Genomic DNA, 72089 nt, shown 5'->3' on the forward strand with positions numbered 1-72089 from the left:
ACTCTATGCCAAACTTTCTAAATGTGAATTCCATCAAGACAAAATCGACTATCTTGGATATCGTATATCGCATGAGGGAATAGAGATGGACCCGGAAAAGGTCCGGGCAGTAATGGAATGGGCCCCACCACGCACCCGTAAACAGTTACAGAGTTTCTTAGGGTTTGCTAATTTTTATAGACAATTTATCCCCTCTTTCGCAAAAATCGCACTGCCAATTACAAACTTGCTCAAAACCAAAGGGGAAGTAAAACCCAAACCCTCGAAACCACTAGAATGGACTATGGACTGTCAGGCCGCTTTCAAAAAACTGAAACGGTTGTTTGCAGCTGAACCTGTGCTCAAACACCCCGACATAGAACAACCTTTTGTAGTACAAGCTGATGCTAGCGACGTTGCCGTAGGAGCAATACTCTTGCAAAAGAATGAGAATGGAATATTACAACCCTGTGCTTACACATCCCGTAAGCTATCTGAGACAGAAAGGAGATGGGCCATATGGGAGAAGGAAGCGTTTGCAGTTAGATGGGCGCTGTTAACATGGAGACAATTTTTAGAAGGGGCGAAACACCCTTTCGAGGTGTGGACTGACCATAAGAATCTAGAAGCATTAAAAACACCATGCAAATTGTCACCCAAACAGGCACGCTGGGCCCAACATTTCAAGCGTTTCAATTTCACTTTACGTTACCTTCCTGGGGGAAAAAATTTCATGGCGGACGCACTTTCCAGATTACCACAGTACAACAGCATAAAGAAGGAAGTGGTTCAACCAAAGATCCCCTTAACGCAATTGGCAACACCTGTCACTACCAGAGCGCAGAGTAAAACCGATCCAGAACTCTCGGGGGATTTACTCGAAAAGTTACGAGAAGCGCTAAAAGCTGACGAGTGGTTTAAAATCCACTCGAATGAATGCACACTTCGCGACGGACTAGCTTGGGTTGGATCAAAATTGTATGTTCCGACCACATTAAGACCAACCGTATTGAAATATGCGCATGATGCCAAAGCCGCAGAACACTTTGCGTTTGTCAAAACTTTACATCTTGTTAAGAGACAGTTTTGGTGGCCTGCACTAAAAAAGGACATACAGGCATATGTGGCTAGCTGTCCAGTATGTGCCTCGGCTAAAAGACCTCCAGGAAAATCCCCTGGATTACTGCAAAGTGTGGCTAGACCGAACGCCCCATGGAAGGAAATATCTATGGATTTTATTGTGGACTTACCAGACAGTGAGGGCTGCACTGTCATTTGGGTAGTAACTGATTTGTTTTCCAAACAAGTACATTTCATACCTTGCTCAAAGATCCCTTCAGCAAAAACCCTCGCAAAATTATTTATTCGGCAGATTTACCGACTACATGGATCTCCAAAAAGAATAATTTCTGACAGGGGTGTGCAATTTACTTCCAGTTTCTGGAGAGAATTTTTAAGATTGATAGGCTCCGCGCAGGGGTTGAGTTCCAGTCACCACCCTCAGACAAATGGCGCTTGTGAAAGAACCAATGGGGTGCTCGAACAATACCTTAGGTGTTACGTGAATTACCAACAGGACAATTGGGTAGACTTGTTGCCATTTGCAGAAGTGGCGTATAACAATTCTGTACACAGTAGCACCGGATTCACCCCTTTTAAGGTTGCATCGGGCCAGGATTTTGTACCCATTCCCGAGTTACCTCAAGATGATCCCCAAAATCCCTCCTTGATAGATTGGATGGAACAACTAAGGAGCACCTGGACAGTGACTCGGAAGGCATTAGATGAGGCACACCGAGCTCATAAGACACAAGCCGATAAGAAAAGGTCCCCAGCTCACATTTATAAAGTGGGGGATAAAGTCTATTTGTCTACCAAATACTTACAAACCACCCAGAGATCTAAAAAGCTGGGGCCTAAGTATGTAGGACCATTCCGTGTGATTAGACTGATAAATCCAGTGACAGTTGAATTGGAATTGCCAAAAACCTTGAGACGGATACATCCTGTATTTCATGTTAGTTTATTGAAACCTGAACATTCATCTCCCCTAAGGGTTGATCATAGCAACCCTCCAATTCCCATCCTCATAGAAGGGGAGCAACATTTTGAGGTTAAGGAAATCTTGGACTCTAGAAAACACCATGGTAAAGTTCAATATCTGATTGCCTGGAAACATTTTCCACTATCTCAGGCTGAATGGGTAAATAAACGGGATGTCCGAGCTCCCAAGAAAGTACAACAGTTCTATGCCAAATACCCTGATAAACCCTAATCATTGTATGTATTCTGTTTCTCTTTCTCTTCTTTCCTTTTATTTAGGACTAACGTCTCTTCTGCAAGAGGGGCCGAATGTCAGCCTCAGCTATTCTGCTTTAGCTGCCATAAGAAACGGGGAGGGATTAGGTATGGAGCAAAGGGGGGGAAGAGAGCAGGAGGGGGTTTGTCTTTGTAGGAGGGGACTTCGTGGGAATCGAAACTGGATTTCAGAAGGGGACGGCTGACCAACTGTCTCAACATTCCTGATGGATGACGCTGCCAGACGTGTTGCCACCTGACCTTTGGAAGACCTTTAGATTGGCTGAGAAAATATAAACACGAGGGGGGGGAAGAAGCTTAGTAGATGCATTTCGCGCGTTTTGCTCACTTCCAGCTTTTCCTGGGTTGTTAATCTTTTCATATTCAGTAAAAGTACCAAATTCTTCAAAATGCTTGAGTTTGGGGTTTTCTTTCCTGGATACTGAAGGAAGCATACCTGACAAGATGTCTTTTCACTGAAAACCTTAGCTAGTACTCTCTATTCTTGTGGTAAATCCCCATCTGGTGTTCCCCAACCGGAATCACTGTTTCGCAGTCAGGCCCTTCCTTCTGGTCTCCCTTTTTGTCGTCAGTGAAAGTTACCTGCAACTGAAATCTGATTGACCCTTGCTTCCAGTTAATTTTTTATATTGTTTTATTTAGTCTCCTAGTATGATATTGATTGCTTATTTAGTCTCCTATGATTATCACTAAGTGTTGTATCTTATGCTTCATGATGTAATTATATTTATCTTATTTATGATGACTATGATCATGATTTATCACTTATATTTTTTATATACACTGAGAGCTTATGCACCGAACACAAATTTCATGTGTGTCCAATCACACTTGGCCAATAAAGAATTCTATCATCTGTCTGTCTGTCTGTCTGTCTGTCTCTCTCTCTCTCTCTCTCTCTCTCTCTCTCTCTTTATCTATCTATCTATCTATCTATCTATCTATCTATCTATCTATCTATCATCTATGATTTAAATAATATTAAGAGATCTGGTGGCACATTAGTTAAACTGCAGTATTGCAAGCTAACACTGCCCACAGCCTGGAATTTGATCCTGATGGTAGTCAAGGTTGATTCAGCCTTCCATCCTTTCGAAGTCAGTAAAAAGAGGACCCAGATTGTTGGGGGAAATATGCAATTAATGCTAACATTGTAAACTACCTAGAGATGCATTTAAGCATACCTGCTATTGCTGTTGTTATTAGCTCAATATAGACAGCAGTTCTGATAAGAATATTTTCCTGTTCTTGTCAAATTTGCAGGTGCTTAAAGCTGAGTTTGGATTCCTGCTGAATCTGAGAATACTAAGAAGAGCCTGAAAAATCCTGATCCAATTCAGGTCTCTGCCTGGCATGTCCTTTCCTGCTTGCTTATTATTTGGAGACTCTTCAGTGAGTTGGTTGCACAGCAAGAACAATCAACCAGTGGAATGGCTTGCCTTCAGAAGCTCTGGGTGGTCCATATCTGGAGGTTCTCAAGAAGAAATTAGACAGTCATTTGTCCTGAATGGTACAGGGTCTCCTGTATGGACAAGGGGTTGGACTAGAAAACCTCCAAGGTCCCTTCCAAGTCTGTTATTGTGTTATTCCTTAGTTGGAGCTTAAGAGAAGACACCCCAAAGCTTTCTCAGTCCATGTGGCTCTCATTCACTTTTTAGAGAGAAATCTTATTCTAGGCTGTAGAGGAATTCCACATTTAAGGCCCAGTGACCAGAGTTATGGGGGCTTACTCCCTTAGGGTTTGGCAGACAAAGTAGAGGAAAACCAAGGAACCAATCAGTTAAACAGTGTTTAGCCTTCCATGCTTTGTGCAGTGGATCTCTACAGGTTCTGACATATTGGCAGATAAACTACGGAATAGCCCCACTGCTGCCTCTCTTCTTCCCAATCAGTGATTTTCCTTGGAGACAGAATGCCCCTGTTTATACCACCTCCTTAGCAAGACCTACAAAAACCTAAAAGCTGCATTCATATTACATGCTAAGCTTGGTTGATTTGATTTTTGTGACTTGGTGTGCAAAACCAACCCAGCTCGCTCAGTTAATTTATGGTTCATTGTATTCTATGAACTACAAATGGATTAACTCAGTAACAGGTTAACTTAGTCCCAGACCCCCACTCCTGCTCCTCCTCCTCTTTTCAGGATCCAATCAATGCACGCTAATTCAGCAGAATGACAATATAAATGACATATTGAAGCAACACAGCCGTGGCATTGCAGAACCGGAAATGGTTCCCAACTGCTGAAAGATGAGAATTGACTTGATGTTCAATCAGAAAGCAAAAGTTGCATCTTGTTAGCCTGGTAATTTTGCATGCAATGTTTATTTAACAATCAAAAGTTTTATCATCACATTTTGAAAAACACATCATTAACTCCCTTATTTGAGCCATTACTACTACAACCCCTCACGCACCCGAAGCAGCTCAAATCAGCCCAGCCCCAGCCCCAACTGGTTTTCCCGAAGATACGTTTCTCAGCCCTGATTATAAACCAGAGCTGGCAAAACAGAGTGATTTAATGAAGTTTTGATACAGCTCATCAAATACTGAAATGAGAAGTTGCAATATTAATTTAGAAACTCATTATCATTTCAATTCTACTCATTCAAAACTGCATTAATAATGGGGCAGTTCATGGCATTTCTGAAGGATGATGTATCATTCAAAGGGCAAAAATATATTTCAAAATTACATTTCATTTGACATCCAAACATCAAGCATATTTTCCGTATAACCATGTAATCAATTCCTTTCTCTGTGTGTCTCTTTCCATCTTGAGGTTGAGGGAGAGACTGGGGGGCGAGGGGAGGCAAAAGTGCCCCTCCCAGATGGAAGCACAGAATCTGGTCCGGGAACCCAAGCCTTCTTTTTTTCAGCCCTGCTCCCTGCCTCCAACTAGGCCCCATTGTCAGAAAGAGAGACCCCTCAACTGCAGACAATGCCTTAGTGAAGATGAGAGCTTTGTGCTAGATTGAATTGTTTGGAAGAGCAGCTAAGTGCCCCAAAACATGATCAGCAGCCTATGGAGAGATGCATGGAAGGAACTATTCAGATAAGCCATAGTGGTAAAAGGTAGCTGGAACAAGTCCTCCTGATGTGATTTGACACCACAATGCCAAAGCCACACCTCTGCCACTTGTGTTCTATTGGATGCTATTTCCAACTCCAGTAGTCTCACTTTATCACATTTTATTTTCATTTCCAACTCCAGTTATAGAATATAACTAAGTCACACATCAGGATTGATACAAGAAGGGGTTGGTTTGGGGAGGCGGTTTAAACTCTATTGCTCTCTCCTCTCTGTCTTCAAGGTGGAGCCCTTTGTGCCTCCTCCGCTGGCTCCCTTCTCCTCCCAGCTGGAGACAATGGTTTTGCCAGCCATTTGCCTGGGTGTCTTTGGAAGGGGAACCCCCAAGCTTTGCCAGAGAGGATCCCTGGTGGGGTGAAGAACCAGCCCACACTCTGAGGCATCCTTCTGGAGGCACATTCCTGACTGTACCCTTAAATGGTCTTAAATGATGCTTCTCTTTTCCAGTGCATCACCCCAGCTGCCATCTTGGTTTTTGAAGTCCAGACAGGACTTGCCTGTTGCCTCCTCTCTGAGGCAACAGAATTCTGCTCCTCTGAGTCAGAGGAGCAGAATTCTCTCCGGGAGCACCAAGGACAAAAACCCAACCATTCATTTCATATACAGGAAGAGACTTACAACCAGTGGTGGGATTCTGCCGGTTCTAGGCGGTTCGGCTGAACCGTTTGTTAAATTGCTGGCTCACCCCGGCCCTTGCCCCGCCCCTCCGCACCACTATTTATTGGCTTCGGCCTTTGCAGCACACAAACCGTTTGTTAAATGGCTGGCTCGCCTGCCCCTCCCCACCACTATTTATTGCCAATAAATAGTGGTGGGAGGGGCGGGCGAGCCAACAATTAACAAACGGTTCAGTGGGTTTTTTTGTAATTTATTGGCCTCGCACCACACCTAAATGTTTGTTAAATTGCTGGCCTCCTGTTTGTTAAATTGCTGCCCCTTGCCCCGCCCACCACTATTTATTGGCCTCACTCGCAGTGTTGCACAGCTTGCCTGCAGTTATTCTTTGGCTCCTTGACCACGTGGCCCAGCCTGCTTTCCTAACTTTGCCCGTGGTGGCCTTCAACTCTGCTCCCAAATGCCCACCTTGGACTGCCCCTGACCGCTCCAGCAGCAGAACAGGCAAGTACAGCCGAGTCAGTTGTAAGAGGCTCGGCTGTTGTTGGTGTGTCTGAGATGGAAGTTGTGGAGATAGGGGGCTGTAGTTTCCTTTCAAACCTGCAGTAAAACACATTCAGGTCATCTGCCAGTTGTTGATTTCCTTAGCTTGGGAAGAAAGTTTGCTGTAACTGGTGATATTTTTAAGGGTTTTCCACATGTTTGCTGGTTCATTTGTTGAGAACTGATTCTTTAGCTTTTCAGAGCAGCTTCTTTTTGCTGCTCTGATCTCCCTTGTTAATCCATTTCTGTCCTGATTGTACAGCATTCTATCACCTTTTCTGTAGGCTTCCCCTTTGGAATGATGTAGCTGCTTAAGTTTAGCTGTGAACCAAGGTTTATTGTTACTGTATATTCAAAAGTTCCTGGTCAGTACATATAGGTCTTCACAGAAGCTGACATAGTATTTGTGAGTCCATCTAATTCTGCAGAGGTATCTTCGAAAACATTCCAATCAGTGCAATCAAGGCAGGCCTGTAGCTTTAGCTTTGCCTCCTCAGTCCAAGGAGGCTGCTCACTGCTGGGGGCAGCAGGTGGCAGATGTTGGGCTCTATTTTGTCATTCGGAGGTTGGGAGGAACCTCTCTGCACTTTGGCCTGCAAGATGAGAGTCTGGGTTGGTGGATGATGGGCTTCCTCAGCATCTGCATCTTCATCTGACCCTGAGTGACTTTTCTGGGGTGGCCATGCCCTGTTTATCCCAAGCCTCAAATCGAGGCACCAAACATACAAAGACATTGATGCGGGATGAGACAAGATTTAAATGCAACAGGAATTATAGCATAGTGCAGAATGTTTAAAATATTTTTGCTGTCAATTTAGAGGGATTGTCTTGCTGAGGGTGATCTATTTCAGCTCACTGCAGTGCTGACTGAACAGCCAACCCATGATGAAGAAGAAAAAAATAAACCCACACAAGTTACAATTATTTAAATAATTGGGTGGTTTTTGTATATGTGACAGCATCAGGAATACACAATGCTTACCCACAGTAAAATCCTGAGGGATGGGAGAAGCAGGAGCGGATGAATTCTTCCGAAGCAAAAATACTCTTTTCATGCAAATACCCCTCTATAATAAAATACCCAGGGAATAAAAATGGCAAGCAGCAGGCTGGTCTTATACACAAGAGCGCTGCCCGATCTTGCTGTCATTAATAGGACCAGTTGCGTAAATGAAAAGAAAGAAGGGTACATGAAGGCAACCTGGGAGGAGGAGGAAGTGGCCAAGGGTAAGGGGAGGGGATCCTCAATTTCAGGGAAATTCACTGAAGAAAGCAAGCCCCTGCTGAGGATGGGCCAAACCACCCAATTCCTCCAAGCCCCAGTTTTCCTCCTTTGCTTTAGTTATCTTCTCTACAGTTCCAGGAAAGCCTCTGGAGATAGAATTCCAAATGCACCTGTTAGAGAAATTTTCTTGCACCAATAGAGAAGGAAGCCTTCGCCATCTTCAAAATAAACACTTGCATAATTTAAAGTTTTATTACTTACTTAATTTATAAGTTATTTCTAAAATAGCAGCTCTCCTGTGACGATCTGTGTTACCGGCAGGCTTGCTGGCCAGGCTCATTGGCAAGCTTAGCATCCCCTGGAAATCAGATGCTGGGCATTGCTTCAGAAAGAACCTGGAAAAAAGGGTTGCCCCTGATCACACGGCATGCTCTGGTGTAAAGAAATAGCCCTGCATTTTACATAATAGCATATTCTTCCAATCATCCTCTCACCATGAGGACTAATCATTGCACAGAACAGAACAGAACAGATGACTACTAAAAAAAAAAACAAGGGGAGGGGGAGGAAGGGACAGGGAATAGGAAAAGGATCAGGGATTGAAACAAAAGATATAAATTAGAGGATCTGAGTCTCTCTCCCTCCCTCCCTCCCCCCTCTCCCCCCCCCCCCATATATGGAAATAATATTAGATAAAAAATTGTCCCCCACAATGTTCAAATTTGCATTTTGGAAAAAACACCTGGATTTCACTAGCCCCATGCAATATGGAGAACACCGAACCAAATTCAAACTGGCCATGGTAGTTGTGCTGATGCCTCTATAAGTGGGGCAAAATACAATAATCAAAATTGTGACTACGGGGATGAAAAACAAACTATCCTATAGTGACAAACTGCCAAAACAGAGTCTATAATGGAGACATTGCTGATTTCCTGGCTGTGACAAATGAAGCAAAAAATTATATCTGTAATCTAGACATATGTTTATAATATTTTAGATTTTAGATTTTGTATTTTTATCTCTTGTGTTTTTATTGAAATGTGATGTGAATGTGCCACATGATAAATAAATCTCTCCAGATAAAATCACCTAGATTAATTATAGCAAAAGAGTGAGATACCAACAGCTCATATCAATATCAGAGAAACTCTAATTTTCCATCCTGAGATGGAAGCATAGAACACAAAGCCTCCTCAAACCCAGAAAGTCCATCAAATCTCTGAATCACCTTTGAATCTCTCCAAAACAATTCAAAGGCACTTATTCAGCTTGATGTAGAACTCAGTTTGAAGATTGGGTCCGAAGCGATGAACTAATAGAACATAGAGTAATAGAGTTGGAAGGGACCTTAGAGGCCTTCTAGTCCAACCCCCTGCTTGAGCAGGAGACCCCAGACTATTTCAGACAAATGGCTGTCCAATCTCTACTTAAAAGCCTCCCGTGATAGACCACTCAACAACTTCAGGAGCAAAGTTGTTCCATTGATCTATGGCTCTCACTGTTAGGAAATTTCTCCTTAGGTTGCTTCTCTCCTTAAATTAGTTTCCATCCATTGTTTCTTTACTTGCCTTCTGGTGCCTTTTGGAAAATACTTTGACCCCCTTGTCTTTTTAGACGCCCCTAAAATATTGGAACACTGCTGTCATATCTCCCTTAGTCCCCAAGTAGACATACCCAATCCTGCAACCTGTCAGGGTTCCAAGTAACACCCCAACAAAATCAAACTCTGAGGCTTGAAGTTTCTCCAAGCTAACTTTCAATAGAGATGTCATATTTGCACATCTGGTAAAACCCAAATCTGAGAGCTTCCGGGTTTTCCACACCTAAAAGAAAGCTCAAGACCTTGCCCCTCTCCCACATGTCCACCACACATCCAATCAGGTACCGGCCGGGACAGAAGATACCTCCTCATTCTTCTCAACACAGCTGCAGGGCACCATGGCCTTGACTTCCTTTAAATAATTTTATTTTGACACATATCTTCTTCCCTCTATGCAATGCCCCGTCCCAATTTCCCACAGTAGGATTTGTGGCAGGCCTGAAGGCACAAAGATAGAAAGATGGCTTCCAGGTCTGACAGGCTGCCCCCCTCCCTTCAGAAAAGATGTGTGTCCTGGAAAAGAATAATACAGGGGGGTTAATCATATTTATTTATTTATTTATTTATTTATTTATTTATTTATTTATTTATTTATTTATTTATTTATTTATTTATTTATTTATTTATTTATAAATGAACTTGATGTGTTCTTGATGAACTTGATGTGTGAACTTGATGACTTCCACCCCCTTCAGGGCCATTCTTTACTGTCAGCTTTCTTCCCACCAGCAGGGGTTGGCTTGGAGCCAAGTTTGGAGAAACAATCAGCTGTGAAGTTTCCGAAAGAGGCCCTAATTAATTTATGAGCCAGAAGCCAAATACAGTTATTTATTAGGAGCAGTGTTCCTGTCCGCTTCTCCTCACTTCAAAGGGATCCTGCTCCTCCCCTCTCCTTTGGCCTGCATGATGGCCCCTCATCGGGAAGGGTGGCCTGGTCAAATTCCTCTCTCGGCTGCTCTCTGGAACTCCCCAGGGGCTTTGGGAGCCTGGCTTGTTTCCAGTCCAGCCTCCACTTCACTCTTCCCAGCTCACTCAGGGGCTTCCCCTTTTTCAGGGCATTGGGGTGGGGAAACTCGACTTCAGCTGCCTTAGAGATTAACTCCCCCCAATACTCATCTCTTCTTGCTTCCACCACTGGATCAGGCATTTCAGCTTTGATGTCTGAGGGAGGCTGCACTCTGGCTGCAATCAGGCTCTTTTCAGATAGCCTGTCCTCTGCCATGGTTGCCTGATTTTCCCTCCTGGCACCCCAGATATCAGGGAGTGATTGGAGAGTCCAGGATTCAGAAAACCTGGTGATCTTGATAGATTTTAAAAGTAGTTCTAACTGTCTGTGAACTTTCCGAAAGATGCCCTAATTAATTCATGAGCCACAAGCCAAACTTCAAAAGAAATACAGTCATTTATTAGGAGCACCATTTCGGCAATATTTGGATACAGTTAGAACTAATCCCACGTAGATTTATGTTCCCCTATGACTAAGGTGACCAGACGTCCCGCTTTTGGCGGGACAGTCCCGATTTTTAGCAATTTGTCCCGCGTCCCGCGGCGTTTCAAAAAAGTCTCGATTTTTCATTCTGCCTCTTGAGCCCCAGCTGATGGCTAGAAGAAAAAAAACTGTTTAAACTCTTGCCCGGGGCTTCAACGGGCCGCCCTACAGGCAATCAGTGTGAAGAGTTCCTGAAGCAGTTTTTTTTTTCCCCTAGCTAAGCTGCAGAAACGAAACCGAAACCAGGATCTTTGGTGCAACGTGACAAAATGAGGCAGAGAGAGATTTATTTTTATTTTTATTTTTCCTCCCCAAAAAAGGTAGGTGAAAAACTGCAAACAATGGGAAATTTAGGAGGAGAGTTCAAGATTTTAAAACACAAAAGAAAAAAAAGCTGTATTTAATTAGGGAATTGTAATAATTGAGATACTATTAATTGTATATTGTGTTGAAAGCAGAAATGGTTAAGTTGTGGTTCAGAGGAATATATGGGGGAAATTAATTGGTTTATTATTATTGGTAAATATAATTAATTGATTTGTAAGAAATTGGATTGCATGGAAATAATAGGAATATTCATGTTCATATTGATTAATATACAAAAAAGATAGTTTTATAACTAATTGATTTATATTAAAATGTTGAATTTGTATTAAACAACTGTATTACATAATTACATAATTAACCAATGTGAGGATGGATATAAAAATAGATGACAATGGGAAGGGGTATAATATAGAATAGAAGGGAAAAATTGAATTTGATTAAGATTAGAGATGAGGATGAAGGGTAATATTGGTTTTTTTAAAAAAATAGATGAGGAATAAATATGGCAAAAAGGAAATATAGAAATTGTAAATTTAATTGAAGTGACTAAACACTGTTTAAATTTGTGAACCGGCCAAATACTCTGTTCAAAGAAAATACATTGTATGTTTGTATGTGTGTTTCTAATTATTGCTATTTATTCATATTTGTTCTCTCTTATTCTTTAAAGTTTAACAATTCATTCTTTATCTTAATATCTTTATATTTGTTTGGGGTTGGCTTTCTTCCCTTTCATCTTTTTTATTGTACAGCAATCTTTCTCCTCAAACCTACCACCTCTCTCTTTTCTTTCCTTCTTACTTTCTCTTCCCCCCCCTCTTCTTCTCCTCCCTACTTCCTCTTCCTTTCTCCTTCTCCTCCTCTCTTCCTCCCCCTCTTACCTTCACTCCTACTCTAATTTCCCTTCCCTTCCTTCATCCCTCTCTATTGCTGTATCCTTTTATGCATATGGACTACTCAGAGGGCTGAAAAAGTTATTTTTGACTGGTCCTCGCACTTTTGACCAGTCCTCGAACTTACGACTGTCCTCACATTTTACATTTTTGCCCTATCTTGTCATCATGGTGAAGAGAAGCAGTTGTGAAATGAGTGACATGGTTGTTAAGAATGCTGCATGGGCATAAATGTGAGGATGGTCATAAGTGTGAGGACCAGTCAAAAGTGCGAGGACCTGTCAGAAATGACTTTTTTCAGCCCTCTGGTTACTCCTTTTGTGCATATGGACTACTCAGAGGGCTGAAAAAGTTATTTTTGACTGGTCCTCGCACTTTTGACCAGTCCTCGAACTTACGACTGTCCTCACATTTTACATTTTTGCCCTATCTTGTCATCATGGTGAAGAGAAGCAGTTGTGAAATGAGTGACATGGTTGTTAAGAATGCTGCATGGGCATAAATGTGAGGATGGTCATAAGTGTGAGGACCAGTCAAAAGTGCGAGGACCTGTCAGAAATGACTTTTTTCAGCCCTCTGGTTAGTCCTTTTGTGCATATGGACTACTCAGAGGGCTGAAAAAGTTATTTTTGACTGGTCCTCGCACTTTTGACCAGTCCTCGAACTTACGACTGTCCTCACATTTTACATTTTTGCCCTATCTTGTCATCATGGTGAAGAGAAGCAGTTGTGAAATGAGTGACATAGTTGTTAAGAATACTGCACGGGCATAAATGTGAGGATGGTCATAAGTGTGAGGACCAATCAAAAGTGTGAGGACCTGTCAGAAATGACTTTTCAGCCCTCTGAGTAGTCCCTATACACATAGCCATGGTCACCCGGTCACATGACCAGCTAGCCACGCCCACCCAGTCACATGGCCTCCAAGCCACGCCCACACAATAAGTCACGCCCACAATGGTGTCCTTCTTACCAATGTTAAAATCTGTTCACCTTACCCTATACACATAGCCATGACCACCCGGTCACATGACCAGCTAGCCACGCCCACCTAGTCACGTGACCAGCTAGCCATGCCCACCCAGTCACATGACCGGCTAGCCACACCCACAAAATAAGCCACGCCCACAATGTCCCTCTTTACCAATGTTAAAATCTGGTCACCTTACCTATGACCCTCTCTCTCCCCTCCTCCCTGGCCATGTCATAAATCACATTCTCCAATTAACCACTTTGGCTGGCTGTGAAACCCAAAGCTCTCCTACTGATTGCGATAGAAAGGCATTTGTGGAATGTAGTTTCAGTTAGGGAAAGCAATCAGCTCCATCAATTCTCCCTCCCTCTTGCTCATGGCAACTTGAAAGCTTTGCAAGTTGATATCAGCAGCCCGGTGCCCCTCCTTCCCACATTGGAAGCATGCTGTGGATTTAGGCTTTGAAGCTGACCCCCCTTTGGACACTCTGGGGCCTTCTTTCTGTGGAGCAAGGGAAGGCTTTTTCCAAACTCGGCCCCCACGGTAGCGATCCCTGGCCAGGTCAATTTCCACATTGGCTGACATCAGCATTGCAGGTCTTGAGCCCCCCCCCCGGGAAGCAGCAAGCCTTGTAAATGTCCTCATTAAGGCCATCCTTATAACATTCCATCAGGGCCTCCTGGGACCACCCCCTCATGTGGCACACCAAAACTCGCAAAACTTCTGGGTATATTCAGCCACTGATATTTGTCCCTGTATGTATGTATGTATGTATGTATGTATGTATGTATGTATGTATGTATGTCTTTGGTTATTCGGGTTTTCTCCCACATAGAATTGGAAGTGTCTTGGTGACGTTTCGACGAAGTCTCATTTATCATCTTCAGGCTGGTGTTTTCAGCTTCGTGCTTCTAGGAGCAATGTGTGATCGCAGCTGTTTCTTCCTTTTAACTGCCAGTGGGGGTGTGAACTGATTGGGTGGGAGCTTGGCTGTGTTCTGATTGGGTGGAGGTGTGTTCTGATTGGTTGGGGGCTTGGCTGTGCTCTGATTGGATGGGGGGGTGTTCTGTTTAGGTAGGGGCTTGGTTGTGCTCAGGTTAGTCTGCATTGCAGGGGGATTTGAGCTGGTGAGCTACATTGCTGTTATTTGCCTTCACATTCGTGGTCATGCCACAACTTCATGGTGGGTGTCAGTTTGCTTCATGTATGGATTGGAGGAGTTTAAAGTGACTAATGATGCAGCTGTGGTCTGGCTTCTGGTTTGTGGTCGTGCCTCATCGGTGTGGATTTGGGTTTGTTTTTTGTGTGGATGTGTGGTGGTGACATCCTGTGTGGTTTTCGTGAGTGTGGGTCTGGTGTCATTCTTAGTGTTAGGGACTCATTTGTCAATAAGGGCGGGTTTCCAAATGGCTGGTAGGCGGGAGGTATCATCTCGTTTATTCATGCTGTGTGGGCGTTTTTCTATCTCGATGGCTTCTCTAATTATTCTGTTGTTAAAGTGTTCAGTTTTGGCGATAGTTCTGGTCTTTTTAAAGTCAATTTCATGTCCTGTGGCTCTAAGGTGCTGGACCAGGGAAGAAGTTGGTTCTTCTTTTCTGACTGAGTTCTTGTGTTCTTCAATGCGTGCACTTATTCTTCTGTTGGTTTTTTCCGAAACCAACAGGGGCGGGGCAGGCGGGGCATGGGATTTCATATATTCCTTGATTTTCTAACTCAATTTTGTCTTTGGGGTTTCTTAGGATGGTGGATATTTTTCGGTTTGTGCAGAATGCTGTCTTGATGTTGTGTTTGTGGAAGATCTTGCTGATTCTGTCTGTGGTGCCTTTTATGTATGGTAGGAGGGCTTTCTCCTTAATTCTAGATTGCTTCTCTCCTTGATTAGTTTCCATTGGTTGCTTCTTGTCCTGCTTCCTCGAGTTCTTTATGGCAGCCCCTCAAATATTGGAACACTCCTATTCTGTCATCCCTAGTCAAAACCAAGAAAGTTCAGTTGCCTTTTAGTAAAAGCACCTTTGGGACTGAACTGATTGTCTCATCAAATGCCAAAACTAGCCTAATTTTGATGTAATTCATGTTTCCATGAAAGTAAGTTCTCACACAGTCACAAGTGATCCCCTTTATATCAGATCAGTCTATTACCACTAGAAAAAAAGTGAAGAATCTCTCTCTTTCCTGGAAAAGAGTGACTTCAAGCCATTGCATCTTGCAGGCAGGTAAAACAGAAACAAGAATCTCAACGTCAATTTTATTTTAAATACAGTTCACATTTGATGCATAGCAGTTGTTGGAATTGTTTCCTAATAGCTTTATTCATTTTTCAATAATAAGCCTCATTATCAAAAACCTTGTTTTCCGTAATGCTTTTTTATCTACAGTTTTTAATTTTTTTTAAGATATATAAATATAATAACTATATATTCCCCAAATTCTGTGCTCTGCCTGGTAATGGTACTAACTGGTAGCTTCAACACAATATTTGAATAAATATGCAAATTAGAGGTTAGAGGCTTCTTTTTTGTATTCACTGGGGTATCTTTGGTGCTTTGCTTTGTACCTTGCTGAATTCTTAAGCTCTATTACAGTCCTCTTTGAGAGATTTTTTTTTAAAATTCCAATATAATATCTTTCAAGACAAAATTATTAACAAACTCCTAAATAACAGCTGCTATCTGGAGTTCTCCAAATTAGATTTATTTACGTCTGATTATAACAATAATTTGAAAATAAATAAGGGACATAGATATTTTTTGACATTAGAAACAAGGAAGACAAGCCACTATTAACCTTTTCTCAAATAAAAATAAAATATGCCTACGGCCTTTTCTAGAGATGGAGTTTCTTGTGGTTATTTCCAAACCCCAAGTGAAGTGCTCCAGAAAACATTGGAGAGAGATCATGAGCAGAATGATCAAGAGCCATGGTGGTGCAGTGGTTAGAATGTAGTATTGCAGCTAACTCTGTTCACTGCCAGGAGTTTGATCCTGACCGGCTCAAGTTTAACTCAACCTTCCATCCTTCCAAGGTTGGTAAAATGAAGACCCAGATTGTTGGGGGCGATACGCTGACTCTGTAAACTGCTTAGAGCGGGCTGTAAAGAACTGTGAGGTGGTATATAAATCTAAGTGCTATTGCTACTACTATCTCTTGCCCCTGAAGAAGAGATCATCTTCCTCTGGATCATGAGCAAATGGCAAGGATATGTTCCTCTTGAGGCTGAGGTTATAGGCAAATGGCAAACCTGGGAAGTTTATCAGCTACAACAGTGATTCATCTCCTATATTTGGTTCTTTTATATGGTATGCACGTATGTAACATTACCTTCTCATCCCTATGGTGATCTGTGTCTTCCTCAATCTCAGGTTCTTTACTGTGGCCTGAGAGCTTGAGAGTTCTGTGCAGGACCTCAGCTGTTCCTAGCCCTGCAGGGGATCTGTTGGAGCCACCCTCCCAGCTTAGGAGTCACAGCCCCGAATGTTCCCACTACCAAGCATTGAGACCACTTTGGCTTTCCTTTTCCATCCTCTTTAGTTCCTTCTTCAAGCCCTGGCACTTCTCCTGTCCTTAGCACCTCTACATCTGTCACTACTTATTTATTTATTTATTATTTATTAGTTCGATTTATATGCCGCCCTTCTCCGGAGACTCAGGGCGGCTTACAATGCTTTTAAGCAATAGCCTTCATACTTTTTTTAAACAATTACATTTTCACCCCTTTTTTCCACCCCCCACCTCCCTCCCCAAACTTCCCGTCCTCCCTAACCCTCCCTAATCCTCCCCCCCCAGACTTCCATATTATGTACTCATAACTAATAACACTGATATATAACCCATCCCTCCCCCTATATAATTTTTCCTCTTTTTCTCTTTACATTAAGATATTTCTAATACATTATTTTCAAATAAAAGCTATTTGATACTTTCTAGTTTGGTATTTGTTCTGAACATATTCTATCCACCTTTTCCATTCCCATTCATAAGTCTCTTGTGAACAATCCTTTAAGTATGCTGAAATCTTCGCCATCTCTGCAAAACTAGCCATCTTCAAAGTCCATTCCTCGATAGTAGGCAAAGCTTCATTCTTCCAATATTTACCTATCAACAATCTTGCTGCTGTTATCATATACAATATTAGTTTTATTTCACCCCGTGTAAAACCCTTAACTATACCCAATAAAAACAATTGTGGAGAGAATTGAATTTTTTTCTTCAAAACATTCTGCATGACCCACCATATTTTTATCCAAAAAGCCTTAACTTTCCTACAGGTCCACCAAACATGATAATACGTAGCATCCAAACATTCGCATCTCCAACATTTTGGCTGAACATTAGGGTACATACATGACAACTTTTTAGGATCTAAATGCCATCTATAAAACATTTTATAAAAATTTTCCCTCAGGTTCTGCGACTGTGTAAATTTAACATTCTGAACCCAAATTTTTTCCCATGTTTCCAACATCACTGGTTCTTCAAAATTTTGTGCCCACTTAATCATACAATCTTTAACTAATTCAGTTTCTGAATCCCTTTCTAGCAAAACATTATAAAGCCTTTTAATATGCATTGGACCTTTCTCTCTTATATGTCTAACCAATTCTTCCTCATGCAACATAATACCAGTTTTTTGGTCCTCTTTCCATCTCAATTGTAGTTGATTATATTGTAACCAAGTTAAATTAATTCCTTCATCCAACAGTGTCTGTAATGTCTTCAGCTGCCATCTGCCCGCATCTGTGAAAAGAACCTCTTTATATAAAACCCCCCCGAGTGACATTATATTTGTATTCCACATAGTATGACCAAGATCCAGCCATAACGGTATTTTGTAATCCCATTTGAGTCGGTGCTTCTTCCAAACTCTCATCAAAGATTCTCTAAGTATATGACTTTTAAATACTTTATCTACTTTGTCGTCATAAAATAAATAAGCATGCCATCCAAATTCAAGATCAAAACTTTCTGCATTCAGTATTCCAGTCTTTTTACTTCCAAACCAATCACTTGTTAAAGTTAAAGCTGCTGCATCATAATATAACTGTAGGTTTGGGAGTTTAAGGCCTCCTCTTTCTGGAACATCTTGCATAATTTTCAATTTCACTCTCGGCTTCTTCTCGTTCCAGACAAACTTATTCACACCAGACTGCCAAACTTTCAGTTGTTTGTCACTTTTAAGCACCAGAATCATTTGAAACAAAAACAGAAATCTTGGCAAAATGTTCATCTTAACTGCTGCTATTCTTCCAAGTAAAGACAGTTGCAGCTTTTTCCAAGTCTCCATGTCTTTCTGGACCTCTCGCCACAACACCTCATAATTATTTTGGAACAATTTCATGTTTGATTCTGCAACCTGAACTCCAAGATATTTTACCTTAGGTACAATTTCAAAACCTGCCCTCCTTTCAAGCTCATGTTTACGATCTTGTGTCATATTTTTAACTATCATTTTAGTCTTTTTTGAATTCAGTCTAAAACCTGAAACTCTACCATAGTCTTGTATAATGTCGTTCATCAAGATTATTGATTCCATTGGTTGTGATAGGGTAACCACCAGATCATCTGCAAATGCCTTTATTCTATAATCCTCTTGCCTTATCATTATGCCTTTCAAAATTTTAGAGTCCCGTATTGTATTTAGCAAGACTTCCAATGTTAAAATAAATAAAAGTGGGGACAACGGACATCCCTGTCTTGTTCCTTTTTCAATTTTAAACTCTGTCGTCAGACTTCCATTAATAATAATCTGTGCTTTTTGCTCTTGATAAATTGCTGAGATCGCCTGTATAAATTGGTCCCCAAAGCCCATCTTTTTTAAAGTCTTTAGTAGAAAATTCCAATCCACTCTATCAAAGGCCTTCTCTGCATCCAGAAAAACCAGCACTGCAGGGATCTGTTTATTCTTATCAAGATATTCCAATAAGTCTATTACTTGCCTTACATTGTCCTTCATATATCTGCCCTCAATAAATCCCGCTTGGTCCTCATGAATCACCTTTTGAATTACTGGCATCAACCTGTTGGCTAATACCTTCGCATAAATTTTATAGTCTGTGTTCAAAAGAGATATTGGTCTGTAATTCTCTGGTTTTTTAGGACCAACTTGTTCTTTTGGTATCAAAGATATATAAGCAGTTGTCCAAGATGGGGGTATTTTACCCCCTTGTTGAATATTGCAAAATAAATCTCTAAGTTGTCCCACCATTTCAGCTTGTAAAGTTTTGTAATACACTGCAGTCAAACCATCCGTGCCAGGAGCTTTGGCTGTTTTTAACTGTTTAATTACTGCTGTTATCTCCTCCTCTGTTATAGGATAATTCATTCTTTCCTTTTGTTGATCAGTAATTTTTGTAACTCTCTTATCATTTAAATATTTTTCTATAAGTCCATTCTGCACCTCTTCTTTGGCATATAGTTTAGTATAATAGTCCACAAAAGCTTCTTTAATTAATTTTTGTTGAAAAATTTCTTTCCCTCCAATATCAATACTATCAATAGTCCGTGTACTTTGTTTTTTCCTCAATGTATAAGCCAACCATCTGCCCGGTTTGTTAGCGTTGCAAAATGTATTATGCTTCGCGTATTGTAGGCTTGTTGCAACTTGTTCCGCCATAAGCATTTGAAATTGGTCTTTCAAAAGTTTTATAGCACTTCGTATTCTTTCATCTGTTGGATTTTTAATAAGTAACTGTTCTTTATTCTTTATTTCCATTTCCAACTCAGATCTTTTCTTTTGTCGGAACAGTCTATGTTTAGAATTCATGTAGATAAGTACCCCTCTCATATAAGCTTTACTTGCGTCCCAAACAATTTCAATTGGGGTACCTTTATTCAAATTTATTTCAAAAAATTCTTTCAAATGCTTTTTAAGTTCTATTGTATTTTTTTCATATCTAAACAAGTTCTCATTTAATCTCCAAGAACGTCTCTCAACCTTATCCATCTCAATTTCTATCCATACAGGGCTATGGTCAGTCAAAGTTCTTGGAAAAATCTTTGTTCTTTTTGTTTTAACAAGTAGATCATTTGACAACAGGATAAAATCAATCCTAGAAAAGGATCTGTGTCTATCAGAAAAGAAAGTGTAATCCAATTCATTTGGATTATGTATTCTCCAAACATCTTTTAGTTCCATATCTTCTTTCATATCAAAAAAAGTCTGTGGTAGTCTAATTCTAGACTTTGCCAAGCTCTTTTTATCTAGTTTAGAATCAATTACTCCATTCCAGTCTCCCATAATTAAAATAGATCTATAGTCCCATTGCAGTATTTTAGTATGTAACATCTTATAAAAATAGTCCTGTTGTTGGTTGGGAGCATAAATTCCAATCAAAAGAATTTGACCATTTGCTGTGAGCAATTCAATTGCTACAAACCTACCATCTTGATCTACTTCTATAACTTTCGCTGTTAATTTTTTATTTACATAAATAACCACACCATTCTTTTTCTGCGAAGTTGAAGATATATAATGTGCTCCTAGTTTTGAGTTTATCAAATATTTTTGATCTTGAGTTGTAATATGCGTTTCTTGTAAACATATTATATCATTATTAAATTGTTTCAAATATGTAAATAATTTCTTCCTTTTCTGTGCTGAATTCAACCCATTGACATTCCAAGATAGACACTTAAAGGTCATCAGCCTCTTTCTGGAGCGCAGAGCAAAATATTTGAAGTTCATCCGAGAGCTTCGATCTCGCTCCTCCCATAGCGCCACTCTCTTGTATGGTACTCTTAACTGCCTTCTTGTCTTGTCTTTCCTGTTGTTGTTGTTGCTTTTGTTTAAGTAGCTTGGATTGAGCTCTAGTTATACGTTGATCTTTAACTTCAGTCAACTGAATCAAATCCAGAATTGGAGAAGAATCCAACAAGGGCTCACTCAGAAAACCTCCTTCTGCACCTTGCACTATTTCTAATTCCTGCTTAGACTGTTCTTTCAATTGCCTCTCTTCACTCTCCTTAATCTCCAAAACTGTAGATGTACGTGGAGATGGTGTTCTTTCCTTAAGAATAGTACTGTAAAAGTGTTGTGCCTTCTCCACGGTATTCAACCGATATCCTTCTCCCTTATATCTAAAAATTATCCCAGCTGGTGCGTCCCACCGGAAGGGTATCTGTAAATTTTTCAATTCCTTAACAAGAAAACCAAATTCTTTTCTAGCTTTCAGCATTTTAGGAGGTAATTCTTTAAAAATTTCAAGTCGTGAACCCCCCACTTGTACAGAAGTGTGAAAAGATTTTTGCAGGATATCATTTCTAATTTCTCTATCAGTAAAGTATATGACCACATCTCTGGGCAGTTGTCTTTGTCTGGCCACCCAAGAGTTCACTCTGTAAATTTTATCTATTTTATGAAATACCAAATCAGGATTAGCTTGTAAAATCTTAGCCAAGGCTTCAGAGCAAACTTGTCTCAAATCCTGTCTCTCCTCCTCTCGAATTCCCCGAAGCCGTATGGCGAATTCCATCGCCCGGAATTGTATCATAACAATCTCATCTTCAATTCTCTGCATTTTATTGTCAACTTCATCAATTTTATAATCATTGTCTTTCATCTTAACATTAACTTCTGATTTAAATTCTTCAACTTTAAAATCAACTGTCCCAATAAATTCTGCCAGGCCAGACGCCACTTCTGAAATTTTTTTGGTCACCTTATTTTGATTCTGTTTCACCATGTCTTTAACTTCATTAATTTCCTGCATAAATTCCTGATGTGATTTTTGAAGTTTATCATCTATCTCCTGTTGAGATTTTTGAAATTTATCATCCAAAGTTTTAGAAATAAATTCTTTTAAATCTCCCACATCAAATTCTTTTTTCTGAGTTTGTAGCTGTTGAGCAGGGGGAAGTTGCGTTTCATGTTTGTGTGTGGGGGATCCCCCCCCTAATGCCTTCCCTTCCTGCTTCTTTGAAGCCATCCTGGCTCGTGATCTAGTTTTTCTAAAGAGGGAAGTTCCTTTTCCTTTCCCTCCTGCACAAAGACTTCTAAAAAAGTCCCCCAGATTTGATCAAATAAGGGTTAAAATAAAGCAAAGTCCAATATTGAAAAGGGAAAAATTTCCCAGTTGTTTCTCTTATAATAAGCAAGGCAACTTTGTAGCAACTTGGAAACTTTGTAACAAAGCAAAGTAACTTCACCAATCCACACTCGCTGGCTCGTTAACTCTGAAGCTAGGCGCCATGTTTTTTCAAAGCACTTTCACTCACTCGCATTTTCTCAGATTAAAAAGTCAACAAAGTGCTAATACTTGCGTTTCCAAATTTCGGGATTCAATAGTTTCGCTGTTTATTAAAGCTGGTTCTTTCGCTTTAAGTTTCCTGCAGCCGGCTTGTTCTGCAAAAGCAGAATCGTCCCACGTCGCCCGGAGTTTCAGCAGGTTGGAAGGGAGCCACGCCTGTTCTCTCCCCAGAAACTTCCCTGGGGGGTTACAGGGGCTCAACCTGTGCCCTGCGATCTCTCCTTCTCCAATCCTGTGGATTTAGAAGTTTTCGAGCCGCTTCTTCGTCTCGAAGCGGCTCTACAGGCGGCGGGGCTGGCGGAGCTTCAAAGAGCGCCGCCGTCGCCGAAGACAAGGAAACCGGAAGTCCTTAGCCTTCATACTTTTGTATATACCTGCTTAGTAGGGCTTTTGCCCCCATCCCCCAAAGCGGGTCCTCATTTTACCTACCTCGAAAGGATGGAAGGCTGAGTCAACCTTGAGCCTGGTGAGAATTGAACTCGCAGTAATTGCAGGCAGCTGGCAGCTATATACTACTTTAACAGTAGTTTAGTCCACTGCGCCACCAGGCTCTTACTTCTGGTCCTTGTCTATTACTACAATGTCTGGTAGATTGATTGGCTTGCCTGCCTGTCTGGATCTCAAAGTCCCAGAGGATTTTCTGTGCAAATTCTCCTGTACATGATGCCAGCTCCTTGGTTGTGCCATGCAATGCACCTGCATGCATTTTACACCCTGTCATTATTTGTTGGATAGTCTCTGAGATCTCTCTGCAGCTTGGATCCTATTTTTATTTATTGATATATGTATTTATTCCTCCTGTTTTCCTCACAGCAACAAACCTGTGGGGTGGTTTGGGCTGAGAAAGACTGACTTGCCCAAAGGCACCCAGCTGGCTTTTATGGCTAAGACAGAACTTGAACTCATGATCTCTCGCTTTCTAGCCTGGTGCCTTAAAACTAAGGCACCAGTCTGGAAACAGTGTCTCTTTTCCTTGCTGGGATCCTTATCTTGCACTAAGGATTGTCCCCTGGAGAACAGCCCCGTCTTGAATTCTGATCTCACCTTCCTCTTTTGGTGCCTGGAGGTTGGAACCTCTGTCAGATGTTAGTTTGATCATGACCAGAACCTGCAGCTGCTCTTGCTTCTGCTTATGGCTTAGCAGGTCTTCTCTGGCTATCAAGCCCAGCCACAATCTCTTCTAATGCCAGGTCCTCGACTTACAACCACAACTGAGCCCAACATTTCTGTTGCTGAGCAAGGCAGAGGTGAAATGAGTTTTGCCCCATTTTACAACCTTTCTTGCCACGGTTGTTAAATAAATTACTGTTTATTTAAGTTAGTAACACAGTTGTCACGTGAATCTGGCTTCCTCACTAACTTTGTTTGTCAGAAGGATCCCCTGACTCCGGGACATGGAAACCATCATACATGCCAGTTGTCAAGTATCCAATTTTGATTTATCAAGTATCCAAATCCTGTGTGACCACAGGAATGCTGTACAGGTCGTAAGTGTGAAAAATTGTCATAATTTGCTTTTTTTCAGCTCTATTGTAACTTTGAACCATCACTAAAGGAACGGTTATAAGTCAAGGACTCCCCGTAGATAAGTTCTTTTGGGGCTGCCCATGGAGGGGAAAGGAGGGCAAGAGAAGCAGCTTGGCCACTGGAGCTGGCATATGCCAACTCTTGCGCTCATTAAAGGGAAGCAAACTTACAACTTATCATGGTATAAAATTTTCCATGTGTCAGGTGCCAGATATTTCTACAGGGACGCTGGCATTTTGGTGGGAGGAAGGGGGGAGGAATGGAGTGATCTGTATACAAAGTTTCTGTTTCTGTTTCCTGCATTACTCTGTTAATCTCTATATGAAGTTTCTGTTTCCCTGCAATGATGTAGCATGGGAGAGGTTTGGTTAGCATTGCTTTAAATAGGTGGTTTTAAGTGAGAAGCTTCAGTTCTTGCCTAGATCTCTTGTTATCACAAATCTTTCAATAAAAGCTCCTTTTGGAACAACTGCAATTTCAAGAGTCCTGCTTTCTTGGGAAGATTGGAGAGGCAAGACTTTACACCATGTCAATCTTTTTTATTAGTTTATAAAATAAAATACAAAAATATAAAATCAATTAATAGGAAAAATAGGGGAAGGAAAAGAGAAGAGAAAATTGTAGAGAAGAAGGGAAAAAGAAAGAAAAGGCATTGACTTCTGACTCCCTCTGGTGTAGAACATCAAACCTCAACTTTTTACTTTTACATAATAGTATAGCCATTTCTATAACAACAAATATATTTAATCAGTAAAACCGACAATCAAAGTTTCATTTTCCCTCCACCTCAAGCACAAAGTTCAGAAATGGTTTCCAAGTAGAAACAAAAGTAATTGTGTGGTGTTTTTTTGGGGGGGTTTTTTTTTTTTTTTTGCTTTATCAAAGCAGTCCATTTCTGATAACTCCATTTGTCTATTGTGGGGATTGAAGAGTCCTTCCATTTTTGTGCATAAAGTAATCTTGCTGCCATCAACATATATAACATCAAAGTTCCAATTTTTCCCCCCAAGTCTTTTTCCATAAAACACCAAAGGAAAGTTTCTGGTTTTATCTTTATATTCACTTTAAGAATCATTTTTTGCATTAGAATATGAATCCTACTCCAATATTTCTTTGCTTTATCACATGTGAATGATAAAAAGTCCCTTCTTTACATTTGAATTTCCAACATTGAATGTATAAATGCCTTTATACATTCTTGATAATTTATCTGGTGTTAAATACCAGATCTTTTAAATTGTAATTTAATGTAAATTTTAAAGTAAAATTTTATAAAATTTTCAAGAAAGGTAGCCTTGCTTCTCTTTACCATTAAACATATGGCAAAGATCCTACTTCTTTCCTCAAATTGTCCATTTTGCCTGTTTTTTCAGATTGTTTCAAAACTTTATGATGGCAATGCCAACAAAAGAAATGACCCTGTCCAATAGTTTGACAAACCTTTCTTTTGAATGTTTTGTGCTTGGGGGGGGGAGGGGTGTTCAGGCAAACTTAACTAAACAGAGCTTTTGCATTTTGTAGACATCCTTCTCTGTAAATGCTTACCTTTGTTTTTCTTTTTTAAGGAGATAGATATAATTTTGAAAATTGCAGTGGAGAAAAAAAGACACAGAAATTACCCTTCAATAGCGTTAAGCCATTCCTGTTCCATTAATGTATTTCTAAACCTGAATATTGCATAGAGAAAAGTACATTATCTCAAAGTCTGGAGCCACCTGTAATCTGTTCTGGCCATTACTGGTCTCATTATCAATGCAAAATGCAGGGTGCTGAAAATGCAAAAAAAGAGGGAAGATTTGCTTAATATGAGGTTTGAAAACAAGTAAATTAGATAGACGCACTAGCTATAAACTTCCCAAGTTGGCCAGCTGCAATATTATTTCCTTACTTTTAATTTTAAGAAAGGCTTCCTTTTTTTAATTAAACTGTTTCTGGTCACTCATCATAGCACCATTAAAAGACACTGTCATTTTTCCATGGAAGTGGAAAAACACAGCAGTGCCTGCTTGGTGGAGACGTTGAATTATTGAAGACCTTCCTCTAAAGTTGATTTCTCCAAAGCTTCTGGTTTCTCATGGCTGTTCTTTTTGACCCAGGTTGCTTCCTGGGTCATTCTAAGGAAGAATAGAAAGGAAAGAGGTTTTATCAATTGCATAAATTTATTTATTATTTGATCTAGTCACCACCCAATTCAGGGCAACTCACAATGTAAAAAACAAAATACCAAATATACTTTTCATTCCTCAAGGAATGCTGCCTTCGAATATCCTCACTTTGAGGACACATGCAGTGTCCTTCGAATATCCTCACTTTATGCCATGCAGGACTTCATAAGTCAAACCAGACTATACACAGACTTGCTGTGAGGAGAGGCTTAAGCCTGGGTGTGGTCACCGAGGGAGTCACCTTGCTGTTATTGCCACTGAATTAGACCTGTCGATACCAGCCGCCGTGAGAGGGTGGCTTGGTCATTGTTTTTCGGGGCATCGGCTTGAGACTCCTCTTCACTGCCGTGAGAGGACAGTGGAGCCCCGGTTCTGATCCGCGCCAAAATGGTGAACTGTCTCTCCTGGACCTTTAAATGTACCATCATTGAATCCTTAGCCTGATTCCATTTCCCCAGGCGGACTTGCAGGAATGTATTCACCGGCTGAGCTCTTTGCCTTGAGAGACTCCCCCCTCTCGCAAGCCTGGCCTTCCACGTTATCGAAGGCCTACCTCGATGAAGGGCTTTGGAACCCAGAGAGGTGGCATGTCGCGAAGAGGGGGTTGAGGGGTTTTTTATATAAAGTTTTAGCGAATGTCTTAAGGGGTTCCGGGGGGGGAGAGGGTTGGATCAGAAGTAAGGCCGTGGGTATGGGGGATAACCCACTAAGGGGAGGGCCAGGTATGGCTGTGGAGCACAGCACAGGGGGTGGGGGGGCCGGGGTCAAGGGGGGGGCTAAAGTTCATCCAGATAAAGTTTTTACCATCAGTACTGTGGGTGGGAGGGGTAGATATGGCGGGAGCAGGGGGCCATATCGTGTTAGGGGAGTGCGCGCCCGCTGTCTTCGAGCGGTGGCGCGCTCCGGCCCCCAAAGCTCCACTCGTTCTCCAGGTGGCGCAGATCCTCAGGGCCCTGGCCTCCATCTGATGTTATGCAATGCCAGGTCTGTAGTAAATAAAGCCCCCCTCATTTGTGATCTTGTTCAGGAGGGGGGAGCGGACCTGGCAGGTATTATGGAAACCTGGTTGGGCCAAGAGGGGGGGGTCCCTCTCGTTGAAATGTGCCCACCAGGTTTCTGCGCATTCCATCAGCCGAGGTTGCAGGGTAGGGGCGGGGAGGTAGCGGTTATTATTAACGAAGGTCTGAGACCGAGGGAGGTCACTGTTCCTCAGACGGCTGGCTGTGAATCCCTCCTTGTGAAACGGGGTTCAGATGGGTTTGTTGATCACGTACCTGGCTCCCTGCCATGTGGCAGCAGCCCTGACCGAGCTACTCAGCATCATCGCCACGGTGGCGGTTGAGACCCCTAGGCTTATGGTCATGGGGGATTTCAACTTGCCGTCCATCGGTGAGGCATCTGAGGTGGCTCGGGAGTTCATGGCTTCCATGACAGCCATGGACCTGACCCAGTTAATTCATGGCCCTACCCACATGGGGGGGAAACACACTGGATCTGGTTTTTGTCTCTGGACAGTGGTTGAGTGATCTTGAGATAGGGGATATAGTTGCCGAGCACTTGTCATGGTCAGATCACTCTCTCCTTTGTCTTGACCTCCGAACTGCTGCACCCTGCCGCAGGGAGGCGGAGCCGGTAAGATGGTTCCACCCCAGGCGCCTGATGGAACCTGATAGGTTCCAGATGGAGCTTGGGCCATTTCCTGAGGTTCTGGCACACGCCTCGGCTGGAGACCTAGTGGCCGCCTGGGATAGGGTGGCCGCTGGAGCTCTGGACCGGGTCGTGCCTTTGCGGCCTCTGACCCGGCGCTGATCTCATTTGGCTCCTTGGTTTACTGAGGAGCTAAGGGAGTTGAAGTGCTGGAAAAGACGCCTAGAGAGTAGTTGGAGGGCCAGTCTTTCAGAATCGGACCGGACACTGGTAAGATCTCATATTAGGAATTACCTAGTGGCGATAAAAGCAGCGAAATGTAGCTATTTTGCTGCTCTTATTGCATCATCAGATAACCGCCCAGCCGCCCTGTTTAGGGTGACCCGCTCCCTGCTCCACCAGGAAGCGCAGGAGGACCCCTTGGAGGGTAGAGCCGAGGATTTTGTTCAGTATCTGCATGACAAAATCACTCAGATCCGGGAAGATTTGGACTCCGACTGGGTAGTCTCAGGGGGAGGGACTGGGGCAGGTCTTGAAAATGTTATCTGGGATGAGTTTCATCCTGTGACCCCTGAGGACATGGACAGGATTCTGGGTAGACTGAACGCGACCACTTGTTTATTGGACCCGTGCCCCTCCTGGTTAGTGCTGGCCTCCCGGGAGGTGACGCGAGGCTGGCTCCAGGGGATTATAAATGCTTCGTTGGGTGAGGGTGACTTCCCCGCCGCCTTGAAAGAGGCGGTGGTGAAGCCTCTCCTCAAGAAACCTTCCCTGGACCCAGCAGTGTTGGCTAATTATCGTCCGGTCTCCAACCTTCGCTTTGTGGCGAAGGTTGTTGAGAGTGTGGTTATGCGACAGCTCCCCCAGTACCTGGATGAAACAACGTATCTGGATCCGTTCCAATCGGGCTTCAGGCCTGGATACATCATGGAAACGGCATTGGTCGCGTTGGTTGATGATCTCTGGAGGGCTCGGGACAGGGGTTGCTCCTCTGTCCTGGTCCTATTAGATCTCTCAGCGGCTTTTGATACCATCGACCATGGTATCATGCTGCACTGGCTGGAAGAGTTAGGGGTGGGGGGCACTGTCCTACGGTGGTTCTCCTCCTTTCTCTCTGACCAGTTGCAGTCTGTGTTGGCAGGGGGGCAGAGGTCGTCCCTGAGGCCCCTTGTATGTGGGGTGCCACAAGGGTCGGTCCTCTCGCCCCTTCTATTCAACATTTATGTAAAGCCGCTGGGCGAGATCATCCGTGGTTTCGGGGTGAAGTTCCACCAGTATGCTGATGATACCCAGCTGTACATCTCCACCCCAGACCGCCCCAACAATGCCCTTGAAGTGATGTCCCAGTGTCTGGAGGCCGTGCGGATCTGGATGGGGAGGAACAGGCTCAGGTTCAACCCATCCAAGACCGAGTGGCTGTGGTTTCCGACGTCCCGATATAGTCAGTTGACGCCATCGCTGACTATTGGGGGCGAATCACTGGCCCCCACGGAGAGGGCTCGCAACTTAGGTGTCCTCCTGGATTCACGGCTGTCTTTAGAAGAGCACTTGACGGCCGTGACCGGGAGGATTTTTCATCAGGTTCGCCTGATTCGCCAGTTGCGTCCCTTTCTGGATCGGGACTCCCTACACACAGTCACTCATGCCCTCGTCACCTCCCGCCTGGACTATTGTAATGCTCTCTACATGGGGCTCCCCTTGAGGAGCACGCGGAGGCTCCAACTGGCACAGAGTGCGGCCGCGCAGGTGGTTATGGGAGCAACATGGCGCTCCCGTGTAACACCTCTTCTGCGCGAGCTGCACTGGCTCCCGGTGGTCTTCCGTGTGTGCTTCAACGTTTTGGTGACCACCTTTAAAGTGCTCCATGGCTTAGGACCTGGTTATTTACGGGACCACCTACTACCACAAATAGCCTCCCACCGGCCGGTACGCTCTCATAGAGAGGGTCTCCTCCGGGTGCCGTCAGCCAAACAGTGTCGACTGGCGGCCCCCAGGGGGAGGGCCTTCTCTGTGGGGGCACCCACTATCTGGAACGAGCTACCCCCGGAGATACAGATCTGCGCACCTTCCGCCATGCTCTTAAGACCCTCTTATTCCAGCAAGCCGGCCTGGCCTAATTTTTTCTCCCCTTTCTTTTAAATTTTAAATTTTAAATTTTAATTTGTTTTAAATTTATTGGGATTTTAATTGTCGTGGGCCAATATTATTTAATTTGGTTTTAAATTGTTCTTAACTTTTGTATTTCTGTATTTTATCTTGTTCCTGTTCACCGCCCTGAGTCCTTCGGGAGTAGGGCGGTATACAAATTTAATAAAACATAAACAAACAAACAAACAAACAAACAATGCAGGTAGGACAAGAAGCAATGGATGGAAAGTAATCAAGGAAAGAAGCAACCTAGAACTAAGGAGAAATTTCCTAACCGTAAGAACAATTAACTAGTGGAATGGCTTGCCTTCAGAAGTTGTGACTACTCCATCATTGGAGGTTTTTAAGATGAGATTGGACAGCCATTTGTCCAGAATTGTGTGGGGTCTCCTGCTTGAGCAGGGGATTGGACTAGAAGACCTCCAAGTTCTCTACTAACTCTGTGATTCTGTTAAATAATCCCCAGTTCTAGTATGTTCCTAACTATAATCGTCCTGCCTTCCTTGGGGTCCATCTACCCAGGCAGCCACTTGCTATTGCCGTATTCTAAGGCTCAAACTCACGGGGAGGAGGAAGGAAGTGCTAGCAGGTTCTCCCTTTCTGCCAAGGGATTATTATCAGTTCAGAGTCTATGCAACATGAGCTGCAACAGGGAAAGAGATAAGTCACTCCAAGGACAATCATCACTGGCCATGAGGATAAAACCTTTCCTGCTGATTTGCTCCAAAACCTGGAATGTGCTATTGGGAAGGGGGCAGTAAAGAGTCAGGCTGAGGGATCCCATAGTGGAACTGGGGAGAGTGCTGTCCTTTGGGTCCACTCAGTGGTCACATTAAAGTGCAGTCCAAAGTCATTACCAAGCCCCCCCCCAAAAAAAAGATTGCCATTGTACTGCTGAGTCCTGATCTGCCTAAACAGCAAGGCAAGCAAGATTCTATGTGGAGTTAAATTATTGGTGGATGGCCTTCATTGGTTATGTCCCTTCGCCCTGAGCATTAGCTGCTGGAGGGAAGAACAACCCCTGATCACCCTCCTCAGCATAATGGGGCAAAGCTAAGCAAGGGAGGGAGGGGCTTTGAAGAGGCTTAGTTAAGCGTCCACTGACATGACTCATAATCACAGGCACAGAGCAATTAGTACAGACTGCGAGACCCATAGCTAGCCCTATGGACCTACCATGGGCAGAAGGGCCCCAAGGAAGATCAGGAGCTCCCCATCCTGCTTCACCACACTCTTCCTCTGCCTCTGTCAGTCAGGTTAATCGGTCCAGAGGAAAGCAGGGGAGAATTGATAATGAGCTGGCTTTGTCCTCAACTGGTCCTGCAAGAAAATGGCATGGTTGGGAAGGTGTGGCCATTGTGGGCAACCCCTGAAACAGCCAGTGGAGCTAATTTTTTAAAACACAGCTCTAGTATTCCTCCAGAAGGATGCTCAAGCCATGTTTTCAAAGACCCCTCGGCAAATACCAGTCAGGCATTACCTATCAGGGATCCTGCCTCTTCTGCAGCTCTAGTTCAAAGGCCTTTAAAGGAATGGTTGGCTGGCTCAGGAATTCTGGGAGTTGAAGTCCATAGGTCATAAAGGGGCCATAGCTCCCCACCCCGCCTTAGCACTTGGCTCAAGCCTTTCCCATTCCTGAGGGTCAGGCCTTCAGCAGATTCACTCCCCAGGAGCCTGAATCACAACTCAGATGTGCCCTTGTCTCTGCCTGCCTGGCACTTTGTTCAGCATGCCAGCTTCTCCAGTGACTCTGCTCTCAGCTATGAATGTCAAGCTCCTCTTGCCTGGCCTGTGATGGAGCTGAGTCTTCTTGGAAGCAGCACTGCCAGTGGTCACCAAGGAAGAATTCAGAAATGGAACTGTTTGTAATTCTGCTTTTATCAACTCCTTCTTTACAAAGGTTCCCTATGAGTCTTTCTTATCAACTTGGCAATGTCCTAAATTGATTAAAATTGACTTTCTTAACACCCGGGTTCGACTCTACTCTTTCTCTTCCAATTAGAATCAAGACCTCTGGCTTCTAGCAATTGTCCTCCTCCTACACGAAGCCTTCCCTACTGATCAGTATCAAGCCAAAGATTACTGATCTCCTTGTGCTGGCCTCAGTCCTACAGAGGAGAAAGCAAATCAAATCAGGAATTTCCTAGACTGACCATTCTCAGCAGAGCAACAGAGACCAGTATTCTTTCTGCCACCTTCCTCATTGCTGTGAAAGATCTGAGCCTGGAAGGCATCATCCAAATCTCCTTTTTTGCTGGGCACCATAATTGCATTTATTTCTTCTCCCATTTCTTTTATCCCAGATGTTCTACACAACATTGTCTAATACATCCATCTGGATTTGTTAGCAGGAAGGGATATTTTTAAATTCACAGTGCAACTGCTTCCCTTCCTTTTCCTTCTATTTCATTTGAATACATTTTATCTTCTTGTTCGTTAAAAGATATTGCTAATCAAAATTTTAGGGGCATTGTATCAACTACATTCCTCAAATCAAGATTTATTTATTTAGGATATTTATATAGCCACCCATTCCACAAAAACATGAGTCTGGGTCAGTAGTGGGTTCCGCTTACCTTCGCTACCGGTTCGGAACCAGGAGCGCATGTGTGTGTGCACTCACTTTGCTTGTGCACGGCACTTCTGCATATGCGCAGAGCGTCCGTTATGACATCCAGGTGGGTGGGCAGAGCTTCCCACCGCCACCACTACCAGTTTGTTCGAACCAGGGAGAACTGGTAGAAAACCACCACTGGTCTGGGCAGTGGACAACATAACAATAACAAAACTCCATAACCATGTAAAAAAATCAGTCAAACATAAATAAAACAAACACTTAAACAGAACTTATAAAATAAACACATGAAACTTAAGAAAGCAGGAGGACAAACATCACTTGATCTCACATGTTCACCTTGCAGGCTCTCCTGGGATCCCCAGGGCTGATGAAAAAAAAAAAAAACACCATGCTTTTAGGATCTTCTGGAAGGCTAAGAGGGAACCTCACCTTGGGTAGAATGATGTTCCAGAGCCCAGGGGCCAGAGCAGAAAAGCCATGCCACCAGCATCCTGCCAGATGGAGCCCCTTTGAAGACAGGAGATGAAGCCTCCCCTTCCTGCCAGGTCTGGTGGGACCAGCAGATGTAATCGGGAAGGGCTTTCTTCAAGTTGGACCCAAGCCATCTAGGACTTTAACGGTCAAAACCAGCACTGTGGATTGCACCCGGAAGCAAACAGGCAACCAGTGGAGCTCAGGGAACAAAATTGTTGTATCCCTAGGATTCCCACCCAATCAAAAAGAAAAATAGGAGGAGGAAGGTGCATTGATTTGTTCACTGCCACCTTGTTGTATATACAGTATATTGGAAAATGCAGGATAAAAATCTTAAAAAATATAAGGTGGAATGAGTCTTGTTGCTGCTTTTGTAAGTCCAGGGTGACTTGGACTTTATTTGTCAATGGGTGGTTATGGGAGCAACATGGTGCTCCCGTGTAACACCTCTCCTGCGCGAGCTGCACTGGCTCCTGGTGGTCTTCCATGTGCGCTTCAAGGTTTTGGTTACCACCTTTAAAGCGCTCCATGGCTTAGGACCTGGTTATTTACGGGACCACCTACTACCACAAATAGCCTCCCACCGGCCGGTACGCTCTCATAGAGAGGGTCTCCTCCGGGTGCCGTCAGCCAAACAGTGTCGACTGGCGGCCCCCAGGGGGAGGGCCCTCTCTGTGGGGGCACCTACCGTCTGGAATGAGCTCCCCCCGGAGATACGGAGGATCCCGGATCTGTGCACATTCCACCGCGCTGTGAAGACCTTTTTATTCCACCAGGCAGGCTTGGCCTAATCTCTTCCCTCTTTTTAATATGTGAATTTTAATCTGTTTTTAAATTATTGGGGTGTTTTAATCTGTCTGGACCAAAATGATTTAATTTGATTTTATCTGGTTTTTAAATTTTTTGTATCTATGTATTTTATTGTTTGGCTGTTCACCGCCCTGAGTCCTTCGGGAGTAGGGCGGTATACAAATTTAATAAAACTAAACTAAACTAAACTAATGAACAGGGCCGGATTTAGATTGAAAGAGGCCCTAGGCTATTCCACTTATGAGGCCCTTTCACCAGTGGTGGGATTCAATTTTTTAACAACAGGTTCTGTGGGCGTGGCTTAGTTGGGGGTGTGGCTTGGCAATCATGTGACTGGGTGGGCGTGGCTAGCTGGTCACGTGACTGTGTAGGCGTGGGTAGCTCGTCATGTGACCGGGTGGGCGTGGCTATGTGCATAGACTTTTTTCAGAGGGCTGAAAAAAGTCATTTCTGACTGGGCCTCGCACTTTTGACCGGTCCTCACACTTATGACCATCCTCACATTTATGCCCGTGCAGCTTTCTTAACAACCATGTCACTCATTTCACAACTGCTTTTCTTCACCATGGTGACAAGATAGGGCAAAAACGTAAAATGTGAGGACAGTCGTAAGTTCGAGGACCGGTCAAAAGTGCGAGGACCAGTCAAAAATAACTTTTTCAGCCCTCTGAGTAGTCCATATGCACAAAAGGACTACCCAGAGGGCTGAAAAAAGTCATTTTTGACTGGGCCTCGCACTTTTGACCGGTCCTCACACTTATGACCATCCTCACATTTATGCCCGTGCAGCTTTCTTAACAACCATGTCACTCATTTCACAACTGCTTCTCTTCACCATGGTGACAAGATAGGGCAAAAATGTAAAATGTGAGGACAGTCGTAAGTTCGAGGACTGGTCAAAAGTGCGAGGATCAGTCAGAAATAACTTTTTCAGCCCTCTGAGTAGTCCATATGCATAAAAGGATACAGCAATAGAGAGGGATGAAGGAAGGGAAGGGAAATTAGAGTAGGAGTGAGGGTAAGAGAGGGAGGAAGAGAGGAGGAGAAGGAGAAAGGAAGAGGAAGTAGGGAGGAGAAGAAGAGGGGGAGGAAGAGAAAGTAAGAAGGAAAGAAAAGAGAGAGGTGGTAGGTTTGAGGAGAAAGATTGCTGTACAATAAAAAAGATGAAAGGGAAGAAAGCCAACCCCAAACAAATATAAAGATATTAAGATAAAGAATGAATTGTTAAACTTTAAAAAATAAAAGAGAACAAATATGAATAAATAACAATAATTAGAAACACACATACAAACATACAATTTATTTTCTTTGAACAGAGTATTTGGCCGGTTCACAAATTTAAACAGTGTTTAATCATTTCAATTAAATTTACAATTTCTATATTTCCTTTTTGCCATATTTATTCCTCATCTATTTTTGTAAAAAACCAATATTATTTTATTTATTTTATTTTATTTTATTTTTGAATTTGTATACCGCCCTTCTCCCTGAGGACTCAGGGCAGTGAACAGCCAAATAAAAACATCAGATACAAATATTAAAACACATTTAAAAATATATATATAGATTTGGCCCCATTAATTAAAACGATAAACAAAACAAAACAATTAAAAAACCCTTAAAAAGAAATTAAGCCAGCCCAGCTTGTTGAAAAAAGAAAGTTTTAAGGGCACGGCGGAAGGCACTGAGGTCATGGATTCTCCTTATCTCAGGGGGCAACTGATTCCAGAGGGTGGGTGCCCCCAAGGGGAGGCTCTCCTCCTGAGGGTCGCCAGCCGGCATTGTCTAGCCGACGGCACCCTGAGGAGGCCCTCTCTGTGGAAGCGAACTGGCCGGTGGGAGGTCGTCGGTGGCAGTAGGCGGTCTCGAAGATAGCTAGGCCCTATGCCATGGAGCGCTTTAAAGGTGATAACCAACACCTTGAAGCGCACCCGGAAGACCACCGGGAGCCAGTGCAGTTCACGCAGGACCGGTGTTACATGGGAGCGCCACGCTGCTCCCGTCACTACCCGCGCTGCTGCGTTCTGGACCAGTTGGAGCCTCCGGGTGCTCTTCAAGGGGAGCCCCATGTAGAGAGCATTGCAGTAATCAAGGCGAGAGGTTACGAGGGCATGAGTGACTGTGCACAAGGAATCCCGATCAAGAAAGGGCCGCAACTGGCGAATCAGGCGAACCTGATAAAAGGTCCCCCTGGTTACAGCTGTCAGATGTTCCTCCAAGGACAGCTGCGTATCCAGGAGGACTCCCAGGTGGCGAGCCCTCTCTGTGGGGACCAAAGACTCGCCCCCAATAGTCAGTGATGGAATCAACTGACCATATCGGGATGCCGGGAACCACAGCCACTCAGTCTTGGAAGGGTTGAGCTTGAGCCTGTTCCTCCCCATCCAGATCCGTACAGCCTCCAGGCACTGGGACATCACTTCAAGGGCATCGTTGGGGTGGCCTGGGGTGGAGATGTACAGCTGAGTATCATCAGCGTACTGATGGTATCTCACCCCAAAGCCACGGATGATCTCGCCCAGCGGCTTCACATAAATGTTGAACAGAAGGGGCGAGAGGACCGACCCCTGAGGCACTCCACAGACGAGAGGCCTCGAGGTTCGACCTCTGCCCCCCTGCCAACACAAACTGCGACCGGTCGGAGAGAAAGAAGGAGAACCACCGCAATACGGTGCCTCCCACCCCCAACTCTTCCAGCCGGTGCAGCATGATACCATGGTCGATGGTATCAAAAGCCGCTGAGAGGTCTAACAGGACCAGAACAGAGGAGCAACCCCTGTCCCGAGCCCTCCAGAGATCATCAACCAACGCGACCAATGCCGTTTCCGTGCTGTGCCCAGACCTGAAACCCGACTGGAACGGATCTAGATAAGATGCTTCCTCCAGGAATTGCGGGAACTGTCGCGCGACCACACTCTCAACAACCTTCGCCAGAAAGCGAAGGTTGGAGACAGGACGATAGTTGGCCAATATTGCCAGATCCAGGGACGGCTTCTTGAGGAGAGGCCTCACCACCGCCTCTTTCAAGGCCGCGGGGAAGTAACCCTCACTCAACGAAGCGTTGATAACACCCTGGAGCCAGCCTCATGTAACCTCCCGGGAGGCCAGTACCAACCAGGAGGGACATGGGTCCAGTAAACATGTGGCCGTACTAAGTCTCCCCAACATCCTGTCCACATCATCGGGAGTCACAGCGTCAAACTCCTCCCAGATAACATTCTCAAGACTATTCCTCGTCACCCTGCCCTGATCTACCCAGTCAGAGTCCAAGTCCCCCCGGATCTGAGCGATTTTGTCATGCAGGTATTGTCCGAAATCCTCCACCCTCATCCTCATCTCTAATCTTAATCAAATTCAATTTTTCCCTTCTATTCTATATTATACCCCTTCCCATTGTCATCTATTTTTATATCCATCCTCACATTGGTTAATTATGTAATATTAGTTGTTTAATATAAATTCAACATTTTAATATAAATCAATTAGTTATATAACTACCTTTTTTGTATATTAATCAATATGAACATGAATATTCCAATTATTTCCATGCAATCCAATTTCTTACAAATCCATTAATTATATTTACCAATAATAATAAACCAAATAATTTCCCCCATATATTCCTCCAAACCACAACTTAACCATTTCTACTTTCAGAAATATACAATTAATAGTATCTCAATTATTACAATTTCCTAGTTAAATAGAGCTTTTTTTCTTTTGTGTTTTAAAATCTCCTCTTTTTCCCTAAATTTCCCGTTGTTTGCACCTACCTTTTTTGGTGACGAAAAAGAAAAGAAATCTGCCTGCCTAATTTTCCAATGTGCAAAGCCAACAGCCTGCTTTACTTTCTCTTTCGTTTTTGAGTATAGCTAGGGGGAAAAAAATCTGCACTTTCCAAGCAAGCAAAAAAGCACTGAGCAAAACAGCTGAGAGCAAATCAGCTGGGGGTCGGGAGCCGATCAAAGCAAGGGCTAATTAGCCTATGCTGAAGCTCCCAGGGCCAATAAAATTACAAAAAAACACCGAACCCTTTGTTAAATTACTGGCTCCCCCGCCCCTCGCCCCTCGCCCTATTTATTGGCAATAAATAGTGGTGCGGAGGGGCGGGGCAAACCAGCAATTTAACAAAGGGTTCGGCTGCACCACTGGCTCTAGGGCGGCCCTTTGAAGCCCCGCGGCAAGAATTTGAAGTTTTTTTTCCCTCTAGCCATCGGAGGCAGCAATAGATGGGGAGTGGGCGGGGTAAGCGAACGGCCGGCGATCCAACAGAGCAGAGAGGGAGGGTGAGTGAAGGCGTGGAAGCGGCTTTCTCCATCCTGCTCTCTTGCGTCCGGAGCCGGTGGGGAACCACGTGGCAGCCCACGTGGATCCCAGGCAGCGGAACTCAGGCTAGGGAAGGGGTGGGCAATTGTGGCTCTTTTACAACCTGTGGCCTTCAACTCCCAGAATTCCTGAGACAGCCAAGCTGTCTCAGGAATTCTGGAAGTTGAAGTCCACAGGTTGTAAAAGAGCCACAATTGCCCACCCCTGGCTACGGTAGGCTGGCGCCACGTGGGTGGGAGGCGAGGGGCGGGCGAGCCAGCAATTTAACAAAGAGTTCGGCCGAACCCCCTAGAACCCCCAGAATCCCACCACTGTGTAGGCCCCTCTTGATCTTGAGGCCCTAGGCTGAAGCCTAGTTAGCCTATAGGAAAATCCGGCCCTGCTAATGAACCTTTCTCCTTCCCTCCCCTTTGTTCCTCCCTCCCTCCCTCCTCCTAGTCCTCCCTCCCTCTCCTCTATTCCAACCTGCCTTCCTTCCTTCCTTCCTTCCCTGCCTTCCTCCCTTTGAAATTGACATCAGTTTTCATATACTCCAGTCCAAGTGGCAAGAAAAGAAAGCAAAAGTGTGGTGTCTATGGAGATGCTCAGTCATCCAGGTCATGATTGTTCCAAAGGGGCTTTTTCAAGAGGCAACTGGACTTGTTTTTCTTTGAAGACTTTTCGCTTCTCATCCAAAAAACTTCTTCAGCTCTGACTGGATGGTGAGGAATGGAGGAATTTATATCCCTTGCAGACAGCTGGTCATTTGCATTCTTTTAGCAAGTTGTTAAGGCCGCTTGGAGGTTTATCTGTGTCATCAAGGTCACCTGAATAGTGCAAATGAGCATGGAACTTTCTTGGAATTGTTGAAAGGACTGTGTTGTAGACTGGAGATAGAGCTGAAGAAGCTTCTTGGATGAGAAGCAGGGGTGAAATGCTACTGGTTCGGTCCAGTTTGCCTGAACTGGTATTAAAAAATGCTACTGGTTTGCCGAACCGGTGGTAAAAATGTTTTTTAAAAAGTTCCCATTGGAACTTTTTAAAAACTTTTTAAACATTTTTTTTTAGTTAAAAATGCTTTAAAAAGTAAAAAAAAAAAGTTCTGATGATTGCGGATCGCTCAGCTGATCATTAGAACTTTTTTTTTTTTTTACTTTTTAGGCATTTTTTTACTACCAGCTCGGGCAAATGGGTAGTAAAAAATGCTTTAAAAAGGCTCCGATGATCACAGCTGTGCTGTACGATCATCGGAGCCTTTTAAAAACTTTTTAAAAGCATTTTTTTCTACCCATTCGCCCAAGCCGGTAGTAAAAAAATGCTTTTAAAAGGTTAAAAAAAGGCTCCAATGGTCACAGCTGTGGAGCGCGATCATCGGAAACTTTTTTTTACAGGGGTGGGGTGGGGGGGGCCCATTTCTGCTCCCAGCAGGCTTCCCTGAAGCCTGCTAGGCCAAAAATGGGGGGGGGGGCAAAAATGGGGGAGGGTCTATTATTGAAAGAAAGAGAAAGAAAGAAAGAAAGAAAGAAAGAAAGAAAGAAAGAAAGAAAGAAAGAAAGAAAGAAAGAAAGAAAGAAAGAAGGAAGGAAGGAAGGAAGGAAGGAAGGAAGGAAGGAAGGAAGGAAGGAAGAGGGAGGGAGGGAGGGAGGGAAAAAGAAGAAGAAGGAAGGACTACAAACCTGGCACTAGATGCAGCTTCAGAGGATAATCCAGGGCTGGAAGGATCATCTAGTCAAACCCTCCTCCAGCAGGACATTGTTAGTGAGTTTCTGTCTTTTGATCCCCAGTCACATGGTTACATAACCACGCCCACCCAGTCACATAACCCCACCAAGCCATGCCCACAAAGCCACACCCACAGAACCGGTAGAAAAGAAATATTATTATTATTATTATTATTATTATTATTATTATTATTATTATTATTATTATTATTATTATTATTATTATTTATTTATTTATTTATTTATTTATTTATTTATTTATTTAATTAATTAATTAATTAATTTTTATACTGCCCTTCTCCTGAAGGACTCAGGGTGGTGAACAGTCAGAATAACATACATATAATGTGAAATAAAAACAATTTAAAATAATTAAACCAATTTGGCTCATCAGTTAAGATCATCAGCATAGAATTTAGACAATTTGAAAATTTATGCCAGCCCGGCTTGGTGAAATAGAAAGGTCTTTAGTGCAGGATGGAAAGTACGGAGATCTAGGATCATTCGTATCCCTGGGGGTATCCTGTTCCAAAGGTAGGTGCCCCCACAGAGAAGGCTCTCCCCCTGGGAACCACCAGTCAACATTGGTTTATTGACGGCACCCTGAGGAGGCCCACTCTGTGGGAGCGTACTGGTTGATGGGAGGTTATCGGTTGCAGAAGGTGGTCTCATAGGTACCCAGGTCCTAAGCCATGGAGCACTTTAAAGGTAAGAACCAACACCTTGAAGCGCACTCGGAAGACCACCGGAAGCCAGTGCAGCTCGTGTAGGAGAGGTGTTACATGTGAGCGCCATGTCGCTCCCGTAATCACCCGCATGGCCGCATTCTGGATCAGTTGGAGCCTCAGGGTGCACCTCAAGGGGAACCCCATGTAGAGAGCATTACAGTAGTCCAGTCGGGAAGTGACAAGGGCATGAGTGACTGTGCATAAGGAGTCCCGATCCAGAAAGGGACGCAAATTTAAATTTGACCACTGATGAGAAGCGAAACATCTTCAAAGAAAAACCAGAAAGTCCAGTTGCCTCTTGAAAAAGCATCTTTGGGACAAATGTATGGTATTTTCTCAATCCCCACCCCAGCCCAGTCTGGTGCAGTGGTAGACAGAACATTTGGTCAGCATCTTTGCTAAGTTAAAGAATCCAAAACAGGAATTGCCTTGGTGAACTTCATGTCTGGCTGGCATCAGTGTGGGAGACAAGCAACTGAAGAGGGTTGTGTAGAAAGAAGAGTGCTTGCTCAAAATAGGAGCCGAGTAATTTGATGCTTTCTTTATTACTGCTCGTATTTTGTCACATTCCCTTCTTTTCCTTGCTTTTATTTTGAACATATTACAAAAGATCCTTTTTGAATCTCAGCTCATTTTGAGTTTTATCCTATTTGACATCTACTCTTTAACTCTGGGCTCTTTACAACTCACATATATTTTCATGTTATATTTATAGAACATTTCTATAGCTCCTTTGCTTTCATTTTTTTTTCTTTTTTTGATATGTGTGTTGGGGGAGACAATAGTTTAGTGGTTGAAAGGGGAATTTCAATAGCCAGAAATGTTACTGGATGTCCAGAAGACCTGGGAGTGTATCTGCTGTCAAGAGAAGGGGAGAATAGTTTTTTTCTTCCTCCCTTATGATTGCCATGAAGGATTGCTTGCTTCCTTGATGTCCTCATCTGCATGGGCCCATCCACCCAAGTTCTCTCATACATGATCCTCCACTCTTTCTCCTTGTAACATTCCCCACCCCAACTATAAGCCTACCCTTCTAGTGTTCTCTGCTTCTAAGTCCTTTCTGCAGGAATGGGAGGGGGGAAGAGAAACTATTTCAGAATCAGGATAGAACTGGAAGGAACCTTGGAGGTCCTCTAGTCCAGCCCCCAGCTCAAGCAGGAGATCCAATACCTGTGATGGCGAACCTATGGCACACGTGCCAGAGGTGGCATGCAGAGCCCTCTCTGTGGGCACGTGCGCCGTCATCAGTTGGACTTTGCGCACACCCGAGCGCCGGAAATCTGACGAGCAGCTGGCCAGCGAGTGCATGCGCACCGGCCAACTGGTCTTCGGGTTTCCGGTGCGTGCATGTGCATTCCAGTTTGGGCACTCAGTGCCAAGAAGGTTTGCCATCACTGTCCTATACCATTTCAGACAAATTGCTGTCCAGTCTCTTCTTAAAAACCTCCAGTGAGGAAGCACCCACAAACTCTGAAGGCAAGCTGTTCTACTGGTTACTCTTATGAAGTTTCTCCTTAATTCTCTCCTTGACTAGTTTCCATCCATTTTTTTCTTGTCTTGCCCTCTGGTGCTTTGGAAAATAAATTGATCCCCTCCCTTTGAGGCAGCCTCTCAAATACTGGAATATTGCTATGATGTCACCCCTAATTCTTCTTTTCTTTAGATTAGCCAAACCCAAATTCTGCAGCTGTTCTTCATATGTTTTAGTTGCCAGGCCTTTAATCCTCTTAGTTGCTCTTCTTTGCCCTTTTTTCAAAACCTCAACATCTTTTTTGTAATGTGGTGACCAAAACTGGATGCAGTATTCCAGGTGTAACCTTACTAAGGCTTTATAAAATGGTACTAATACTTCACGTGATTTTGATTCTATGTTTATACAACCAAGGATTGTATTAGCTTTTTTGGCTGCTACTGCACATGGCTGGCTCATGTTTAAGTGATCATCCACTAGGATGCCAAGGTCCCTCTCACAGTTACTATTTTTGAACCAGATTTTGCCTAATCTGTACTTGTAGCTTTGTTTTTCCCTGCCTAGGTGTAAAATCTTGATTTTCTCCACATTAAATTTCATTTTGTTAGACATTTTGTTGTTCAAATCTGTCAAGATCTTTTTGGATCCTGAGTTTATCTTCTGTGGTGTTGGCTATTCATGCCAGTTTAGTGTCATTTGCAAATTTGATGACTTCCCTTTCTATTCCCTTATCTAAATCATTTATGAAGATATTGAAGAGAACTGGGTCTAAGATGGAGCCTTATGGTACCCCACTGCCTACTTCTCTCCATGTGGAGGTAGTACCATTAAGGATTACTTGTTGAGTACAGTTTGTCAGTCAGTTACAAATTCACCTGGTGGTATTTATTTATTTAGCGTATGGCTGGTCACACACAGCATTAAAACACTTCATTTTTACAGGTTAAAAACAATTAAAACAATAAAAAAGCAGTAAGAAAACCTAAAAGGAAAACAGAAATAACATTTCAAAGTTTAATGTCGAGTTTGGAGATCCAGTCAGTAGCTGCCGTTGTTAAGCAGAGGAAGTCCCTAGAATCACCTGGTGGTGATGTTGTCTATCCCACATTTTTCTAGCTTACCAAGAAGTAGGTTGTGGTCTATTTTGTCAAATCCCTTGCTGAAGTCTAAATATACTATATCCACAGCATTTCATTGGTCTATTTGTTTAGTCAAAGAATGAAATAAGATTTGTTTGGCATGATCTGTTTTTAACAAACCTGTACTGGCTACCAGTACTAGTTACAACTTTTATAGTATATAAACAATGAAGTTCAGGATGATTGAATTCCTACAGGATGATTAAGTCCTTGAGAAGTCAGCAGAAGCTGGGCAGGTCCTGCTGCATTGGGGTCAGATCAGAAGGGAGGACTTCTTCAGCTACTTCTTTGCTTCAGCCATTCCCCAGCTGCAATGGGAGTCCAGGCCCCTCCAGCTATTTCTGGCATTTTTAAGTAGTGACCATTTGGGGAAACCCTCCTTTTCCTCCAAACCTGATTTAGAAGTTCCCTGGCACTTTAAACAAGGTTCTGTCTATTGCAGAGTTTTCACATTTCTGGGCTTGAAGAGAGAAGGGAGGCAATAAGCTACATATCTGAACTTTATTTTTTCCAAACCAGTTTAAGTTTGCCATGAATATGAAATACTGATCTCAGCCCCACTTTTCATATATGAATCCTTGCTCCCAGCGAGCGTCTCATTACAGCATTTGTCGATGGCAGTTGCAAGCTGTTTCAGTGTTAATCAACATTTTCTCTGTCGTTATCTTGAGCTTTGCCAGCTTGGATCTGAAGTATAGATGAAATTAAATTAAATTAATCTATGCATTAATTACTCTTCACCACCCTATTCTCCCCCACCCCGACAGCCTTATTCCTCCTCAAAGGAGAAATAAGCAGTGCCAAAAATATATTAAAATAAAATGAAATGAAAGACTTCAATTATATTTTACAATAATGGGATGATTACAGTTTTTATGTTTGTATTAAATTGAGGAGAATTAGGAGATATTTCACTGACATTTTATGCAGATAGCCCACAGCAAGCTAGGTAGCAGTTACATGCTGTAATAAATGTCACCATTTAAAAATTAATTGCTACACTATCTAACTTGCTGTGGGCTGTCTTGTTAAATATTAATGGAATATCTTGGGGGGGGAGGGTTGTGACTTATTTAGATGTAGAGCTGGAGGTGGGAAAAAGCTGCCGACATCGTGCTGACAAGCCAGAGAAGGTCTTTCCCGCAGATGTGACTGGCTAAAGAGCCGGGCTGCCTTTGGGGCATCCTAACTGTGGGGCAGCCCCACAGGGTCTTCCCTGCTCATGAGACAGTCAGGGAGAGGAATCTCAGGGGCCTCCAGGTCCTTCTCATCCCCCAGGTCTTCATCCACAACTTGTTTTCCCAAGGATTTCCAAGTTATGGGTCTCCTCTCCACTCTTTTTAAAAAATCCCTGAAATCTTGGTTACGAGGAGCAGTGTGGTTGCACACATGCAGTTATTACATAAAGAGTGAGGCTGCAACAAATCATGCTTGTCTTTAAAAAATTTTTTCCAAGCAGTAATCTTTTAATTAGTTTTATGCGTTGGAGGGGAACTATCATTCCAAAGTTATCTTTTTCAGAGGAATTCTGCAATATCTTTCAAAGTCTAAATCAGGTTGCATCTCTCACCCATCAGAATTTTGCATCCCCCAAATATCTGGAGACCATTCAGTTGGGTAGGAGACCAGAATCTTCCTTCAGGTGGAGACTGGGGCAGGGCTGGGGGAGGGTGTCTCCAAGTCTTTATGCATTTGTCCTATTTTCTCCCAGCTCAAGGATTTCCTCTCTATGGGGACCCTATAGTGGGTTGCGCTGGGCACAGCAAGACCAAATGACCAAAGTCTCCCAGGCAGCTGGACCAGTCCTCTCCACTAGTCCAGCCTCTTTGCACTCAGGCCCTGTTTCATTCATTTTCTCCCTTCTCCTGCACACCTCACTCCCCATGCTGTTCCTTTCTCCCAGTGGGGAGAGGGTGGGTGAGTGCCCTATACCCCCTTCCTTGCCTACCACCTGAGTTGCCAGCTGTGCCCCATGAGGCCTTTGATGGCGCAGCAGAGTGGCAGGTTGTTCAGCCAATCAGGTTTCATCTCAGGTCACCTCAGTGGCCAGGAGATTCAGCTCCCCACCCACTTTGCTGCTGCTTTTGGGAAGGGGTGTGTGTACCAGGGACCCTCTCCAGTCTCCAACCTGCTGTTCCTGATATTTCCACGGGGGGGGGGAGGGAGGCGGGAGGTGAAGGAGTCCCATTTACTCTCTTCCACTTGGATATTCATCGTTTCTGATGTTTGGCTGAAGGCTTTAACTGCCCTCCTTTTGATGTTAAGCTTTTATTGCGGTTTTATTAATAGATGCTGTTGTTAATTGGTTTTTATAAATCGCTTCTTCAGGGGCCTCATTACCGATGGAAATTGCATAAAACCACTTAAATAAATATCGACTGTTTGATGGTCTTAAAAGGCGGCTGCCAGTCAGGAGACACGACTCTCTCCCCGCCCTTGGGGGGCCAGACGAGCCCCGCTGCCGGGTCGGAGGAGGGAGTCGGCTTCTTGCTGAGCCATCTGGAGTTTCTCCACCGCCCCCGCCCCTCCCCCAGGCACCGCCTGCCGGCCGCCTCTCTTTCCTCTTCCCCGCAAAAGCCCCCCTCCCAGGGTTCTCCACCACAACCCTGCGCCCCGTCCCGGCGGCTGGCGGTCCCCGAGCAGGTCGCGGGCGCGCCCTTCCTCTTCCTGGGCGCCGCGGGAAATGCGAGCCGAGTGGGGCCTCCCGCTCCCTCCCCGCGCGTGCAGTCGGCGCTTTGCTTTGGAGGCAGCCTTCCCGCGCATCCCAGAGGATTTGGCGCAGCCTTCGGGCAAAGAGTGGGCCCTGGAGGCCTCCACCCGGGGAAAAGGTGGACAAAGGAGACCCTGCCCTGGCTATGGCGTGGATTTGGGGAGGGGGGGGCTCTCCTGAATTGCCTGGGAAGCCTTTGTTTGTTTAAACTTGCATAGCCGCCCACTTGCTCTCGGTGACTCGAGGCCAGGGGTGGGCAAATGTGGCCCTTTTACAACCTGGGAATTCTGGGGGTTGAAGTCCACAGGTTGTAAAAGGGCCACATTTGCCCACCCCTGCTCTAGGCAGTTTTCAAAAATAAAAACCCAATATGTAATATATTTCACTATTGTTAACTTGGTATTTTTCCTGTTCTTCATTATTTTGTCAGTTGGAGTGGAAAGTCCATAATTCAGGGATTTATTTTAAATATGCTTTGCTCATGCTGTTTTATTTTTATGTTGTATATACAGTGTATTAAGTTTTCATTATATTTTTATCTTGCTGTAAAATGGTGACAGAACTATTTTAAAGAATTATCAAATGCAGAAACTTTGTAGATGCTTTGGCTGAAAACCTGGACAGCACCGTTATTTTATTTCTATTTTTGAACAGCTTTTGCCACCAGGAAAATTCACATTTTCAGCCTGGACCTTTTGATTTAATTCCAGCTGGTTGATCCTTCAACTGCTCTTCTCAGAGACCTCCTCAACATGTTGTGACTGTATTTGCAACAAAGTGCAAATTTGAAGTGGACAGGTTACAGTGTTTCCCTCCCTCTCCCACTCCCTCCCCCATCTCATTCATCCATCCACACACAGCTAAATCTAAGTAGCTATGTCATTCCAAAGAGGAAGCCTACAGAAAAAGTGATAAAATGCTGTACAGTCAGGCCAGAAATGTATTAACAAGGGAGATTAGAGCAGCAAAAAGAAGCTACTCTGAAAAGCTAAAGAATGAACAAATGAACCAGCAAACATGTGGAAAACTCTTAAAAATATCATCGGTTACAGCAAACTTTCTTCCCAGACTGAAGGAAATCAACAACTGGCAGATGACCTGAATGTGTTTTACTGCAGGTTTGAAAGGAAACTACAGCCCCTATCTCCACAACCCCCATCTCAGACACACCAACAACAGCCGAGCCTCCTACAACTGACCCCATCCCATTGGGTTCAAAACCCCTAGTGATCACAGAAGAGGAAGTGCAAGACCTATTTCACAGACAAAAGCCAGGAAAAGCTCCAGACCCAGACAAGATAACTCTTAAAAGTCTTGCTTAAAAGTCTGTGCTGACCAGTTGGCCCCCATCTTCACCCATATCTTCAGTAAATCGCTAGAGATGTGCTATGTTCTTCTTACTTCAAACACTCTACTATCATCCCAGTGCCGAAGAAGCTTACCATCAAGGAACTGAACGACTACAGACCAGTTGCTCTAACATCTGTAGTTATGGAAACCTTTGAAAGGCTAGTGCTATCCCACTTGAAAACTATCACAAATCCACTGTTAGACCCCCTGCAATTTGCATACCGAGCAAATAGATCAACAGATGATGCTGTTAATATGGCTCTGTACTACATCCTACAACATCTTGAATCTCCAAAGATTCAAGAGTCCTCTTTGTAGACTTTAGTTCAGCATTCAACACCAGCATTCCAGACATTCTTCTAACTAAACTAAACTAGCTAGTGGTACCTGAACACACTTGTAAATGGATCTTAAGCTTCCTAACAGACAGGAAGCAGCAGGTGAAGCTAAGCAAAATCACATCAGATACCTGTACAATTAGCACAGGCCCCACAAGGCTGGGTGCTCTTTCCACTTCTCTCTATATACAGTACCAATGACTGCATCTCAAGTGATCCATCTGTTAAACTACTGAAGTTTGCAGATGACACAACAGTGATCGGTCTCATTCGAGACAATGATGAATCCGCATACAGATGGGAGGTTGAACAACTAGCCTCGTGGTGCGACCAGAACAATCTGGAACTGAACACACTCAAAACCGTAGAAATGGTGGTGGACTTTAGGAGAAACCCTTCCATACTTCCACCTCTTACAATACTAGACAACACAATATCAACCGTATTCAAATTTCAAATTTCTAGGTTCTACCATATCTCAAGATCTAAAATGGACACCTAACATCAAAAACGTCATCAAAAAAGCACAACAAAGAATGTTCTTTCTGTGCCAACTCAGAAAGCTCAAACTGCCCAAGGAGCTGCTGATACAGTTCTACAGAGGAATTATTGAGTCTGTCATCTGCACTTCTATAACTGTCTGGTTCTGCAACCCAACAAGACAGACACCGACTTCAGAGTATAATTAGAACTGCAGAAAAAAAAATTACTACCAACTTGCCTTCCATTGGGGACTTGTATACTGCCAGAGCCAAAAAGAGGGCTGTGAAAATATTTACAGACCCCTCGCATCCTGGACATAAACTGTTTCAACTCCTACGCTAAACAGCACTGCACACCAGAACAACTAGACACGAGCAGTTTTTTCCCAAACGCCATCACTCTGCTAAACAAATAATTCCCTCAACACTGTCAAACTAGTTATTAGGTCTGCATTACTTTTAATCTTCTCATCGTTCCTATCACCCATCTCCTCCCACTTATGACTGTAACCTTGTTGCTGGTATCCTTAAGATTTATATTGATTGTTTCCTAATGTGATTTGATTGCTTATTTGTTCCCTGTGATTATCATTAAGTGTTGTAAGTGTTGTACCTTATGATTCTTGATGAATGCATCTTTTCTTTTATGTACATTGAGAGCATATGCACCAAGACAAATTCCTTGTGTGTCCAATCACACTATGCCAATAAAGAATTCTATTCTATTCTATTCATTCATTCAATCAATGTTAGGATTCACCTTAAAGTTAACCATCTCATTCAGTCATCTAGCAAAGAAAGACTCTGGGCCATGTGTTTTTGTATACTTTACTGAAGCTCAGGTGGTTAGAGAAGTAATGTAAGCAGAATCTGAGGTTTTCCCTTGCAAACATTACAAAGTAAATTTGCCTCTCCCCACCATCCATCCCCAGGTTATCTGAAAATGTCCTGTAGAAAGTTAGCATCAGGGGTGAAATGCTCCCGGTTCGGACCGATCGCCCGATCTGGTAGCGATGGAGGCGGGTGGTTTGGAGAACCAGTAGCAAAAATCCCTACCCCCCCCCCAATTGCCCAGCTGAGCCGTGCAATCATCAGAGGCTTTTTAAAAAAAAATTAAAAGCATTTTTTCTACAACCTCTTTGGCCGAAAAATGCTTTTAAAAGTTAAAAAGCCTCTTATGATCGCGTGGCACAGCTGGGATCATCAGAGGCTTTAAAAAAAAAAGAAAGCCTTTGCTGATCAGGCAAGTCAGCTGGGATCGGCAGAGGCTTTAAAAGCATTTTTTTTACCACCTCTTCAGCAGAAGAGGTTGTAGAAAAAAATGGTTTTAAAAGTAAAAAAAAAAGTTGGCCACACCCACTCAGTCTTATTACCCCCCCTCCACCAAGCCACGCCCACAGAACCAGTAGTAACAAATTTTACATATCACCACTGGTTAGCATCCATCCCTCTCCTAGAATGAAATATTCTAAGAAATATTAAAAGAGCAGAATATTTCCCCTAAAAGAGAAATAAAAAATCTTAAAGGAAACAGAAACAAAAGACCCCAGCTCCCTGCCCCCAGCAGATATTTTGGTGCCAGCTTATCTACAAGAGAAAAGTCTGGGCCAATCGTATCTACAAAACAAAAGACCTCAGCTCCAAGATAATGGGATTATCCTTCAGGGCAAAGCCATTCAGCTACAATAGGAAATTGCCCTTCATTGCATCACCCAGCCATATTCAACGAAGCCTGGGACACAGACAACCTCAGCTATAACTGCATAGCCCCATGGGAGTCTGACTGCAACCAATAGGATAAGCTCAAATTCAAAACTCAAGAGAGGGTATAAATCTCTCTCTCTTCCATGTGGTCAGCTACCTAAGACTTCAAACTCATGTGGTCCTGTTCACCATTAAACCATCCTTCCAAGCAGTCTCCATGTTTCCAGTCTCTTTCTCCCCACTTGGAATTGAACCCAGATTGACATTTCTTCCAACAGTCCAATTAGATGCTTGTATATTGTTTAGGAAACAAGTTATCAGTTCCCAGCTCTGCATACCAATGATTGACCTCGGTTGACTGAAGCTTCTCACAAGGCTCAGCTGGCCTTCCATCCTCCCTTTCTTCCTTGCATTCCAATCCTTCCCTCTCCCCCCTCCCCCCACCTTGCTAATGTCAGGCTGTCAACTCATGAAGCTTGGATAGGAGAGATGCAGTCACCCAACTCACTCTATGTGACCCTGGATAGTGTTTACTACCTATGCGATTACAATGCTCCACCAGCTCTTCAAAGACCACCCTATGTAGAGCACATTGCAGTATTCCAGACAGGAAGTCACAAAGGCATGAGTGAGCATGAGCAAGCGTCCCCAATCAAGGAGTAGGCGCAAGGGACACACATCCCAAAGGGGTGCGAAGGCACTTCTAAATTGGGCTTCCACCTGATCTTTGGAGTTCAGCCCATCTGGGTTTCGGATTTTGCATCCATTTCCAAAGGGATTTTTTTTGGATTTTGAGCAGTGTTTGGAGTGCGGCTGCAGAGAACCCTGGAAACAGTCAATTGTTTAGAGGTTTTTCAGTTGCATTTCAGGCCAGGATTCAGTATGGAGACAGCCCTGGTCACCTTTGTAGATGACCTGTGGTGGACTAAGATGGTGGTGGTACATTCATTCTTGCTGTTAGATTGGCGCAGGGAAAAGAAGACGCGACTCAGCAGAGGTCCATTCAGCACTTTATTTAGCTCAAGCGGAACTGCCGGCTGAGCTGCCGAGCCCTCCTTATATACAGCTCCGGCAAGCTAGACAGCCAATGACATCCATTTAAACTTTCTGCCGGTGGATTAGCCAACCACTGACGGATGCCCATATAAGGACACAACACCCCTCCCCTCCTAGTTCTCAGTCTGTCAATCCATGTAGGTCACGTAGTCGCGCAGGTAGGCGGGGCGTCTAATAGCCCTACTTGACCTGCACGGTTCAGTTCTTGCTTCACTGTTGATCCAGACGGCTCAGGCTCCTGCCCTCTCCAGCTCCTGCTGTTGAATTGTCTGGAACTTGGCCGTCGAGTGCACTGGGTCCTGCCTAACACCTCCGGCTGGGTTTGTTAGATTGTCCTGCGGGTGGCGGAGTCCCTCTCCCTGGCCGGGATGATGGAGACTTGGCCGCTGAAGTTCGCCTTGGACTTGGGCTGGGCAACTGAACCGCGGTAGGTCCTTGGGTTCTTTCCACCCTTATTCGGCTTGCACTCTGGGCCCCTGGCGGACTGTCATGGCGGGGCATCCCTGCGGCTGTGGTTGCGAATGATGCGGTGTTTGTCGCTGGCTGACCCTGCCGGGGTGGTGGTGGTCGACCCTGCTGGGGTGGTGTAGGCCTCCCTTGTCTGGGTGGTAGTGGCCGACCTCGCCGGGGTGGCACAAGCCTACCTCATCTGGGTGGCAGTGGCCATCCTCGTGGGGATGGCGGGGACTCTCTTTGCCGGGGCGGTGGTCGCTGGCGTCGTTGGGGTGGTGCGGGTTTCCCTTGCCTGGCGAGTGCAGGTCCCTCTCACCGCAGAGGCGGCCCTCATTGGGGTGGCAAAGGTCAACTCGGTCGGGTTGGTGAAGGCCTACCTCATTGGGGTGGTGCAGGCCTACCTCGTTGGGGTGGTATAGGCCTACCTCGTCGGGGTGGTGTAGGCCTACCTCATCGGGGTGGTGTAGGCCTACCTTGTTGGGGTGGTGGAAGTCTACCTTGCTGGGGTGGTATAGGCCTACCTTGTCAGGGTGGTGTAGGCCTACCTCATCGGGATGGTGGAAGTCTACCTCACCGGGGTGGCACAGGCCTACCTCGTCTGGCTAGTCTTCCTCAACTCCCCTCCACCTTTTCCGGAGCTGGTCGATGTGACGTCTGCAGGTTCATCCGTCGTCCAGCTCCACTTCATATGACCTCGGGCCGGTCACTCTCCCGATCATTCCTTTCAGCCACTTCAGAGGGCCCTGGAAATTTAGCGCAAAGACCGGATCTCTGATTCCGAGGGTCCGCAGCAGCTGGGAATTGTTTTGTTGGCACTGTGGATTGTACTGGGGGTGTAGCCAATCCAAAGGTGATCGTAGTCTTCTCCCCATCAGGAGCTCTGCCGGGCTCTTCTTTGTGATGGTGTGCGGAGTGATGTGCTTGGCAAACAGGAACTTATCAATTTTCTCCTGCCAGTCTCCTGCGCCCATTTTGGTGAGTGTGTCTTTGGTGAGTCTCACCATTTTCTCTGCTTGCCCATTTCCTGCCAGCCTGTAAGGGGCGATGAGGGCATGCCTAATGCCCAGCTCTGCTAGGAAGGCTTCCATGGTCTTGGAAGTGAGCTGGGGGCCGTTGTCTGAGACCAGGACGTCTGGAAGGCTGTGCGTGGTGAATAGCCGGCAGAGTGCCCTGATGGTGGACTCCGTGGTGGTGGTGGGCATCACGATTACTTCTAGCCATTTTGAGAACGCATCCACCACAATAAGGAGAGACTTGCCATCTATTGGTCCTGCGAAGTCGACGTGTATTCTTGACCAGGGGCTGCTGGGCATCTCCCACTCCGTTGGCTGAGCTTGCGGTGGCGCCGGTCTCACCTCCTGGCACGGGTCACATCTGGCGATCCATTCCTCAATGTCCTTGTCCAGCATTGGCCACCAGACATAGCTCCATGCCAGGGCCTTCATCCAGGATGCCCGCAGTGTCTCTAATGTCTGCTTCTGTAGGGTGTGGGGAATCACCACCCTGTCACCCCAAAGGAGGCATCCTTTCATTGTGGAGAGTTCTTGTTGTTTCCGCATGAACGGACTGAACTCTTCGCCCACTCTTCCAGTTGGCCAGCCTCTCAAGATCCAGGACATGACTTGCCTGAGAGTTTTTTCTCTTTGGGTGTGCTTCGCCACGGTGGTGGATGAAACTGGGCACAACTGGTCATCATCAATATGGAACAGTCCGAGAGTGGGTGCCGGGTTTTCCACTGGCTCTTGGATGGGGCATCTGATGAGGGCATCGGCGTTGCAGATGGACTTGCCAGGTCTGTGTAACAGCTTATACGAGTAGCTGGAGAGGAAGATGGCCCAGCGTGTCATCCTGGGCGACATGTAGGTGGGTGTTTGTTTGTCTCCTGCGAGGAGTCCCAGCAGCGGTTTGTGGTTCATCGTGATGGTGAACGCTCTTCCGTATAGGTATTCATGGAAGCGCTTGATGCCAGCTACGATGGCCAAGGCTTCCTTGTCCAGCTGGCTGTAGTTGCACTCAGTCGCGGACATTGTTTTAGAAAGGAACGCAATGGGAGCTTCTGATCCGTTGGGAAGTTGGTGGCTGAAGACAGCCCCTACTCCATATGGCGAGGCATCTCAGGTCAGAAGCAGGGGGAGTGTCTCATGGTACTGCATGAGGATGCTGTCCGAAGAGAGTAGTCTTTTGATGTTCCGGAAACCTGCCTCTTCTTCTTCTCCCTATTTTCAAGGGATCGCCTTCCCTAAAAGTTGATGGAGCGGCTCAGCAACTGTGGCTTTCTGTTTTAAGAAGACACTGTAAAAGTTCAGTAGTCCCAAGAAAGCCTGAAGCTCTGCTTTGCTTTTGGGGGATGGAGCTTCATGAATTGCTTTTACTTTACTTTTGGTGGGGTGGATGCCTTTGCTATCAATTAGGTAGCCCAGGAACTCGACCTCCTGGACCCCGATGATGCACTTGTCTCTCCTGACTCTTAGACCCTTCACCTAAAACCGCTGCAGGGCAAGCCTGAGCTGTTCCAGTAGTTGGGCTTCTGAGTGGTCAGAGACCAAGACGTCATTGAAGTATGGCACCACCCCTGGAATGCCTTGCAGAAGGCGTTCCATCATCAATTGGAAAATGCCTGGGGCAGCGCTGACTCCAAATTGGAGGTGGTTGCATTTGAATGCGCCCTGGTGAGTGACAATAGTCTGAGCCTCCGCAGTTTTTTCATCGACTGGCAGTTGCTGGTAAGCCTGGCCAGATCCAGTTTTGCGAATATGGTTCCACTCCCTAGCAAATGCAACAGATGTTGCACCACTGGGACTGGGTATGCGTTCTGCTGTAACGCCCTGTTAATGGTGCATTTATAATCAGTGCAGATACGCACAGATCCATCATGCTTCATTGGGGTCACAATGGGGGTCTCCCATGCAGCATGATCAATCGGCTCCAATATGCCCTGGGCGATTAATTTGTCCAGTTGGGCATCAACTTTAGGCTGGAGGGTGAATGGAACCCTGCGGGGCTTTATCCAAATTGGAGTAATTGCTGGATCTAAATTGAATGAGATGGGTTTTCCCAAAAATTTACCTAGGCTCCCTGTCAGGTTTCGATGTCATCTCAAATAAATTGCACTCCCAAACAATTAATCTTTGCTGAAATATTCCATTTATTGAGTACAACAGATCTGGCCCCAACTTCGTCGTAGCCGATACTAACCCTCTGACCCCCAAACCCTTCCCTTTCCATTCCCCAATTCTCATCTTCTCATTGGCCATCTTCCAAATCAGTCTCCCCAGCTTCTGACCTCACCCCATAGGAATGTTCCCCCCCCATCCCATCTCCTAGGGGATATTATCTACAGAGAAAATAAGTAGGTGAAAAGTCAAGCCTTGTCTTTTTATGGCAGCATCAGAATGCTGACACTCCTGTTGAAGATGTCCTGGAAGTCCTCTAGCAGCTTGTCGAGCTCGCTCTGTTTGATCTGATTAATCCTGCCAATAGTGAGCCCTAGAAGCTTGAACCACTCCACTCCAAGAAGGGTTGGTTGGATCTCCTTGACGACTGCAATGGATAGGTCCCCGGAGAAGTCTTTGTAATGGACTCTGAGCTTGGTCCTTCCCAGGATTCTGATTGGATGGCCTCCAAAATCCACCAATTTCGCTTGCAGCGGCTTGAGGTGGCTTTTGGCAATCTGCGGCTTGAGTTTCTTGAGCTGAACCCAGTCTATAATAGAATAGGGTGATCCAGAGTTGATCTCCATGGGACATGGCGTCCCTTCCACGTGGACAGTCACGTGGAACTTGTTGGATCCCTCAGCAGTGGCATGCACTATGGTGGTCTGATGGACCCCTCTGCTCTTCGCGTAGCCTTCTCCCTCGTGCCTGGGATATTGGGACCATTTGGATGGCCTCTGGTTCTCGCGGTCACGGGTTCTGGGAGTCTCCATGACTGGTTTTGCCACTCTGCACGCCTCAACGATGTGGCCCTTCCTCCTGCAGCGCCTGCAGGTCGCATCCCACCAGCGACATCTGGCGCGCACGTGATCCCCGTTGCAGCTGGCACAGTGTTCCTCTCGTCCACCATCTTGAGGGTTTTCCCGCCGTTGGGGTCTGAGAACCTTGTGGATGGCCATTTCGGCTTCGGACTCTGACCCGATGGTGGTCTCGTCTGATGAAGGTTGGGAATTCTTGTAGATCTTGTGGATCCCCTTAGACCTCCTCATGGCGGCTGCTGTTCTCTCTGACGATTCTGCAGCTGTAGCTTCTTTGAGCACATCCCTCAGTGAGACCTTCTTATGGTTGAAGAGTTTCTTCTGGACAGAAATGTCCCTCATCCCGAAGACAATCCGGTCTCGCAGTTGGATGTCCACATTCTCAAACTCACAGCTGGCTGCAATTGTCCGGAGTGCAGATACAAAGTCCTTAACAGATTCGCTGTCCCATTGATTCCATTGGTGGAAATAAAACCGGTCGGCCAACAGGGTGCTGGTTGGAGCGTAATGCTCTTGCAGGACTTCCTGTAGTTTGGTCCAAGGCATCAGCTCAATATCCCTTGGTGCCACGAGATCCATGGCCATTTCCAGGACCCCGGACTACAGTGAGCCAGGAACAGGGCTCACTTTTAGTTGTCGTCCAGGTCGGTGAAACCGCTGCCCGCCAGGAACTGTCTGAACCGGACCATGAAAGACTTCCATTTCTCCTGGTTAGGCTCGAATGGAGCCAGCGAGATCTGTGGTCCAGACATGGTTCTGTGGTTCAGTTTCAGTGACTTTGCTCAAGTGACTCAGCTCTTGGTAGATGGTGGCGATCGTGCCACGAGGTATGCTGTCAGTTCTTTTGTGTCCTTCGTCACCAGTGTTAGATTGGTGCAGGGAAAAGAAGACGCGACTCAGCAGAGGTCCATTCAGCACTTTATTTAGCTCAAGCGGAACTGCCGGCTGAGCTGCCGAGCCCTCCTTATATACAGCTCCGGCAAGCTAGCTGGCCAATGACATCCATTTAAACTTCCCGCCGGTGGATTAGCCAATCACCGGTGGATGCCCATATAAGGACACAATAATTGTGCTCCTTGATCTCTCCATGGCTTCTGATACTGTTGACTGTGGTATCCTTCAGGACCAGCTCAAGGAACTGGGAAGAATTATGGAGAAGGTTCAGTCTTTTGGAATTACTGGGAAAAGTTGATGGCAGCAAAAGAGCTGCTAAAACTGCTCACGAATCAATATGAGTTGTGAAGATTTCAGTGGAGATATAACAGCTCCCTGCTGCTTTGTCTGCTACAGCCAGTGCCAAAAATTCCTTAGTTTCTGCATTTGTGACTGAAAGCCAGACTGATGCATGAAGGATCATAGAATGAGACTGAATTTTATCTACTTGTGAAGAGGAAAATTTATTGCGGGGATATGATAGGCTAACCTTGGCCTTCACTTGTGGTCTTTTGGGCTGGAGATCTGATCATCTGCTTTTGTGTATAGGTTTATGTGTAGATATACCCCATAACTCTTTTGTAGCATATTTATTTTCTTTTTTAGAAAAGTTTTATGTGCACTTTTCTCTAGCAATAAAGAGAACAGCTGAATCTGATTATCAAGAAATTGTTGGCTATCCTCCAATCTGAGTCAAGGCAATGCAACCAAGTTATGCAACCAAGAGAGCCAGGGAGGGATGAACAGGGGCTAATTCTTCATAAGGTGTTACCGTGTTTGTGTAATTAAATCTGGAAGTGGTTAAGTGGTTAGTTACATGGTCTGGGATAATATTTGTGTCCAAAGAAGAAATAGTGAGATGCTTAGGAAACTACCAGTTTCCTTGTTTATCATAGTAACTAGCTGTTAAATGACCCTGAGAAGCTGGGGAAGCAGCTGTAAATGATACTGATATGGATTTCTTGTGACTTGACTGACTTGGAGGGTTGTTTTTTTTTTAAATGAAACACTGAGCTGATCCCTGTTTTTGTGGCAGGGGTGGGCAACTATGGTAGCTTTACAACCTGTGGACTTCAATTCCCAGAATTCCTGAGCCAGCATGCACCCACAACTCCAGGAGGCAAACAATTGTTTTGCCAGAAAATTTATCCTTAGTTCTAGTTTGGATCTCTCTTTAACAAGATTCAGCCCATTATTTCAAGTGCTTTGGAGAATAGATTGGCCTCCTCTTCTCTGTGACAGTCTCTCAAGTATGGGAAGACTGCTGTCATGTCCCTCCTAATTCTTTTTGTTAGGATAGACCTGTCTGGTTCAGATCCAAATGGTAGATTACTAATAGTTGAAATTAAGAGAGGAAACTCTCCAATATTAATAGCAGCAATCTATGCTCCAAACAAAAATTTGAAAGAGTTTTACAATAAAACGTGAGAAATAATAAGGAGAATGGATAATTTATTTATTTTTTTTATTTTTTTATTTTCAATTTATATACCGCCCTTCTCCCTGAGGACTCAGGGCGGTGCACAGCCAGAATTAAAAACATGAAATACAAATATTAAAAACAATTAAAATCTATATAAATTTGGCCCAAAATTTAAAAAACCACAAACCAATTAAACATTTAAAATTTTTTAAAAAATTGCTTCCTAAGCCAGCCCGGCTTGCTGGAAAAAGTGGGTTTTAAGGGCACGGCGGAAGGCACTGAGGTCTTGGATTCTCCTTATCTCTGGGGGCAGCTGATTCCAGAGGGTAGGGGCCCCCACAGAGAAGGCTCTCCCCCTGGGGGTCATCAGCCTACATTGTTTGGCTGATGGCACCCTGAGGAGGCCCTCTCTGTGGGAGCGCACGGGTCGCTGGGAGGTCGTCGGTAGCAGCAGGCGGTCTCGAAGATAGCTAGGCCCTATGCCATGGAGCGCTTTAAAGGTGATAACCAACACCTTGAAGCGCACCCGGAAGACCACCGGGAGCCAGTGCAGCTCGCGCAGGAGTGGTGTTACATGGGAGCACCATGCTGCTCCCATCACTACCCGCGCTGCTGCGTTCTGGACCAGCTGGAGCCTCCGGGTGCCTCCGGGTGCCCCTCAAGGGGAGCCCCATGTAGAGAGCATTGCAGTAGTCCCATGTAGAGAGCATTGCAGTAGTCAAGGTGAGAGGTGACTGTGCACAGGGAATCCCGATCAAGAAAGGGCCGCAATTGGAGAATCAGGCGAACCTGATAAAAGGTCCCCCTGGTTACAGCTGTCAGATGTTCCTCCAAGGACAGCTGCATATCCAGGAGGACTCCCAGATTGCGAGCCCTTTCTGTGGGGGCCAAGGACTCACCCCCAATAGTCAGTGATGGAGTCAACTGACTATATCGGGATGCCGGGAGCCACAGCCACTCAGTTTTGGAAGGGTTGAGCTTGAGCCTGTTCCTCCCCATCCAGATCCGCACAGCCTCCAGGCACTGAGACATCACTTCAAGGGCATTGTTGGGGTGGCCTGGGGTGGAGATGTACAGCTGGGTGTCATCAGCGTACTGATGGTATCTCACCCCGAAGCCACGGATGATCTCGCCCAGCGGCTTCACATAAATGTTGAACAGAAGGGGCGAGAGGACCGATTCCTGCGGCACTCCACAGATAAGAGGCCTCGAGGTCGACCTCTGCCCCCCTGCCAACACAAACTGCGACCGGTCGGAGAGAAAGAAGGAGAACCACCACAATACGGTGCCTCCCACCCCCAACTCTTCCAGCCGGTGCAGCATGATACCATGGTCGATGGTATCAAAAGCCGCTGAGAGGTCTAACAGGACCAGAACAGAGGAGCAACCCCTGTCCCGAGCCCTCCAGAGATCATCAACCAACGCGACCAATGCCGTTTCCGTGCTGTGCCCAGACCTGAAACCCGACTGGAACGGATCTAGATAAGATGCTTCCTCCAGGAATTGTGGAAACTGTCGCGCGACCACACTCTCAACAACCTTCGCCATAAAGCGAAGGTTGGAGACAGGACGATAGTTGGCCAATATTGCCGGATCCAGGGACGGCTTCTTGAGGTGAGGCCTCACCACCGCCTCTTTCAAGGCAGCGGGGAAGTAACCCTCACTCAACAAAGCATTGATAACACCCTGGAGCCAGCCTCGTGTAACCTCCCGGGAAGCCAGTACCAACCAGGAGGGACACGGGTCCAGTAAACATGTGGCCGCACTAAGTCTCCCCAAAATCCTGTCCACATCATCGGGAGTCACAGCATCAAACTCCTCCCAGATAACATTCTCAAGACTATTCCTCGTCACCCTGCCCTGATCTACCCAGTCAGAGTCCAAATCCCCCTGGATCTGAGCGATTTTGTCATACAGATATTGTCCGAAATCCTCCGCCCTGCCTTCCAGGGGATACTCCCGCACTCCCGGATGAAGCAGGGAGCGGGTCACCCTAAACAGGGTGGCCGGACGATTCCCTGATGATGCAATAGAGGCGGAAAAGTAATTAAACTTTGCCGTCTTTATCGCCACTAGATAGGCCTTAATATGCGACCTTACCAGTGTTCGATCAGATTCAGCGAGACTGGCCCTCCAACCGCTCTCCAGGCATCTTTTCCGGCGCTTCATTTCCCTCAGCTCCTCAGTAAACCAAGGAGCTGCACGGGATCGGCACCAGGTCAGAGGCCGCAAAGGCACGTCTCGGTCCAAGGCCCCACCAGCCGCCCAATCCCAGGCGGCTACCAGGTCCTCAGCCGAGTCATGTGCTAGATCCTCAGGAAATGGCCCAAGCTCCATCTGGAACCTATCAGGATTCATCAGGCGCCTGGGGCGGACCCATCTTATTGGCTCCGCCTCCCTGCGGCGGGGTGTAGCGGTTCGAAGGTCCAGGCGAAGGAGCGAGTGATCTGACCATGACAAGGGTTCCATTTCTATATCCCCTATAATAAGACCACTCAACCACTGGCCAGAGACAAAAATCAAGTCCAGAGTGTGTCCCCCCTTGTGGGTGGGGCCATGAACTAGTTGGGTCAGATCCATGGCCGTCATGGAAGCCATGAACTCCCAAGCCATCTCAGACGTTTCACTGATGGACGGCAAGTTGAAATCACCCATGACCATAAGCCTGGGTGTATCAACTGCCACCATGGCTATCACGTCAAGGAGCTCGGGCAGGGCCATTGCCGCATGGCAGGGAGCCAGGTAATAATAACAATATTTGCATCATTGGGGACTTCAATGGAGTGGTAGATGCGAATAAAGATCATAAAAGACCCAGAGGCCAAAAGAAAAAAAGGAAAAATCTACCAAAAACCTTCTTCGACTTAGTGGATGAACTAAATCTCGTAGACATTTGGCGAACATTACACCCCAATAAAAGACAGTACACTTTCTATTCTAATCCTAATAAATCATGGTCTCAAATAGATATGATGTGGGGGAGCAGGAATATGGGAATGGACATTGTATCAGCAGAGATCTTACCCAACACCTGGGCAGACCATAACTCACTGGAAATTAGATGGAAGAGTAGATATAAGAGAAAGAATACGAGATGGAGAATGAACATACAATTCCTACGAGACAAAAAAAATATTGATAAAGTTAGAGGGGAGCTAACAAACTTTTTTGAAGAAAATGAAAAAGAACCAATGGACCGGGGAATAATCTGGGATACGATGAAGGCCTATTTAAGAGGCCTAATGATAGCATACGGAGCATACAGAAACAAAGAGAGGAGAGAAGTTCAAAGAACATTGCTAGAAGAACTGGCAAAGGCAGAGAAAGAGGCACAACAAAACCCTGATAATGAAACAATAAAAGAAAATTGGATGACCATTCGTCATAAACTAAATATAATAGATCAAGAAAAATTAGCATATGAAATTAAGAGAACAAAACAATATTATTTTGAGAACGCCAATAAGCCAGGCAAGTGGTTGTCCTATAGAATTAAAAAAGAGAGAGAGAAAGGAATTATTTTCCAATTAGAGGACCTGGAAGGCCACATTGTAACCAAGGAGGAAGAAAAACTGGAAATAGCACGCGAATACTATGCGTCTTTATATAAAGAAGAAGATATTCCCAAAGAGAAAGTAAAACAATATCTATTGGAGGAGGGAATGCCACAGATCGGAGAGGAGGAAAAAGAGATGTTGAATAAAGAGATTACATTGACAGAGTTAAAAACAGCAATTGCCAAACTGAAAAAGAATAAATCTCTGGGCCCGGATGGATTCCCAGGGGAATTATATAAAAACTTAGAATTAGAAGACATTCTACTTCCAAGAATGCTTGAAATTTTTAATGAGGCCCTACTGAAAAATAAAATACCAGAATCTTGGAGAGAGGCTTATATTACACTCCTACCAAAAGAAGGAACAGATACCAAATTGATACAGAATTATAGGCCAATTTCTCTTCTCAATATTGATTATAAAATATACAAGAGCATATTAGCGGAAAGACTAAAAAGAATCCTCAATAAGATAATACATAGTGACCAGAATGGATTCCTCCCAGGGAGGCAAATTAGGAATAACACAAGGACGATTCTGGATGTGATAGAATATTATGAGGAACACCCGGACAAAGAGGTGGCATTAGTTTGTTTAGACGCCCAGAAGGCCTTCGACAATTTGAATTGGGAATTTATAAAGCAACAAATTGATATAATGGGATTTGGACAAAATTTTGCAAACACAATAAACACGATTTATGAGAAGCAAAGGGCTAACATCTTAGTAAACGGCGAACTCACTAAAACATTTCAGATCAGTAAAGGAGTAAGACAGGGATGCCCAATGTCACCACTTCTGTATATATTGGCACTAGAAGTGTTATTAAAGAAGATTAGGGAGAGTGACCAAATTAAAGGGCTCAAAATCAGGAAGGAAATATATAAAGTCCAAGCGTTCGCGGATGATGTCATCTTAATCATGGAAGAACCGGTGGAAACAGGCATACAAATATTGGATGTACTTGACAAGTATGGAGAAGTAGCGGGGCTCAAATTAAACAAATCTAAAACCAAAATGCTCACCAAAAATATGACGAAAAATCAGAAAGAAGCCCTGGAGGAATCCATGGGAATACAAATTGTGAAGAAAGTTAAATACCTGGGAGTGTGGATCTCAACAAAATATTCGGCCCTCAAAGAGGACAATTATGTCCCTTTGGTAAAAAGCATAAAACAAGACTTAGAGAAATGGGGGAAGCTCCAGATTTCCTTTTTAGGGAGGATAGCGACAATCAAAATGAGTGTCTTACCTAAATTGTTGTATCTGTTTCAAACGGCGCCAATTAAATTAGACCAAAAATTTTTCAGAGAACTTGATGCCATCATTAGGAAATTTATTTGGGGAGGAAAAATGCCAAGAATAGCAATTAGGAGTTTACAAGATAAAAAAGATAGAGGAGGGCTTGGACTACCTATTTGGGAAACTTATCATAAAGCAGCAATTCTAGTTTGGCTAAAAGATTGGGCGACCTTGGCGAACAAAAGAATTTTAACGTTAGAAGGGCATGATCTTCAGAAAGGCTGGCATGCCTTCTTATGGGAAACAGGGAAAAAAACAAAAACACACTTTAATAAACACAAATTGAGGGATATATTGAAGTTAACCTGGGAAGAAATAAGACGAAAACATTATACTAAAATCCCCAGTTGGCTCTCAACTATGGAGGCGATAATATACCCAAACGTTCTGGAACTTGGTAAAAGGTGAAATATAAAGAAATATTAGACGAGGCAGGAAATCTCAAAACAATAGAACAGTTAAAAGAACAAGGTACTCACATAGAATGGTGGACATACGCACAGATAAAATCAAGGTACAAAAAAGATAAAGAACAATACGGTATAGAAATGGGTAGCAAAGATTTCGATAAGATTTGGATGAGCACGGACAATAAATTACTGGCTAAATTGTACAATTATTTGGTAGAATATGACCTGATGGAGGAGGTGGTTAAAGATCCAATGTTAGCATGGGCCAAAAATATTGGGAAAAATATAAATTTGGAAGAATGGGACCAAATATGGAATAACAATGCAAGACTCACCAAGGCAACCACATACAAGGAGAACCAGTATAAGATGAACTATAGGTGGCACCTAGCACCAGCTAGGATTGCCAAGATTTATCCCAACCTAAGTCCAAAGTGTTGGAAGTGCGGACATCAGCAAGGCACTTTTTACCATTGCTGGTGGACCTGCCCTCAAGCTAAAAATATTGGAAGATGATTGGCAATTGGCTTTCAGAAATAATAGGTGAAACTTTTGAATTAGATCCTAAAATATTCCTCCTGGGAATTCTGAAGACGGAAATGGCAAAAAAGAAGAAATACCTAGCAGTGCATATAATAACAGCAGCAAGAATCTCTTTTGCTCAACAATGGAAAGAGAAAAAAATACCAACTAAGGAACAAGTAATCGGTAAAATAATGGAATGTGACGAGATAAATAAATTAACGTTGGAAATCAATGACAGAGAAGATACTGACTATTATAGCGTGTGGGACAAGTGGTACGGGTGGTTAGAGAAGAGGAAAATGAAATAAAAAAAAATGGAAGAGACTAGATTGAGTACAAGAAATAGTCAAATGACATAGTAAGAGAAGATGTACCGCAGATTGTAGAAAGTAAAATGAAGTAAGGAAAGGTTATATAGGTAAGCAAAAGATATGACTTATGTATTTATTAATTTACCTTTAAAGACCTATTATATATATATACATTAAGAATGATATAAGCACATATCAGTATAAGTACATATTTATATACTATGTAATTGAGTAGCAAAGATTATCTATATGTACATACATCTGTATTCTTATTTATTTCCTTTTCCTATACTATGTAACTGGATGGACAAAAACTGTATTATTATAATTTCTTAACAATAAAATATTTAAAAAAAAAAAAAAGACCTGTCTGGTTCCCTCAGTCATTCATCATACAACTTAACCTCTAGATCCCTTATCAACTTTGTTATTCTTTGTGTGATTTTTGTGAAAAAACTTTTAACAACAGGGATTTTTTTGTTAGACCAGTTGACCATTTTTGCCCCTAAAGCTAGCAGGAGAAGGAACATTTCTCTAAACCTTGTTTGCCCAAAAAAACTGCAGAGTTCACTTGCACAGAGCCGTTTCCCCCTTTCCCCCTCAGCCTTATGTATGAGTTACATAATGTTCTCCTTGTATTCTCCTTAAACATTGCAGTTGGAGATGCTCCTGGGAGTGATACCAAAATATTTAATGGGGCTTCGGGTTGTGCACCCCCTAAAATCTAGGGACACAAAGAAGAGAGTGGGGACTGGCTTAGCCTCCTATTTCTGGAGATTAACTGACATACAGGTAACTTGCACAAGTGGAAAAAGAAGAAGGACTAAGTGTAGTGAGTGGAAGCTGCCTTCTCTTGCTTTAGAAAGCATCGCACAGCCAAGAAGAACCCCCCCTCCCCTCTTCCAGGCAGCAACTTCTTGGAGACAAAGTGCACCTAGATCAGGTTTTGGCCTTTTTTTTATTATTATTATTTTTTAAATTTGATTTATATGCCGCCCTTCTCCGGAGACTCAGGGCGGCTTACAAGGTGTTAAGCAATAGCCTTCATACTTTTGTATATTTTTATACAAAGTCAGCTTATTGCCCCCACAAACCGGGTCCTCATTTTACATACCTTAGAAAGGATGGAAGGCTGAGTCAACCTTGAGCCTTGGCGAGATTCGAACCCTGCAGTAATTGCAGGCAGCTGGCAGCTAAATACTACCTTTAACTTAACTTTAATTTAATTAGTCTGCTGCGCCACTCAGGCTCATAAACCAAACATGGATGGATCTCTTCTTGCATGTTTAGATGTTTAGATGAAGCTTTTTGTAACTTTTCCAAAGGCTCCACATCGTGTAGGAGCTCAAGCAGGAGCCTTGCTGATCCTCTGCACCCCATCTCACTCTCCTCTCAGCCCCCTTTGTAGTCAACCCTTGACTGCCCTCACCCAGACAATGGACACACTGGAATCATGTTTGTTTGTTTCCTGCCTAGTTGTTTTTGTAAATAACTCAAGATGGTGATCGTGTCCAATACAAATCCATTCTCCTGTTTTGCCCACAACAACCACCCTGTGAAGTGAGTTGGCTGAGAGAGAGTGACTGACCTAAAGTCTCCCGACAGGCTCTCATGGCTACAGCAGGACTTGAACTCATGGTCTCTTGCTTTCTAGCCTGGTGCCTTAACCACTAGGCTGATGCTTGTTCCATGCGGCTGTTTGCTCATTTCATGAAACCACAAATACTTTGTGAGGGTTTTCTTTTTGCAGCACCCTCCAGTGATTGCTGATTGAGCAGACACCCCCAATTTTTCATTGGATTAGGCCCTGAGCCAAGACAACTGTCGGGTTTAAGAATCACTTGAAGTGCTTTTTCCCCTACGATATTGGACATTTACCATTGAGTATGACAGGTATGAAATGTTCTTTTTTCTCCTTTCTGTAGCTGTGGATCTTTATTTGAGTGATGGATCACCATTGCATTGCTGCAAATCTCAGCTTTGAAACTCTCGACATTTAATAGACCAAGAAATATTTGCAGTGAGCTAAGGGGAAGTTCAGCCTCAATAAATTGAAATGCATCAATGGATGAAAATTTATAGCACATTTACAATAATTTTAAAAAGACAACATGACTCAATCTGTGGTTGGGAAAGAAGAGTTCCTTCCAAAATTTTCATCGTCTTTTCCTTATAGCAAATGTTTGATATTGATTGGCATTTCATATTTAATAAGGCTTATGGTTTTAAAGAAAGAAAAATGGCTGCATAGTAGAAACTTTATTTTTATGCAGGTTCAACATTGCCTAAGGATGGCTCGGTCATTCCCTGACCAAAGCAAGCATCAGTTATCAAGAATAAATCATTCTAAAGCAGCTGGAATCCTTTTTGACACAGTAACCAGTTCATGGAGTGACCACAGTCTACACCGACTTCAGCAAAACAGCCCAACCTCCCCTGAGATTCCAGGAGAGAAAAGAGCATAAACATTTTGCCCTTGGTCAGCGGAATGCAGAGCAATGCAAGAATCATAACCCATGAGAAGAAAGCTGGGCTTTGGGGTTCTCTCAGGCATCTCCTGGCAGCAATCTCTGGACTGAATAAAAAGACCATCCCTGACAAAAGAGCTCATGATCACTCAGGATATCCCAAAGAATATTAATGGGGTGGGGTGAGGGGAAATGAAGAGCCCTTCCCCCTTGTTTTCCTTATCAATTTATGGAAGGTGTTATAGGTAGTCCTTGAGTAATCTTCAGTTTTCAAACTCATCCTCAATGCATTTGGCTCTTCTGCCTTATGCAGACTTTTGGACAAAGAACACTCTTTCCAGTACTGTGATTGACAGGATTCCAGGAGGTAATAAAACTAATTGGCCAGCGGTGCATGCCCATCTCAGAAAGCTCTTTATGCCAGTCTATCTCTCTCATAAATGGAAGAAACATTGCCACACTATTATTGAGTCTGGGCAAAACCAGAAGTGCCACTAAAATTCTGAATTCCCTCCATGTTGCTTGCCCTTGTGGGGATGAAACTAGTCTGCACATGGCATGGAGTCTGTGCCTCTGTGACGGGCCTCACCTGAGTTCACACCAGCTTCTTGTCCCCTCTTTAGAATTGCCACAAACAATTCATTGTAAGGACAAACCTCACAGCTTCATTGTAACATCTGTACAGTGTATAGCCAGATTGAAAGTGTCTCAAAAGTGCAGGCAGTTTGCCACGAATTTTTGGAAGGAGAGAGAGAGAGACGGAGAGAGAGAGAGAGGGAGGGAGAGAAAATTCCCCAGGAGTTTGAATGGCAGCTGTCAAACGTGCCATGAAGCCCAATGTCTCCTTAATTTGACTCGAGAGATGAGAAATTCCTCAGCGATATTCAGTGGTGACTCTGAGGTGGAAAGGGGATGGCTCTTTGAAGCCATGTTTCTGAAGTGCTACTTTGCAAATATTCAATTTTCACATTTCCCAAGAGGCACTGGACTCCTTGCAAAATACCAGGGATGGAAAGAGGCACAAAAGGTCAGTGGAAAACGGCACATAACAAATAAAAAAGAAGAAGGAGCTTAAGCTTTAAGATGCTGCTGATGGCCCTGGTAGCCAAGTGTTCCAGGAGCAATTTTGAGAGGTAAAAAGGGCCACAAGGAAGGCCCCGTGCATAGTTTGCAAATGATTCAGAAGTAAGGATTCCTATCTTGTCTGAGCTCAGCAAAACTCTCTGTTACTCATGATAACAGCCCCTGATTTTCAGGCTGCCAAAGGAGAAATACATACAGGCTTGTCAAGTATGTCTCCTTTCAACATTCAAGAAAGAAAAACCCCGACTCCATTTTCATAGAGAAAGGTACTTTTACTGTGTATGAACTGAATGCAACCAAAGAAAAGCAAGGTCTGAGGCAATAGGCGGGAAAATCACATGTAGAAAGCATCCTTAAAACCCTCCCCCAATCATCCAGTCAGGATTATCCAATCCACATCCCCAAGGGGTCATGTGGGGTGCAGCTTCTGATGGCTCCATCCTCCTGGTATGCCACGACAGTTGACCTTGAGTGATTATCAGCATGCCTCCCAGCTGCAGAGAAACGCTGAGGAAAATTTTCTCCCATTTACTCCAGCAGGTCACTTCCCCCCCAGACATCCAGACAGCTCCCCCCTCCCCCTGTTACAATGGCAGCTGAGCAAGCAAGCAATATAAAGGTGAAGGCTGATATTCGGCCCTCCTGCAGAAGAGACGTTAATCCTAGAAGAAGAACAGAATAAGGGAAAATAGAAAATTACATAAACAGGAATATAAGTACAGCTCCAGGATCAAGGTTTATCAGGATATTTGGAATAAAACAATTGCAGCTGCTTCAGAGCCCTAACATCTCACTCATTTACTCATTCAGACTGAGCTAAAGGGAAATGTTTCCAGGCCACCAAGTACTGCAGCTTACTGCGATGTTTCCTCAAATCCAATATTTCTTTGACCTCAAAATGCTTTTCCCCTTCAATGAGTATGGGGACAGCAGGAGGTTCTTGGTCCAGACGCAAAGGGGACGTACGCTTGGGTTTCAGCAAACTAATATGAAACACTGAATGAATCCTCCGTAAGGTTTTAGGCAGCTCTAATTGCACCGTAACTGGGTTATCTATGCATACGATAGGGAAAGAACCCACGTCCAAGTTTTTCGACTTTTGGGTAGTTTGCAAGTGCTTGGTGGAAAGGAAAGCCATATCTTCTACCTTATAATCCCTACCCTGAATTCTTTTCTTATCAGCTTGGGTTTTATGAGCTTGGTGAGCCTCGTCCAGGGCATTACGTGTTACAGATCAGGTACCATGTAGCTGTTCAATCCATTCAGCCAAAGAAGTTATCTGTGGTTTTTCCTGAGGCAACTCTGGGATGGGCACAAAGTCTTGGCCGCAAGCTACCTTAAATGGGGTAAACCCCATACTACTGTGTATAGAGTTATTATAGGCGACTTCTGCAAACGGCAACAAGTCCACCCAGTTATCTTGCTGATAATTTATGTAACATCTAAGGTATTGTTCCAACACCGAGTTAGTTCTTTCACAAGCCCCATTGGTCTGAGGGTGATGGGCGGAGCTTAACCCCTGGGTGGAGCCTAACAACCCCAGGAACTCCTTCCAAAAGTGGGAGGTGAACTGACCCCTCTGTCTGAGATTATTTGCTCTGGGGCCCGTGTAATCTATACACATGTTGGACAAATAATTTAGCCAGAGTTTTAGATGAAGGGATCTTGGGATATGGGACAAAATGCACTTATTTAGAAAACAAATCAGTAACCACCCAAATGACTGCATTCCCCCCACTTTCGGGAAATACCCAGGGGTTTCCCCCAGAGGCTTCTTTGCTGAAGCACATACGGGGCAGCTCGCCACGTAGGCTTCTATGCCTTTCTTCAGCACTGGCCACCAGAATTGTCACTTAACTAAATGTAATGTCATCACGAAACCAAAATGCCCAGGGATTTTAGTATCATGGGCGTATTGTAATACTGCCCCCCTCAGGTGGGGACATATAGTTTCGCTCCCACCCAGGTGAGACCCTCCCAAAACGTACACTCATTGGAGTGGACTAAAAGCCACTCATCAGTTTTTAATGCTTCTTTTAACTGCTTGCTCAAGTCGCCGGACCAGATTAGGTGTCGAGCGTCAAGCACTCCTCGACACAGAGCCTATATGACGACCATGATGACACAGAAGCCTGGCCACGACAGGGAGGGTTGTCAGGCGGATACCCAGGAAGAGACCAAGCGGTGCATGGTGGAGGGGGGTGGTGTGATTAGGAAACCACATGGAAGGTGACAGGTGACATGCGGTATATGGAAGGGGGAATCGGGAGAACAAGCAGTCAGAGGAGTGATCTCGGCAAAGTCGGATGACATCACTTACTAGCGTCCTCGGCTCGAAGTGGGGAGAAAGAGAAAGGGTAGTATATTCAAATCTGCTACAGCTGCAACCCATCCCACAGCCGATAAAGCTGCAGAGGTGGAGCATCCAGCTGACTCCGTCTTTGTGCTGTTTTTACAGCGCCAGCATTTCCTGTAAACTGCCACGTATCCAAGATTAAACCGGGTTATTTTTGCCATTCCATTGTGTGTGTGTCGTGCATTGCTTGGCTTTGGACAGATAGTTCCAGAGATGCTGAGATTAGGTCCCCTTTTGCTTGGGTTCTGCCACCAGCTGTTTTGAGGGGATAACCAGATGAATCACTTTCTCTCAAACACTCTTGTATTGAGGCAGTCTCGAGAGGGCATCTGTCATAAAGTTCTTCCCTCAAGGAAGGTAGCGCAGGGAGAAATTAAATCGGTTAAAGTGTTGGCCCAGTGGACTTGCTTAGGCGACATTTTTCGTGGTGTTTTTAAGGCCTCTAAGTTTTTGTGGTCAATCCACACCTCAAAGGGGTGTTTTGCCCCTTCCAGGAAATGCCTCCACGTTAACAGTGCCCAACAAACAGCAAAAGCCTCCTTCTCCCAGATGGGCCATCTCCTCTCGGTCTCAGATAATTTCCAAGAGATATAGGCACAGGGTTGCAAATTCCCTTTGGCATTTGCTTGGAGTAACACTGCCCCGATGGCCACATCGCTGGTGTCAGCCTGAACAACAAACGGGGCCACCATGTCAGGATGTTTAAGGACCGGTTCGGCAGCAAATAGTTGTTTCAGTTTCTCAAAAGCCGCCTGATATTCCATAGTCCACTCGAGAGGCCAGGAGGGCTTTGGCCTCTCCTCCCCTTTTGTTTTCAGAAGGTTAGTAATCGGTAAGGCAATTTTTGCAAACGAGGGGATGAACTGTCGTTAGCAAAACCCAGGAAGCTTTGTAGTTGTTTGCGGGTACATGGGGGAGCCCATTCCAACACGGCCCGGACCTTTTCTAGATCCATTTCTATCCCCTCATGCAAAATGTGGTACCCCAGATAGTCAATTTTAGTCTGGTGGAATTCACATTTTGACAGCTTAGTACACAGTTCAGCAACTCTAAGTTTTTTCAGGATGGCTCTCACCAGTTTTACGTGGTCGTCCATGGTCTCAGTGTAAATAAGAATGTCATCAAGGTAGACCATAACTCCCTTGTAAAGGTGTTTGTGCAGTATTTTGTTGATCAGTTGCATGAACACTGCAGGGCCTCTTTGTAGTCCGAAAAGGAGCACCCTAAACTGGAAACATCCCAGCAGGCAGTTCAAAGCAGTTTTCCATTCATCACCTTCCTTAATTCGAACTTTATAATATGCCTCCCACAAGTCCAGCTTAGTAAAAATCTTTCCTTTGGCCAGGTGGGCTAGCATGTCCTTCATGAGGGGCAGTGGGTAGATGTTTTCTATGCAAATAGCGTTCAGGTTCTTATAGTCAACCACCAGGTGGTAAGACCTATCATTCTCCCAGAATAGCACCAGGGCGGCTACCCGTGGCCTAGTCAGTTGGATGAAGCCGCGTTTTATGTTTTTATCAATAAAGTCTCTTAGTTCCCCCAACTCCCGGGGGGTCATGGGGTAGATCTTTGTTTTAGGGAGCTATACTACAGTCTGTAGGCCAGTGGGGGGACAGCACAACTGATGCTTTCTCACTAAACACCTCCCGGAGGTCCCGGTACTCTTTTGGGATCTTTTCCTCCCCCACAATGTGTTCCATTGCAGTTGCTGCCCCCTCATTTGCCACTTTGGCCACGCAATAGGGGTTTTCCCCTTTCTTCCCTTGCTGGTTAGAGTGGATGCGCAACACACCCGTCTTCCAATTTATGCACGGGTTCTATTTTTGGAGCCAGGGCAGCCCAAGTAGGAGGGGTCGTTCCATGCCAGGGGCCACAATAAAGCTCAAAGTTTCTAGGTGATCCCCCATCCTCATCTCAATTGGTTTGGTTAGAAAATGGGCTGCCCCCCCACCCCCATCTACCGACCTGTCTAGCTGACAGAATGCTATGGGCCTTTTCATCGTTTTTAGTCTTAGATCCATCTTTTCCACAATCTCAGGGCTGATGACACACCTTGTGCATCTAGAAGGGTTAATATCTTCCCGTGGGCCCCGATGGATGGTACCTTTAGTTCCACTGGGATAGTCATGGGTCCCCCACTCTGACTTACCAGGAGGTCCTCATCGGAATCAGTTTCGGTTTCGCTGTCATCGGCGAGGGTCGGAGTTCCCAACTCACCCTGTTTCAGGGGAGCAAATTCAATGACTTCTACCCCTTTTAGGGCAGTTTCGCAGGGTTTTGCAGCCGTTTTGTCAGCTCTCTTCCCTCCACTAGGGGTCGCTTTGGGTCCAGGTTTAGAGAAACAGGTTTAGAGAAACAGTGCCCCTCCTTTCCACATCTGAAGCACACGGTGGACTTCGGTTTGTAGCCTGCAGTTCTCACTGCGGCTTTGGAGCCCCCTTGTGGGCTGAGGAGGGTGGTTGGCTCTAGGTGCACCCACCGCAGAAACGATCTCTGGCCAAGTCTGTTAGGATATGGTTTCAGCCTAACAAGTTGTCCAGGCAATATATGTGTACTGTAACTTTAATATGAATATGTATTGTGTGACTTTAAAGTTTTCCTGCTGATTCATTATAATGCTGAGTCATGCTGTAATTAGATAATCAC

Source organism: Pituophis catenifer, unplaced genomic scaffold (genome assembly GCF_029215685.1).
Source record: "Pituophis catenifer annectens isolate HBS135680 unplaced genomic scaffold, rPitCat1.0.hap2 SCAF_9, whole genome shotgun sequence".
Classification (NCBI taxonomy): domain Eukaryota; kingdom Metazoa; phylum Chordata; class Lepidosauria; order Squamata; family Colubridae; genus Pituophis; species Pituophis catenifer.